The sequence below is a fragment of the Bidens hawaiensis genome, unplaced genomic scaffold (assembly GCF_021521415.1).
Source record: "Bidens hawaiensis isolate Kalapana, Puna unplaced genomic scaffold, B.hawaiensis_p1.1 tig00030599_1, whole genome shotgun sequence".
NCBI lineage: Eukaryota > Viridiplantae > Streptophyta > Magnoliopsida > Asterales > Asteraceae > Bidens > Bidens hawaiensis.
In genome coordinates, this window is record NW_027495116.1 from 44,363 (window position 1) to 105,310 (window position 60,948).

Genomic DNA, 60,948 nt, shown 5'->3' on the forward strand with positions numbered 1-60,948 from the left:
ACATACTTAGCACTTGCAGGGAATTGAAGCCAAGAAGGATCTTATGGACCATGCTTGCGGAAAGAGAAATAACACCTCCGCGTGACGGGAACGTTGAGAATTAGATTATTTGAAGCTTCAAGATGGAATTGGTAGTTTAACATAACTGATCAATATGTCCAAAACTACCAAAACCTCGTGAAGAATCTATGCAAGTGAAACTCAACGCTCCCTACGTGCGAAGGGATTAAACACCTACCCGCATCATAACCAATGATCAGGCAGAAAAGTCGGGAATTTCTGCAAGTGACATTAGGAAAACTGCGGGAAGAATCCCCACGGAAAACCTTAAAAAACAAAAACCCTCTTTAAAACCCCTTGCTTAAAGTCCAAAAGTTCACCTCACTTATTAACAACTCATGAGAAGAACAATGGACTGGGGGGACTTGAAGAGGTAGGTCCCAGCAAAGTCCAGTTGGACCCGCAAGACACACCTTGAAAAGGTACGTCTGCGCAAAGACCAACTGGTTCCGCAGGACCCACCATGCTCAGAGAGATGAAGACCTTACACGCAGTAAGCCAGCTGTTCCAGCAGGAAAGCCTCCCTTGGTACAGTACCCTACCTGTTCCCGCAGCTGTGGGTACATACCAAGAAGGAAGGCTACCCGCACTAACGGTAAGGCTACACGCATAAGGCACTAACTCTTACACTTCAGCAATGTCACCTGAGGAAGGAATGAGCAAGGCGGGAATACTCCCGCCCAAATGAGCCAGTCCGTACGCTTCTGGAAGATCTTTTGTACTATACCTGCCAAGGTATGGACAAAATAGACAAGATCTGACCAAAGCAGCCCATGAACCAATCACAGGGTGACAGCTCACCGACAATAGTACGAGGAGGAACATGCTCCAGTACAAAATGTCACTATCAGCCGCTGCCTACCCACCAACCACCAGCATGGCACGTACATAGCCCACAGTTGTTGGAAAAGGAATATTATACAGCTGGCTGTACCTGCTTGAAAACCTACCTTCGGCTATAAATACTCAAACACCTTGGAACGGTATCATCATCATATATCATCTGATATTATCTTATCGTCTCTAGTTATTTCTCTTAATATACACTTATATTCAGAGCAATCTAGTCTGATTCTCACGCCGGAGGGTGGTCACAAGGAGGAACCCCCCCCCCCCTTCTCAGTGACGAGCTCACGGTGTCTGTTTTGCAGGTTGAGAAGAATAACCATCTTTGCCGGACCTAACCCTCGCGGAGAACATCTACTTAACCCTGAGAATATCCTTAATCTGCCGGGGTCACTTAGTGTTTCTTCACATATCTAACCCCTAACTTTGTAAATTGAATTAATTCATTTTTAGTCATTTCTTGTGTAGTTATATACATTGTTGTAGAAATCGCGTGTCGCTAGTCAGGCGGTGTGGTGGGGACTAGCAAGCAATTAATCGGACCAGACTTTAATGTATAATTTTCAGTTTTATATATACACACACATTTTTATATGTAATTTTCATTTTTATATATACACATATACATTTTGGCCGAAATCTCATTGGAAACCGCTAAATTTGGCTGGAATCTTGTCGGAAACCACCGATACAGGTCGGAACCTTGCCAGAAAACGCCTACTAAGTCCGATTAATCGTGATTTTGGCCGGATTTGACCATTGGCCGACTAGCCTAAACTTAATCAGTGGGGTGGGGACTAGCGATTAATCGACGCCTAGTCAGGATTGTTGCAACACTGGTTACATAACATATGTTTATAATTAATATATTTCATTTTCTTAGAATAATGGAGCTAATTCACAATAGACACAAAACATTCAAGTTTGCACTGGAAGATTTTATCAGCAACATGCCGGATATTGTGCTAACTAATATTCTGGATCGGTTGCCTTTACAAGACGCAGTCAGGACTAGCGTCTTGTCAAGAGAATGGAGGTTTAAATGGACTATGCTTATTAGCCAACTCGTATTTGATGGCAACTTCTTTGACTATTTAAGAGAAACAAAAGGCAAAGGCAAAAATAATGATTTGAGAATTGTAAGTAGGATTCTTCTTCAGCTTACGGGTGCCGTTACAAAATTTGTCCTCACTATAAGTTGCTTAGAGGTTGTCGAAGATGAAGATATCAATCACTGGATTTTGTTCTTGTTGAGAAAAGGAATTAAGGACTTTACACTTCAGAATTTTCATGATGCACCGGTCGTGTTGTCTACCCATCTTTTTTCTTGTTTAGAGTTGAAACGTCTCGAACTTTATAATTGTTATTTCAATCCTCCGCCTAGTTTTCATGGTTTTCCAAATCTATCGAGCCTTGAGTTACGAGTGGAGTATGTGGAAACATTGAACTTGGGGTGTTTTTAGCTCAGTGTCCCTTACTTGAGGTTTTGGCTCTGGAGGATCTATTTGAAGTACGCACAACTAAAGCAGATGAGATTGCCAAACTTGAAAATCTCAAAACATTATCTTTAAACGTTTGTGATCTTGGCGATATGAACTACACAGGTTCCAGTACAATCTTTGAGCTTTTGGGCTATCTTCCAAAACTTGAAGAGCTTTATTTGGATTTTCAGAGCTGCGAGGTAATGCTAAGAGGAGTCTCATTTTTTCTTATTCTAATAACTAGTAAGTAATAGTATTTGGTAGGGGTGCAAACGTGCCGAGTTGCTCACGAGCTACTTGAGATTGGCTCGTTAAAAAGCTCGATCGAGCCGAGCTTAATCGAGCCCGAGCTTGAGCTTAAAAGTAAGCTCATTTAATAAACGAGCCCGAGCTTCACTTATCGAGCTCGAGCCGGCTCGTGAGCCTAAACGAACCTGTCATTTATATAATATTATTATATTTAATAATTATTAATTAATATGTATAATGTTATGAAAAAATAAATATAAACAACCAAATAGTATATATTATTTTATACATAAAATTATAATAGAAAAAAATATATATAAAAATAATTATAATTAAATAAAAAGTAATTGATAAATAATAAACAAGCCGAGCCCGAGCTTGAAAATCTTCTCACGAGCCGAGCTCGAGCCTAATCGAGCTCGGGCTCGGCTTGTTTGCACCCCTAGTATTTGGTATTATCTAAAATGGCTTTATGATTTCTCTAACCATTTTTCTTGTAGTCGATGGACGGTGTTGCTAACAAGAGGTTATCTGTCGCCTTTCCCTGCCTCAAGGCTCTTAAACTATCACAAATATGTTTAAACAATGGTATAAAGTTATCATGTGCTTTCGAATTGATTAGGAGTTGCCCATATTTGCAGACTCTTGAAATCACCGCATGTAATTGGGTACGTCTCATATTTCCTGTCTTGTAATCTCATATATAATTTTGCATTCTAATGCTAGGTAGCTATTCTTGCAGGACGCTGCCTCGCCTCCTCCGGTAGACTACAATACATCGGGGCTGTTGTAGCTTCGAAGTGTGACGTTTGAATATTTGAAAGGTTCAGAGAATGAAGTATGGTTGTTAAAGTATTTGTTTGCGTCTTCCCCTTTCCTTAAGAAGATTGTTATTTGTCCCAAATCGTTCAAGGGCATTACGCCGGATGAAAAGTTGGCTGAAGAAACACTAAATGACCCCGGCAGATAACGGATAATCTTAGGGTTAAGTAGATGTTTCCCACGAGGGTTAGGTCCGGCAAAGATGGTTATTCTTCTCGACCTGCAAAACAGACACCGTGAGCTCGTCACTGAGAATGGGGGGGGGGGGGTTCCTCCTTGTGACCACCCTCCGGTGTGAGAATCAGACTAGATTGCTCTGATTATAAGTGTATATAGAGAGAAATAGCTAGAGAAGAAAAGATGATGATACCGTTCCAAGGTGTTGGAGTATTTATAGCCGAATGTAGGTTTCCAAGCAGGTACGACTAACTGTATAATATTCCTTTTCCACCAACTACGGGCTATGTTCGTGCCACGATGGGAGTTGGTGGGTAGGCAACGGCTGATAGTGACCTTTTGTACTGGAGCGTGCTGCTCCTCGTACTATTGTCGGTGAGCTGTCACCCTGTGATTGGTTCATGGGTTGCTTTTACCAGATCTTGTCTATTTGTCCATACCTTGGTAGGTATAGTACAAAAGATCTTCTAGAAGCGTACGGACTGGCTCTTTTGGGCGGGAATATTCCCGCCCTGCTCGTTCCTTCTTCAGGTGACATTACTGAAGTATAAGAGTTAGTGCCTTATGCGTGTAGCCTTACTGTTAGTGCGGGTAGCCCTCCTTCTTGTCTTGTATCTGCAGCTGCGGGAACAGGCAGGGTACTTTACCAAGGGAGGCTTTCCTGCGGGAACAGCTGGCTTACTGCGTGTAAGGTCTTCATCTCTCTGAGCATGGTGGGTCCTGCGGATCCAGTTGGTCTTTGCGCAGACGTCCCTCTTCAAGGTGAGTCTTGCGGGTCCAACATGGCTTTGCTGGGACCTACCTCTTCAAGTCCCCCCAGTCCATTGTTCTCATGAATTGTTAAATGAGGGGAACTTTTGGACTTTAAGCAAGGGGTTTTGAAAAGGGTTTTTCGTTTTTTAAGGTTTTCCGTGGGGATTCTTCCCACAGTTTTCCTAATGTCACTTGCAGAAATTCCCGACTTTTCTGCCTGATCTTTGGGTATGATGCGGGTAGGTGTGTAACCTCCTCGCAAGTCGGGAGCGTTGAGTTTCACTTGTGTAGATTCTCCACGAGGTTTTGGTAGTTTGACATAGTGATTAGTTATGTTAAACAACCAATTCCACCTTGAAGCTTCAAACAATCTAGTTCTCAACGTTCCCGCCATGCGGGGGTGCTATCTCTTTCCGCAAGCATGGCCCATAAGATCCTTCTTGGTTTTAATTTCCTGCAGGTGCTAAGTATGTGAAGGGTTTCGCCTTGACACTGTACCGCACTTGTCTTACGGTTTCTTGTTTTCCAAGGTAAGGGGAGTATATTCCCTCTTATTTTTGAATCTTTTTGAATCTTTTTGGAATTCGGAGAGTTGGTGAAAGGATAAGGACAGTCCAAACGGTTGAAGGGACGTTGGCGTCTTCTGACGGTTTCAGGACGTGCAAGAAGTTATGACGACGTGACAGCATGTGGTCAATCAGGACGCTTTTTCAGGCGCGTGGGCGCGAGTTTCATGTCACGCGCCATTCCGACACCTGTTGCCAGCTTGCTTTATCCACACATGTCGCCGTTTCATTGCACCTGCGCTCTCTCTCTCCTCCGCATTAAATTCATCACATTCATTGCGATGAGTATATAAGGGGGGAGAGGGTGTATCTCATCCCATACCTTCACTTCACTCTTCTTTTCCTTTTAAGCGATTTCCGGCGAATACTCATCTTTTCCGGCGAGCATTCTCCTGAAACCGCTTTCTTTAACATTTTTAAAAAACGTCTTCTTCTACTCATGATCTTGAGGTTAACGTCGAGGAGTCTGACGTTTACCTCGAGAACCCGACGTCTACGTCCGATAAGGACGATAAGAGTACTGCTAGCGAGTGCCAGTGTACTCTTTCTGTCGATGTATACCATTACATCGTCAAGAAGTTCATGCTGGAGCCGTATGAGCCAGAGTTTCCGGAGCCCAACCAGACGGTGTACGATGCCCCTAAGGGCAAGATAGGGGTTTACGCCTCGTTCTTCATATATGGGAATCTAAGATTCCTATTAACGAAGTTCGTATACCGTGTTTTGGAGAAACACGGTGTGCATTTGACGGAGGTGCACCCAATGGCGATTTCTAAAGTTCGCCATTTCGAATGGGTGTGCCGTATTTTGGACATCGAGCCCCGCGTCGACCGTCTGATGACCTTCTACACCTGGAGGTGCATCCAGGGTTGGTATACCATTGTTACTCGGATCAAGGGGTTGAAGATCTGCGCTACTGAGCGTAGTCTTCGTTCTTGGAAGCGGGAGTTTTTCTACATCTCCGCTCGCGTCGTCCCCATCGCGATGACGTTCAAGAATGGGAGGGCACTCCCTAACCTTCACGCCTCCAATTACCAGGAGACGGAATGGTTCGCCAAGATCTCCCAGATCCAGACTCCGGTTTATCGCTTCGCGGAGTCTGGGATGGTGATGCTTGGGATGAGCCGCGTGTGGAAGGATGCTGGGTCTGGGACGCCGCAAATGCCCATCATCTATGAATACGGTTTGAGCTTTATTCCTTACGGTAAGCTCCGTCTTTTGTGTTGGTTTAGGGTTTTTCTTCTAACATTGTTATCTTTCTTATTTCAGAGGGGAACGACTTACAGTCGCTCTTGCATCCGCGGGAGACTGGTGGTCCCGCACGGTTGGGTACTCGTGATCTCGATGAGAACGAGTTGCCCATTTTGGAGCAAACGGCGGATAAATTCGTAGAGGTCTATCCGCCAGGCCACGAGATTTTGAGCGCCACCCGGCCAGGTAAGGAGTTCTTTAATCCTCGTCCTCTTCATGCTCAAACTTCTGCTGGAATTCCTCTGATTTTGTCATCTTCTGATGAGGGATCCGCAGATGGGCCTTTCTTTATGAGGAAGAAGAAGACTGCTGGCGTGAATGGCAAGGCGAAGGTTGCTTCCGTCGTCAACCTGGGGAATCAGTCTGATTCCGAGACTGAAAGTGAGGAGGCGGCGGGGAACCTTGGTGGTGGTGACGAGACCATTGTCTCAGAGGTTGAGACAACTGTCACTTCCGAGCCACCAAGCGTTGCGCAGGTGACTGGCGTGAAGAGGCCAGTCCCATCGGGTCTATCTCCGCCTGTCAGGTCTTTCAGGATCAAGAAAGCCAGTAAGTATATTTGCTGTTCACCTTTTCTGCATTTCCTTCCGCCTTTGTTTTTAATATCTTTTGTTTTTCATCATGTAGGAGTGGACTTATCCGCTTTCGAGAGCGGTGCGGGAGAGAGCGGTTCAGGACCCACGATGGTAGGTTTGGTCAAGCTATCTTAGGCGATGACCCAGGCGGCTGCGCCTGTTTCTGGTGCTGGTTCGGTTGCTCATACTGTTGAAGCAACTGTTCCAGTTATGACGTCATCTCCGCCGGCCGTCAGTGCCATCTTTACTACATCCTTCACCGGACCGGCGGTGACATTTTCCGCGAGCTCATCTGCGGCTGCTACCACAGTTATGAGTTCATCTCAAATGGTGTCTACCTCAATGGCTTCTGCATTTTCGCATTCAGCGTCAGCGACTACCTCTGTTGGGGCCAGTTCTCCAGGTATGTTTAGAGTTGGAACCTCTAGACTTACCTCTGTTGAGGGAGTCCAACCTTTGCCTCCTTCCCATCTCCTTGACCTCTTGGATGGATATCCTTTAGGTTCAGGTGATGGGTTTAGCGGCTATCGGCCTGTTATCGACCCTACAGGTGCGTGGGGTTACTTTGGCCTATTATCCATTCTTATAATTTTTTTCTAACTGCTTTTTGTTGCAGTTTCAGATTCCAATGAGGTCTATGCGCCAAGGTGGAATATCCGCCGAGGCACGACTCTCAGGACGGCTGCAAAATGCGTCGACTGGGCGCGCCATGCCGCTCCAAGCGGTGCATTGGGGGAGGCAATGGCTAGCTACCAGGAGGGTAGGTTGTCCAATGAGCTTCGAATCCTTCTCGCCCGGATGCAGCCGCATGTCGAGTTACTTTGTCGTGAAAACGACAAGTTAAAGACTGCGCGTAGCCTGGAGGTGGCTCAGGCGCGATCGCCGCGGGAGGAAAACAAGAGGCTTGCCGCCATCGCTGCCGAGAAAGAGAGGGCCTTCAAGGACCTTGAGGCCGAGATCCAAGCCAGGCATGAGGCCCGTTCCAAGGCTACCCAAGCTGTTAACGAACAACTTAGGTTGGCTAAGGAAACTGCGCGTAATGCCACCGAAAGGGCCACCAAAGCCGAAGCCGTTGCTGAGCCTCTGCGCGCTGAGAATGGAGAGCTTAAAGCCAAACTGGAGAAGCTTCAGCAGGCTCATGAGGCTTTGGCTTTAGAAGATGCCAAGAAGCTACAAGAGCTCTTGGATCAGAGGGGTATGCTTGATCGCACTGAGCGCAAGCTTAAAGGCGTTGAAGAGGCTGCTGCCAAGGACGTATTGCTTGCCAACCTCAACAAGAATGAAGCCGAACGCGCCCGCGATCAAGCTCAAGCTACCCTTCAAGAAGCTCTATCCAATGAGGATTGGCTTCTACGAGAAGCGCTGCCGCAGGTACATATAGCTCCATAATTTCTTTGCTTTGCGCTTTTCTTTATACTTAGAAAAGTTTTATATATATATTTTTATTGTAGATTATGCATCGGATATTCGCGAACACATCCTATGATGATGTCATGAGCGCAGCCCTCAACGCTTCTCATGAAGATGGGGAGAAGGCTGGTTTCTTGCTTGGTCTAGGATTTGTAGAGAAAGGCATCCCGCCTTCCAGTTTTCCTTTACACGATGTTGATACTGAAGCTGCTTATGACCAAGCTGTGAACCAGTATGCTGCCTTCCCGCATCCGGTTGTGGAGAAGGTGAATGAAGTTGCCGCTGCTGATGACGGGCTAGCTGTTCTCAAAGCTTTCCTCGAACCGCCGCAGCCGACTGATGGTGCGGGTTCAAGTGGGTTTGGAGGAAGTGGTCCCGAAGCTTGAATCTTGAGATTCCTTCCAACCGTTAGGATAGATTTGTATTTTTTGTAGGCGGGTAGATACCTGGCCATTTTGTAATGTTTGAACAGCTTTTAATGTGAATATAAATGTTTTGTTAACGCCTTGCCTTGTAAACATTATATGATTTGTTCATGCATATTTTAGTTTAGCTTAGCAATTTTCTAAGTGTTTTGAATAAGTTAACCTTTCGGCGCGTGTCAGATAATAGGTTAATGTTCTGTTTCCTCTATCATGATTGTGCGGGTAGGACCGTCACTTTCACTTAGTAGGATGACCAAACTTTATCTATATCTGACCCGCGTGAAGGTTTTCCTCATCTTCCCCTTAGAAATTTTTGCTGTTTTTGTGTTTATGCGGGTTGTGCCGCTTTCCACACGCAACTACTTACTTCCTCCCTCACTTATTTATGCGGTGAATACCGGCATATCAGTGTGGTCAGTTCATAAGTATAAAGGTAAGGCTATCAACACAATGTGATAAGGAGAATCATTTCCATTAGAAGTGGCTCTAGGCCTTTTCTTTACAAGTTTGAAATTGATCTACATGTAACATCTGCGTAATTGAGCTCCATTCCATGTTCTTGGGATGGGGGTGCCATCGAGCCTTTCGAGCCGGTATGCGCCCTTTCCCAGAACTTCTTTAATAATGTAAGGCCCTTCCCAGACCGGGGCCAACTTTCCTGGGCGCTCTTGGTTCGAAGCCTCGTTGTTACGCAGTATGTAGTCTCCGATATTGAAGTTGCAGAGTTTCACCCGCGTGTTGTAGTACTTTTGCATTTGTCGCTTGTAGTTCTCTTCACGCGCTGCGGCTAAGTCTCTGCGTTTTTCGGTTAGCATAAGGTCTAACCGTCTTTCCGCATCATTGTTTTCTGGTTGAGTTATGACTCTTGGTGAGGGTAGACCAATCTCGATTGGAACCATGGCTTCAGTGCCATAGGTGAGGCTGAACGGAGTTTCGCCCGTGCTTGCCTTTTTCAGCGTTCTGTTTGCCCAAAGGACATGTGGAACTTCGTCTACCCAGCCGGATCTATGCTTCAAGAGTCTTTTCTTTATGCCATCAACGATGCTCTTGTTCGCTCTTTCCACCTCACCATTACCCTGCGGGTGTGCCACTGAGGTAAAGGTGTGGGTGATTTGAAGCTCTTACAGCCACTTTTGTAGCTTCTAGTCAGCAAAGTTGGTGCCGTTATCGCTCACCAAATTCTGTGGAAGTCCAAAACGACAAATAATACCCCAAATAAATTTTTTGATATGTTTTGCGGTTGTTTGGGCTAGGGGTTTTGCTTCTATCCACTTGGTGAAGTAGTCAATGGCTACCACTAGGAACTGAACGTTTCCTGCTGCTATGGGAAATGGGCCTGTCACATCGATGGCCCACTTCTGAAATGGCCATGAAGAGGTGACTGGAACAAGTTCGTTCTTCGGGCGATGCGTGTTGGGTGCGTAAAGCTGGCAGGATCTACATTTTCTGATGTAGGCCAGCGCATCCGTGTGCATCCCCGGCCAAAGTATCCCGCGTTGTTTAGCTTAGCTACAACTGCGCGTGGACCTGCGTGTACTCCACAGATGCCTTCGTGTACTTCCCTTAAGAGGTAGTCGGCATCTTGGTCGTCCACGCATCTGAGGAGTGGGCCAAGAAAGTTACGCCTGTAAAGTATGTCATCAACAAGTTGATAGTTCAGTGAATTACAGCGTATGTTTCTTGCATGTGTCTTCGACTCTGGTAGTATACCCGCTGCAAGGTAATTTATGATTGGTGTCATCTATGTTTCTGTGCCGGTTTGGATGACACAAATTTCTTTGTGCGGGACTGATGGTGCTCCAAGAAGTTCAAAGCGGATGTCCTTTCCCAAGTGGGTGAAGGCTAACGATGCAAGCTTGCTTAACGCATCCGCATATTTGTTTTCGCTTCGCTTGATGTGCACAACTTTGCAATCGTTAAAATCACGCATAAGGATTTTAGCTTGTGCAAGGTATAGGGCCATTATGCCATTCACGGCTGTGTACGTCCCGTTTATCTGGTTGGCTACTAGCATGGAGTCCACGTGGGCTTCCAAGTTTTTCACCTCCATCTTACGCGCAATTCTTAATCCGGCCAAGAATGCTTCGTACTCCACTTCATTGTTCGTACTTGGGAAATCAAGCCGAATAACGTAAGTGTATTCTTGGCCTGCCGGGTTAGTTAATTTCAACCCTGCGCCTGAACCTTCGTTGTTGGCTGCTCCATCAGTATAGAGTCGCCAGACATCGTTAGTGTCTTGTGCTGGAGAGGGTTGAGCCTCTTCCTGGCACTCTTTTTCCCGCGATGCGGGGACTTCCGCAATAAAGTCGGCCAAGACCTGGCCTTTTATGGCTGGTCTTGGCTTGTACTTTATCGCGTATTCCCCCAACTCAATTGCCCATTTGGCTAGGCGTCCCGACAACTCGGGTTTGCCTAGAATGTTTGCAAGTTTGAAGTTGGTGAGAATGGTGATTGGGTGACCTTGGAAATATCGTCTTAGCCTGCGTGAAGCCTGTACAAGCGCTAAGACTAATTTTTCCAGGGTAGAGTACCGGGTTTCCACGTCCGTTAAGACGCGGCTTACATAGTAGATGGGCATCTGGATGCCTTTTCGTTCTACTAGTAAGACTGCCCCGGTTGCTCTGTCTGTGGCGGAGAGGTAAAGAATTAATTCCTCCCCCACTTCTGGTGCTGTGAGCGTTGGGAGTTCGATCAAGCGTGACCGAATCTCTTGAAAAGCTGCTTCCGCTTCTGGTGTCCAGCGGAAGTGCGTTTTCCTCAAGCAATTTCTCAATGTTGACACGAATGGGAACGACCTATCCGCATGGTTTGCTAAAAAGCGGTTAAGTGCGACTAGTCGTCCATTCAGTGTCTGAACCTGTTTGATGGTAGTAGGTGATTCCATTTTCATAATGGCTTCGACCTTTTCAGGGTTCGCTCTGAAGCCATCTTTGGTGACGATGACTCCTAAGAACTTCCCTTCTTCCATCCCAAAGGAACACTTGCTCGGGTTGAGCTTCATGTTTATTTTTCTGAGCGTGTTGAAAGTTTCTTCGATGTCTGTCAACATCGCCTATGGCTCAAGGCTTTTGATGACCAAGTCATCCATGTAAACTTTTAAGTTTCTCCCGATTTGGGCATGAAACTCTTTGTCCATCAGGCGTTGGTACGTGGACCCCGCATTCTTAAGTCCGAATGGCATCATTTGGTAACAAAATGTGCCATCGGGCATCCGAAATGCGGTTTTGTCCTGATCGTCAACGGCCATGTGGATTGATGGTATCCCTTATACGCATTAAGGAAGCATTTAAGGCGAAACGGTGCTAACGAATTTACCTTAAGGTCAATTTCGGGTAACGGGTAACAATCCTTGGGGCATGCTTTGTTTAGGTCTTTAAAATCTATGCACATGCGCCATTGTTTGTTGGATTTCGGTACCATGACGGGATTTGCAACCCATGTTTGATATTTACTAACGCGTACGATGCCTGCGTCAAGGAGTTCCTTGACTTGGGTTCTACACGCGTTAGCCTGTTCCGCACCCATTACGCGACGCTTTTGTATGACCGGCGTAAAAGCCGGTTCACACTTGAGCTTATGCTCCGCCTTACTTCGGGGTACACCAGTCATGTCAGCTGGTGTCCAAGCGAAGATGTCAGCATTTTTTTGCAATAAGCGTTTGAGTAAGGTGCGCGTGGGATTAGTGATCGTTGGGCCAATGGTAACGGCCTGGTCAGGGTATTTGCCATTGAAGGCCCATTCTTCCGGCTCGGTAATGGTTGGTTTAGCCATCTTTGGTTTGGGTTTAGATGAGACAGATGCGATGCATACCTGGGGAATACCTGTGATCATCACGACACCCTCAGCTGTTGGCCATCTCATCATGCCATGGACCGAAGACACCACGGCATTAAATCTTGCCATCCCATCTCTCCCGAAGAGAATGTCGTACGTGTGGTGTGGCTTCCTCATTACGACGAAGTCCACGTCTTCTGTGCGGGAGTACTTCCCATCCGTGAGAGTGACGGGGAAAGATAGGATACCCAAGGGGGTGTTTGTGCCGCCATCGAACCCTTCCATCGAGGCGTAAACCGTTTCTAGGCGTTCTTTGTCTTCGTCGTCTAGCTTGTCGAAGAACTGCCTGTACATGACCGTTGACGAAGCGCCGTTATCAGCAAGAGTGCGGGAGGTGATGTAGTGCCCCAGCTGGCTTTTGATGACTATGGGGCCTTCTTTGTTGGGCCTTCCTGGCACACGCGGGAAGTGCACTTCGGCTTCCTTCCACGCACTTGGCTCTGTTGTTCGTCGTTTTCTTCCTCTGACGTTGCCATGAACCATGTGAATGCTGATGTCGACGGGCTTTCGTCCATTGCCCTTGTACCGATTTTCATTCCTCCCTCCGTTCTTTATTGACGACACGAGGTGTGTGAGTTTCCCATCTTTGACGAATGTTTCGACGATATCCTTCAAAGATGTGCACTCCTCCGTGGTATGGCCTTTTGTCCCGTGGAAGTCACAGGATTTGCTCCGATCAGCGTTATGACGTTGTCGGATTATCGGAGCCTTTGGCCATGGGAGTTTCTCGGTGGCAAATATCTCGGTGACGCTTTTGGTGAGTGGCGTCCATCTGGGATTTCGGTTTGACGAGTGCGTGTTGTCCCTTCCGCCTAATAGAGGGCGAGAGCTGGATGAGGTGTCAAAGTTTATCCTTGACTGCCAAATACCAAGCTTCCTCTTTTTACTTTGTCGGGCGGTACGGACGTTATTTTCTCTTGTCCTCTGCGTGTAGAGGTTTGTGCTCTGGGGAAGATTTCTACCCAGTTGCTTCTCTTCTCCGTCTCGGCGAAGCGTTTAGCTGCTGTCATGATGGCATCCCACGTGGATGGCATGCCATCCTTACCCGTCAACGTGCGGATGAGCTCTGGGTACTCAGCGCCCTGGATAAAAGCGGCGCGAACAAGATCTTCGCTAATAATGCCCAGACTTAGCTTCTTTGAGTTGAAGCGAGTGATGAAGTCTAGCAAAGATTCGTCTTCCTCTCGGATGCAGTTGAGGATCGTCCATTGCTCTTCATTATATTTTCTTTGTTGACTGAAGTGCTGGCTGAACTTGTGCTGGAAGTCTGCCCAATCATAGATGTGGTGGACCGGTAGACGATCAAACCACGCTTTGGCTGCCCCCACGAGCGTCATCTGGAACATGTAACACCATGTGGGTTCCGTCCAATTACTGACGGTTGCCCCCACTATAAATCTGTTCAAGTGATCGTCCGGGTCAGATATGCCATCGTAAGTGCCTATGTTGGACATCTGTTTGGCACTCTTTGGAGCGATTGCTTCCGCAATGTCCCTTGCAAATTTGGACGTTCCCGCATTCGCAACAGTTGGTCTGAAGGTTTTGGAGAAGTCATGTGGGTTTCCCCCCGTGTTCTTTGGTTTGAAGGATCCCTCGAAATTTCTTCTCGAGTGGAAGTCTGCTTCTTTATGCTTCCCTTTCGCCTTATGACGAGGGTTTGCGTCACTGTCAGATTCTTCCCAATCTTCATCGTCCAAATACTCGCAATCATTGCTCATGTTGAGCTGTTGGCGAGTACTTCCGAATTCATCATTGGCCTGTTGGAGTGAAAATAAACGTTCGTCCAACTCGGCTTGGAATTCTTTCTGACGTGCTTCCGCCCAAACCTTAACTTGTTATAGTGTTTGGCGAGGAAGCCTCGTCTATTGTTTCTCCAACTGGGTATCAACGAATCCTAGGGGAGGATTGTTTACTGAACTTGCCCCGGCTTGGGTAACCAGGGTAGTGTTCGTAAAAATCGTGTATTCGCCGGTGTTCCCTCCAGTAGTTGGGGTTGTGGTTACCGGAGTTTCTTGGTCACTCGGTGGCCTTGGCATCGGAGTAACCTTAACCATCTTTCCAGATGTTTGAAAAAACTGAGAAAAAAGATGAATAAATTCTAGCTTAATGCACGGATGGTGTCAATGAAGAAACACTAAATGACCCCGGCAGATTACGGATAATCTTAGGGTTAAGTAGATGTTTCCCACGAGGGTTAGGTCCGGCAAAGATGGTTATTCTTCTCGACCTGCAAAACAGACACCGTGAGCTCGTCACTGAAAAGGGGGGGGGGTTCCTCCTTATGACCACCCTCCGGCGTGAGAATCAGACTAGATTGCTTTGAATATAAGTGTATATAGAGAGAAATAGCTAGAGAAGATAAGATGATGATACCGTTCCAAGGTGTTGGAGTATTTATAGCCGAAGGTAGGTTTCCAAGCAGGTACGGCCAGCTGTATAATATTCCTTTTCCACCAACTACGGGCTATGTTCGTGCCACGATGGGAGTTGGTGGGTAGGCAGCGGCTGATAGTGACCTTTTGTACTGGAGCGTGCTGCTCCTCGTACTATTGTCGGTGAGCTGTCACCCTGTGATTGGTTCATGGGTTGCTTTTACCAGATCTTGTCTATTTGTCCATACCTTGGTAGGTATAGTACAAAAGATCTTCTAGAAGCGTACGGACTGGCTCTTTTGGGCGGGAATATTCCCGCCCTGCTCGTTCCTTCTTCAGGTGACATTACTGAAGTATAAGAGTTAGTGCCTTATGCGTGTAGCCTTACTGTTAGTGCGGGTAGCCCTCCTTCTTGGCTTGTATCTGCAGCTGCGGGAACAGGCAGGGTACTTTACCAAGGGAGGCTTTCCTGCGGGAACAGCTGGCTTACTGCGTGTAAGGTCTTCATCTCTCTGAGCATGGTGGGTCCTGCGGATTCAGTTGGTCTTTGCGCAGACGTCCCTCTTCAAGGTGAGTCTTGCGGGTCCAACATGGCTTTGCTGGGACCTACCTCTTCATTGGCGTTTTCTATGAAGCTGTTGAAGCTCCATCGAGCGTCCAATGTAGTTGAAATCGATCTCATCTAATCGGATGAAAAAATGGTGTTTTTTTATTGCAAACAGTTATTGGGTTTGATCATCTGCTCTTGGAAAACTGATCAGTCTAGAATTAAGGTTACTTTGAAGTTTTATATGCTGTTGTGTTTTCCATAGGTTTTTTCATGATTTTGATTATTTGGCATCACTCTTTGTTTGCTTATGTAATCCAAGTGAGACCTATGAATTAGTTTCTTTCTGTTAATAATGTTTGTTTCTTGAGCCAACAATATCTCCCACAAACATGTATTGGTTAAATTGACCTGTTTCAAGAGTTTGGGTACTTTGGGTTTTAGGGGCTGTTTGTTTACATCCGAATGGAACCATTCAGATGGAAATGGACACATCTGATTCATTTAGACTTCACTGTTTGATTCTAGACAGAAAAAATTTGAATGGTTAAAATTTGGGTTTAAATAATTCAGACTCATGTTGTTGCTGAATGGGACAGAGGCTCTATTCAGATCTGAATGAACCAAACAGCCCCTTAGTCTTTTTGCCCAAATCAACAGGTGTCTTTTAACGGATGCATCAACAATTCCCGTGTTTAAACAGTCCAGGTTTGATAAAGACAACCGGAAGCTTTGTCTGGTTTGATAAAGACAACCGGAAGCTTTGTCTAGGTCGGGCCGGTTGACCAGTTTTAAAAGGTCGTTAGCCGGCCTGGTAACGTAGGAGGCAAACATGTCAAAACTCATCCAATGCTCCGGTTTTCTCAAAACCAGTCATGCTACATAAACTTTTCAACCCAATAAAATAACCCGTTTTGACATGTCCATCTTGCCGCATATACTTAACAGCTAACATGGTTAGTCTTTTTTTTCTCTTTTCAATAAGTGAAACCTTCTCTTGTGCAACCCCTCTATCTTATATTAAAAAGTGACCCAAATATGATAGTACATAGGAATTCACTATTGCCGCCCCCAAAAACATCTCCTTAATGAGTATGATAAAAAGAATTAGGGTGGTGGGGGTCGGAGCAGGTAGTCTAGGTAGTCTGGCAACACTGTTGCCGCCCCCAAAAACATCCGTCGGGTAGCTTCTACGGGTGTCACAACCCGTGGAAAGGAGATAAGTGAGAGAGATTAACAACGCCAAATTAATATTTGTGTTGTCAGAATGTGTGTTTATTTAAGTGTAAAAGTTATTAAAAAGATGGATTAACGGAGAATGATAGGGATAAGCTCGATATCAAACCGCACAAAACCCGAGAATTTCAATCCCTGTTTTTCAAAAAAATTTGGTATCGATATGGTACCGGTATTGACATGGAAAGAATAATTTACCAGCTAATAATTTCAATGAAAAAATTACTATAACAAACGAAACAAAGATTAATATATGCGGTTAAAAAAATAAAAATAAATAAATTTAGAACGACTACTTTCTTGTATTTAGGCCACCGCACTCTCTAAATTTGAAGAGCCCCAATGCCCTACTCTAGCCAGACTATATTGTCTTAGCTGATCCCACGATGACTTCAGAGTTTGGTTTGGGCGTTTCCCCGGAAACCATACCGCTGACTACCACTTAACAGCCGTTGTGCCACCATGGTTTGAATCGACAACATTTACACAAAGCGTAACTCAAATTCTTCATAACAAATATCCACACAAAAATGATACAAGTGAGATTTGAACTTAAGTTTCAACCGAAGAACCCAACTCCTGTCACTAAACCAGGAGTGGGGGATAAAAAAAATTAAATAAATGGTGGTTCAAAAGAAATAAATAAATAAATATAAAGAATAATATATAAAGAGAAAATGAAGGCAGGTGTTTGATTAAGTTTTCAAACTTCAAATTCATCCAGCCGGAGACGGCTTCTACTTCCTTTGAAGGTCAGAATGCGTTTCATATTAATGTATGCTTTTAATTGACAAATTATTTAATTAATTAATTGTTAGGTCTGTGAATCTAGCTAGGGTTTATACAAAGTTTAATCATTTACTGGTTGGTTCTAATGTGCTGTGACGGTGCATTCATAACCTATTATATGTAAATTGATTTTTTAACTAACTCTGTTTTTAATCCTTGTTATTATTTCCTCCATCGATGCCGATACCGAATCATCCTTAGCTTTCTAGGGCTTTGGATTAAATTAATTAATTAAGACTTACTTCTTGGGTTTGTTATATTTTTACTAGAGTTTTTCACTTACCATGTTTTTATAAGTATTTGAATTCTAACTTTCTTGTATAGTAATTATTATGTAACATATCCTTTTGCTTTTGATACATTTGAGTCCCTTGCCCCCGAAGCTATTACGTTTCTTAAAAGAGTTCAACGGGTCGTGCACGACGCCAAAGAATTATAACTTTGTTTTCAGTAGGATCGGGTTTGCCATTCAAAAGGGGGTGGCGGCTCACCTTGTTGCCCGCTTACCCACCTCTTTATTGTAATTGAATCCTTTTATTTAATATATGAAGAGTTTTTGATGTAAAAATAGAAATCCATTTATGTTTATGATTAATTAATGTATTTCATTTCATTAGAGTAATGGAACCGATTCACGGGAGACACAAGACATCTATGTTTGCACATGAAGATGTTATTGGCAACATGCCGGATAATGTGATAACTAATATTCTTGATCGATTGCCAATACATGATGCAGTCAGGACGGGTATCTTGGCTAGAAACTGGAGATTTAAGTGGACTATGCTTAGCCAACTCGTATTCGATGACTACTTCTTTAAATATTTAAGAAGAGCAAATGATGAAAATGATCACGTGAGAGTTATAAGTAGGATTCTTTTTCAGCTTAGAGGAGCCGTTACAAAGTTTGCCCTCTATGTAGATGGCGAATTGGATGTTGAAGATGAAGATATCATTCATTGGATTTCATTCTTGTCCACAAAAGGAATTAAGGACGTTACACTTGTGTATGCTGGTGAAGAACCGTTTAAGCTGCCTACCCATTTTTTCTCTTGTTTAGAGTTGAAACATTTGACACTCATTAATTGTTATTTCAATCCTCTACCGACTTTTCATGGGTTTCCAAACCTATTGAGCTTAGTGGTGCGTCTGGATTTACGAGAAAACACTCGAGTTGGGGAGGTTATTACTCGGTGTCCCTTACTTGAGATTTTGAAACTGGATTCTTTAGGAAAAGTAAAACTAGCTGAGATTGCAAAACTTGAAAATCTCAAAATATTATCTTTATCATTGTCTGATCTTGACATTCATAGTTCCCGTCCAATCATTGAGCTTCTAGGTTCTCTTCCAAAACTTCAACAGCTTGAGTTGGATTTTGAAAACTGCAAGGTAATTAATGCTAAATTGTGTCTTTAAAGTTGAATTTTACAAAAACATAGTCTTTATTTATTTATTTTTATAATGTGGTAACATTTTTTCATGTAGTTGATAGAAGGTGTTGCTAACAAGAGGTTCTCTCTCGCCTTTCCCTGCCTCACGACTCTTAGATTATCAAGAACATGTTTAGACGATGGTATTCATTTATCATGTGCTTTGAATTTGATTAGGAGCAGCCCGAATCTGCAGACTCTTCAAATCTCAGCAAGTAACTGTGTATGTATCATATTGCCTGTCTTATAATCTCATATATAGTTTTACATTTTAATGTTAGTTAGGTATTCTTGCAGGATACTGCCTCGTGTCCTCGGGTAGACGAAAATACAATGGGGCTGCTAGACGACAATACAACGGGGCTGCTGCATCTTCAAAGCGTGTTGTTTGAATATTTGGATGGTTCAGAGAATGAATTATGTTTGATAAAGTATTTACTTGATTCTTCCCTTGTCTTAAAAAGGTTTGTTATGTATTGCAACATGTTCCATTTTATTACACCGGATCAAATGTTGAAGTTTGCTAGTAAGTTGTTGAAGCTGCGTCCGGCTTCCCCGGTAGTTGATATCGATCTGTCCTAATTTTATTTGTTTTAAACTTCTCTTTTATTTCCTGGATATTTGTATGGCCTTGTTGTGTAATATTCTCTAAATAGTGTGAACGAGCTATGAAAGACGTTTTTGTTAGTTTGTTATGACGCTTAGTTTCTTACTTTGGAATGAATGACAATGAATATAAGTTTCAGGCAGTAAGTAGTATAAGTCTTTTGCTTTGAGGTTTTGACCAGCCGTTGACCAAACTGGTTCGGTTTATAAACCGGTTCGGTTTGGGTTTAAAACCGGTTTTGTACACCTCTAGCTTATTATACCATACAAAGGCCCAAATTGACCAGATGGGTACCTTTGGTTTTGTTTGCTCAACCGAAATCAACTGGTTCATGTAATCAAACTATACCGGCCGCATCAACCATTCTTGGTTTAGACAGTTTGGGTTTGAAATAGACAACCGGAAGCTTTGTCCAGGTCGGGCCAGTTGACCAAATTTTCAAAAGTCAATTTAGACCGGTACTAGGGAGGAGGCAAACATGTCAAAAGTAATCCAGTTTGCTTCGGTATTCTCAAGACCAGACAATTAGGGGGTGTTTGGGATTCCTTATTTTACCTCTTTATAACTTTTCATTAAGTTAATAAGTTACAACATTGTAACTTATGAAGTTTTCCTTCTCACAATATAAGCAATCCCAAACACCTTATTACTTTTCAAAAAGTTTATAAGTTGTAAGTTGGTGAAAATAAGCAATCTCAAACAACCCCTTAGTATGACTGGTCAATTTGTTCATAGTCGAACTACCAGCACCAGCAAACGTGGCGGTGCGGTTGTGGGAACAGTTGAACTAAGCGTTTGGAATATGGTAGTATGGCATTGGTGATGTGGCGTCGAACTTATAAATTCAAATGATGAAAGGGTTCTTCACCATGACTGATTGTGGAGTAAAGTTATTGACATCAATATTGTCTTTGGCATCACTCTTATGTTATCCAAGTGAAACCTATGTTTTATTTTCTTTATTCATCCTCTTAGCATTTAAGGAATGCATCATTCTTTAAGAATGTGAATTTTCGTTTCTATTTTTTTCATTATTTGTGAGGTGGTGGTTTTTTCTTTCTTTCAAGAATGGGGAAAAAGTCGTCAATAATAATAATAATAATTATTATAACTATTATTAATTTATTATCTTTGTCTATATGAAGCTTGGTGCCCAACCTTCTATCGGGCCAAGTGGTGGCCCTAAATTGTTGTTCTTTTTTTACTTATGTTATCGTAACAAATGTATCGAAAACCGTTTGTAGTGTGTAGACTCACTGTCTCAACGTTCGTTATCGACAACATTTGGGTTTTACCAACACTCGATTTTTACTGACCGAGACCAAGACTCGCCGACTCAGCGCACGGGACCGATCACACTCGGGTTTACCAGCACCTCAGTTACACCAACAAAGGCATTAGCCCACCTCAATTTATATATACTTTGTTTTAGTCCCGGAATTGTAACGAACACGATCGAAACCGACCGAATTCATGTTGACTCACCATCTCAACATCTAGGAACGACAAGTCTTGGGTTTTACCAACACCCGAGTTTTAGCAATTGAATAAATGTCGTTTTTATTTTTTTTATTTTTTATAAGTTAATTTGACAAATTTGTGTTTTGAGTTTTAACGCTTGGGCTTAACCAACATTGTTTATAACATGACGAACATAACCAATCCCAAGGGATTTCACGTTTACTCACCGTCGTAACGCTCGGTTACCAATACCCAGGTTTCAACGCTCGGGTTTTACCGATTGCAACTCCCATGTTTTACCAATCGATTTTGTCCCACGACATAGTTATATATATATATATATAGTTATTATTATTGTTATTATTATTATTATTATTTCGAAGAGCTGGTTCCTAAGGTTTAACTAAAAATGACAACCGTATTTTCATAAGATTTCCATATTTTATCCACCTGCGTCCTTTTAGCTGAATTTGTTAGTTTTTCAAATGAGTTGAAACTTGAAACCTTTGGCCTTTACCCAAGTGGCGGAGCCAAGAATTTTTTCCTATGGGTTCGGGATTTTTCGGTGCTCGAATTTTTGGCATCAAAGTTTTTGTGTTAGATAATAACATGTCATGTCAGTAACATAGCAAAAATTCATCGTCAATATTCAAAAATATAAAAAGTCAGTATAAATAAAAATATATTATATAATAATTCAAAATTTTTTATTAAGTGTTAATTGAGTTAGTTATAAAGTTATAAGCCCATTAACATTTTTGATCTTTTATATTAATCTATATGCATGTATTTTTTATTGGCCCATTTGTACTTTTTATTAAGTAGTTTTTATAGTTCTCTTAAAATTTAAAATCATTTTATATTTTATAAAAAAAAGTTATTTACTAAAATATTTTATAACTACGTTTTTCATAATCAATGAATAGAAGGAACTTAAACATTTTAGATTAAGAGGAGACCTGACCACATAGAACTAATAGTATACAAACATAATGAGCTAATACTTAGTGACGACTTGCGGATAATGAGTTTATTGATATAGGGTGATTGTTTTTAGATGTTTTATTTTATACAAAAGTACATAAAAAATTATGTGTTGCTTCAACTCAAGTAAGAAAATACTCTGATTTTAACCCTAATACTTGAGATAATATGAAGACTAAATTGCTTGAAAAAGCTATCTCTGATTATCGTTCTAACTCCCATAAATAATATAATTACAAGTAGCTTAAAACAACCTCCGCATTTGATGCTACAATCAAGTAATGGGCAGAAAATACATAAAAAACAGAATACATAAAATATTAAAATAAATTTTATTATTACATGGAAGTGTGAATGAAGAGAAATACTAGGCCATGGTGTGACTGGTGTCTCATAAGTAAATGTGTCAGCGATCTAAAATAATTAAATAAATATAAAATACTTATCTTCTTCTCTACCAATCAATCACCATAGTTTTAAACTTTCTGTTGCAGAAGGATTCAATATGCTCCTTCATTTTTCTTTTTTTCACTATAGTGAGTTAATACTTACACTTCTAAGCAATAGAAAGGTTCGCCCTTGAATCAATGAGTTCGAATAGTTTTTTTTAGTTATAACGGGTTCGCTCATCGCAAAAGAATGGGTTCGCTCGTTAATACGACGCTATAGGCTATATATAAAACCGAAAAAAAAGTGGGTTCGGCCGAACCCGGTGGGTTGTGTGTACCTCCGCCACTGCTTTACCCTTAATTGTTATTGTTAAATAAAAAAGATTTAAATAAAATTAAAGATACAAAAAGAGAAAATAAATAGGGAGTGAGCGATATCAAATGAGTTTTTTTTCACTCAAATTCAAAGGTTAATTTCTTTCATAATTTGTTTGTTTCAAAGGTTATAATATTAATGTGTTTTCATTATATGTATAACAAATTTGTTGTTTTGGTTCATTTCTGAAAATCAGTCACTAACGAATCGTTTTGTTGGCTCAATTGTTGTTTGACCCAAGTGTAATTAAGGCCCAACCCAAGAATTAGGTTTTATTATATTTGGTAATGTCTTGTCTAACAAGTTAGGTTAGTCTATATAAACAGAGTTATAGTTAGACATTAGAGAGTGTGAAGAGTCAAACTGAGTTAGGGTTTGAGACATTGTAATCAGTTTTTAGAGTTATATTTTCTGATTAATATAAACGAGAGTTATCGTTAGTTCATGTGTTTGATTATCGATACGGGACTTGACGTTTGATATTGTTTTTCTTAATGGTTATCATCATGACAATATCTTTACTTGATAGTTGCTGCTGAATCGTTAGGTTTCTGAATCTAGGATTGATAAAATTAAGGAAATCAAGCCAAGGTTTTTTAGGGTTTGTAATACTTAATGTTACTGTATAGGTTTTATATTTCAGTCGATTTAATTGTGTTTATTATTAATATATGTCTTCTTGATACTTGTTAGAGTAATGAAAGTGATTCAGGGGACACATGAAGCACCAGAAGAAGATTTCATTAGTACCATGCCTGATGATGCGATAACTAATATTCTCGATCGCTTGCCACTACAAGATGCAGTCAGGAGCGCTATGTTGGCAAGAAACTGGAGGTTTAAATGGACTATGCTTAGCCAACTCGTATTCGATGAAAACTTCTTCAAGTATTTATCAAAAAAAGAAGTAGAGAAAAAAGATTATGGGAGAATTATTAGTAGGATTCTTCTTCATATTAAAGGTGGCATCACAAAGTTTGTGCTCTACATAGACGAGAGGTGTTTGGATGATGTTGATGTTAACCATTGGTTTTTGTTCTTGTCAAACAAAGGAGTTAAGGACATCACTCTTTGGAAGAGAGTTCTATATATGCCACCACATAAGCTGCATACCCATCTCTTCTCTTGTTTGGAATTAAAGCATTTGAAGCTTGTTCAGTGTTGTTTCGATCCTCCCGCTAGTTTTCATGGTTTTCCAAATCTATTGAGCTTAGAGTTGCCTCATGTAGCACCTTTAATCAAGAAACTTGGTAAGTTTTTCACTCAGTCTCCCAAACTTGAGATTTTGAAGTTGGGTATTACCCTTCCCCGACACAATGTGACACTAGCTGAAATTGCAAAACTTTCAAATCTCAAAAAATTATCCATGATCTTGTTCGATCCTTTGTTTACGATTACAAGTTCCAGCGACATTATTGAGCTTATGGGTTCTCTTCCAAAACTTCAAAAGCTTCATTTGGATTTTGCAAGCTTCGAAATGATTGTCTTTGAAGGTAATTAATGCTAAATTGTGTCTTTGAAGTTAAATTTACAAAAAACAGTCTCCTTTTTTCTTTTAAAAATAATCTGATAACATTGTTTACTTGTAGTTGATAGAAGGTGTTGCTAACAAGAGGTTCTCTATCGCCTTTCCCTGCCTCAAGACTCTTAAATTATCAAGAACATGCTTAGACGATGGAATGAAATTATCATGTGCTTTTGAATTGATTAGGAGCTGCTCGAATCTTCAGACTCTTGAAATCACAACAACTCACTGGGTATGCATCATATTGCATGTCTTATAATCTCATATCTAGTTTTGCATTTTAATGCTAGTTAGCTATTCTTCCAGGATATTGGTCCGCCTCCACTGGAGGACTACAATACAACGGGGCTGTTGCAACTTCAAAGTGTGATGTTTCAATATTTGAAAGGTTCAGAGAACGAATTGTGTTTGTTAAAGTATTTACTTGCGTCTTCCCCTTTCTTAAAACAGGTTGTTATTCATTCCCATTCGTGTAGTAAGATTACGTCGGTTGGAAAGTTGGAAGTTTGCTAGTAAGTTGTTGAAGCTGCATCGTGCTTCCCCGGTAGTTGATATCGATCTATCCTAGTTTTATTTGTATTAATTTTCTCTATTATTTCCTGGATATTTGTAATGCGCCCTGCTGTGTAATATGCTCTAAATAGTGTCAAGGAGCAATGAAAGACGTTTTTGTTAGTTTATTGTGACGTTTGGTTTCTTAGTTTGGAATGAATTACAATGAATATAAGATTCAGGCAGCTAATTAAACCTTATAAAGGCCCAAGTTGACCAGATGGATACCTTGGATTTTGTTTGGTCTACCGAAAGTCAACAGGTTCATCTGATTATAAACAAAGTAAACCTGTTTAAACAGCGCGGGTTTGAAATGGACAACCGAAGCTTTGTCCAGGTCAGCCAGTTGACCCGTTTTCAGAAGTTCATTCAGCCCAGTGCAAGGGAGGAGGCAAACATGTCAAAACTAGACAGTTTAGTTTGACCGGTCAATTTGCTCATAGACTAACCACCAGCGGACCCGGCGCGGTAGGGGGGGGGGTTACGGTTTTAGAAACAGTTGAACTAAACTATTAGAGTATGGTGGTATGCCATTGGCATCGAACTTGTAAAACAAATGTTGAAAAGGTTGTTCACCATGACATGATCATAGTTGATTAATAAAAAAATTGAATGATAAATGATAAAAAAAAAATTTTAAAAAGGGTTGATTTAAGGTAGCCATTGAATACTTTGTTACCAGATTTGACATTTAAGAAATCCATATATTAGGTTGGGAAAAAACATTTTCGGTAAAGAATGTTACCAGTATAAAAAGATGGTTAAGAGTAAGGAATACTACTATAATACTACTTGATCAATGAAAGGTTGTTGATTTATTGAAATAACCAGACTTGAATCAAGTGAAACTTGATTTATATCACTTGATACCCTTATCTACGAGTTGTCATATATGATCTCTTGGAAAGGGGTTGACATATTAATTGGACTTGAAGAACAATTTTAATAAAGGGAGTTGATTTTGGCTTGACCAAAATTACTACTTGAGTGTCAAACCCGTATTTTTATCAAGTTGAAGGGACGCTTGATCATTGAGTTAAAACTAATAGAAAAATCTAACAAAGTTAGCTTAGATGATGCAAATAGATAAAATATAACAACAAAACTCGGTTTGATACTTAAATTGTCTTTTTGTCTTGGACTAAAATCCAAACTAATTCTTAATAATTAAAGTATTAAAATAATAAAATATAAAGATACAAAAAGAGAAAATAAACAGGGGAGTGGGGAGTGAGTGGGTGAATCAAATCAAATCAAATCAAATGTGAGAGTTGAATTGAGAGTAATCGGACACTAACTGTACGTTTCCTTCTGCTAATTAAGGTTAGAAAGAATCATATTATTATTGTTACTGTAATAATTATTTTTCATTTACTCATTTTAATGTTATGTATCCGAGCTTAAAATGTCACTCAATTTCTCTCTATTTATGGTAGCTCACTCTGTATGTATAATATGTATTGTGTAGCACTGTATCTGCAACCTATGGTCTCAAATTAAGTATTTATTTTGTTTTAAATTGAATTTAAATTATCTTTTATAACCTATCAACCCTTCTAATCTAAGGTTTGTTATATGATTTTTCATTCTTATTATATGCTCAACTTATTATATGCTCATTATATATACAACTACCTTCAAGTATTAATAATTTCCTTGGGAAATTAATGAAGTATTTTGTAACATCATCTGTTTTGCTTTGTTTTATTGTGTTTATGATCAATATCTTTCTCTTGTTAAGAGTTATAATGGAAGTGACTTATAAAGCACCCAAGCTAATTGCACCTGAAGAAGAAGATTTCATTACCACCATGCCGGATGATGTGGTAACAAATATCCTGGATCGATTGCCAATACAAGATGCGGTGGGGACGAGCATCTTGGCGAGAAACTGGAGGTTTAAGTGGAATATGCTTAGCCAACTCGTATTTGATGACGACTTCTTTCATTACTTATCATATAAAGCAGGCGATACAAATAATTATGGGTGCATTATAAGTAGGCTTCTTTTTCATCTTAATGGTGCCATTACAAGGTTTGTCCTCCGCAGAAAATTGGATGATGAAAACGTTAGTCACTGGATTTTGTTCTTGTCAAGAAAAGGAATTAAGGACCTCACTCTTGCGCATGATGGTATAACACCATTTAAGTTACCTACCCGTTTTTTCTCTTGTTTAGAGTTCAAACATTTAAAACTTTATAATTGTTGTCTCAGTCCTCCACCTACTTTTCTTGGTTTTCCAAACCTATTGAGCTTACAGTTGTTTAGAGAAAACAGTGAACTTGGGGAGTTTATTATTCGGTGTCCCTTACTTGAGATTTTGATACTCTATGATTCGGACAAAGTAGGCAAAGTAAAACTAGATGAGATCGCACAACTTAAAAATCTCAAAATATTATCATTCTCGTTGTCTCATCTTAACACTACGATGACCGTAAGTTCCTACAATATCTTTGAGCTTCTGGATTCTCTTCCAAAACTTCAAGTGCTTCATTTGAATTTTAAAGACTACAAGGTAATTAATGCTAACTTGTGTCTTTAAAGTTTCCCATATTGAAACATAGTCTCATTTTTTTTTTCATTCTACATTTGTATAGTTGACCAAAGGTGGTGCTAAAAAGAGGTTTCCCGCCGCCTTTCCTTCCCTCAAGGCTCTTAAATTATATAGAATAGATTTATGCAATGGTGAGAATTTATCATGTGCTTTTGAATTGATTAAGAGCTGCCCGAATCTACAAACCCTTGAAATCTTAGCAATTCAACAGGTATGTATCAATCATGCTGTTTGTCGGATAATCTCTTACTTATATAGTTTTGCATTTGAACACTAGTTAGATATTTTCTTCCAGGAGGCTGACCCGATTCCAATACCAGAGGTGGAATACAACATAACGGGGCTCAAGAGTGTGGAACTTATAAATTTAAAAGGTTCAGAGAATGAAGTGCACTTGATAAAGTACTTATTTGCGTGTTCTCCTTTGTTAAAAATGATTGTTATTCGTCCCCGCTATTCTCTTGCACCCGGTGAGCAGTTGATGTTTGCTAGGAAGTTGTTGATGCTCCGTCGAGCCTCCGCTTAAGCTGAAATTGATTTTTCCTAATTTTAGGAAGTTGTTTTTAACTTTTCTTTTGTTTCTGTTGAATATATTATGGTAAAGCTTGGTTTGTTACTTTGAAACTTCAAAACTGTGTTTGTTATGTCTAGTATACTATGAATTAAGGTGATGTTTGGCGTCTTATTTTGGAATGGGTCACAATGCATATGAGTTAAATTGTTATGTCTAGTATAAATTCAGGTGATATTTGGCTTCTTACCTTGGAATGAGTCACACTGGATATGCTTTAGATTGTTAGTATATATGGGAGAAACCGAGATTGGTTGGGCTATATGGGATCAAGTTTCGGGAAGTTGAGTTCCGGGGATTTGAAAACGGTTTACTGTTAATGGAGGTCCATAGGAGCAAGGGATTCCAGTTGCAATAAGAATATTGCTTATGATTTAAGTCTCTGATGTATATAGCAGGAATGATGAAACCACAATACAAGGAGAAAATTTGTTTTTTTTAAAGCAGGTCAAAAAGTCAACGTTGACTTTTTGGTGAAGATATATTACTACTAGTCTACTACTCTACTAGTCTTGTTATATAGATGCTTATAAAGATTTGGGCCTGTAAAACGTGATACACCTTTTATTTAGGGCTAGTTATAAGCCTAGAAGTTGTTACTCCATTTACTTACTTTTACACTAAAATTCAATTCAATAACAAGATTATTGTATATAACAAAATAAAGATAACGGTCTACGCCACCATTGGGTGAATGGGCGTCTCCATCAACTGGTCCCATGACCACTTTTAGCGAGTTAAATATACTTGTCCTATATTAAATGGGTGATGCTTCGGTTTGTCCCAAGATGGTGTCTCAATGGTAACGGATCGGGAAATATGTTGTGGAGGTCCAATGATCAATCCCAAGATGGTTTTGGGTAGAGAATACCCAGGTGTAAAAAAAAAACAGTTTTAAGTTGTTTCATCGAGTCCAGCTCGTATGGTTTCTTTGTGCACCTTTACCGGCTTACCACCTTATGCAATACACTTTTTAATATTTTGCAAAACACAATTCGAAGGTTTCCTCTCAATTTATTTATTTATTTGTTTATATACAATAACGGTTTTAAGCCCAACACGTTAGCTTAATGAGATAAGGCCATCAACATTACAACCGCACGTTGTTTAACAACTAATTGAAACTCACTCGACACTCTTTACTTTGATTTTGCATTTATTTGTGTGCTAGATTGTTAAAACTTAAGTAAAATAGTGATTTTTTTTGTAATTGTATTTTTTTTGTATATTATTTTCTTTATTCAAATAAACTCAAATTCGAATAGGCGTATTCAAAACTTATTTTTAATTCGAATACAACTCTCAAATCTTAAAATTGAAATAACCCAACTCGAATAAAGTGAAACTTGATTTATACAATTTAATTTAACGAAATTAGTTTAAAGGATGCAAATAAATAAAATATATATACCATATATCATACACTGATAAAATAGACGAGTTCGATAGTCAAATAGTTATTTTGGTCAAACTTCATTGACTAAAATAAATCCAAACTGATTCTTAATAATAAAAGTATTAAAATAATAATAAAAAAATAAAGATACAAAAGAGGAGAACACATATAAACAGGGGAGTGAGTGGAATCAAATCAATTCAAATGTGAGTGGGTTGAATTGAGTGTCATCGGTACGTTTCTTTCTGCTAATTAATTTCTTCATCATTTCGTTTAAAGGTTAGAAAGAATCATAATATTATTATTATTATTATTATTATTATCGTCATAGTGTCTTTACTCGTTAGGTTTGTGAATCTAGGGTTTATAAAAATTTGGGAAATGTATTAATCTTTCCTTTTCCTTTTTAGTGGTTGTTTCTAATAATAATAATAATAATATTGTTTCTGTAATTTCATCACTTGCTTTCTTATTATCTGTAGAAATAAAGAAAGAAATTTACTATTAATAATAATAATAAACATGGAAAAGACAATTGAGTCGTCTTGTAGTGACAATCATCGGACACTGTTAATATCTTTAAAGGTTAGAAAGAATCATATAATAATATATCATGTGTTTTCATCACTTGCTTGTTTATCTGTAGAAATGTATTATTCTGTTTAGGTTCGGCTCATTTATTTGCTGAAACAAATGAACCACTCATTAACCAACAACGATGAATAGTATGTTATTACTATTACTATTATTATTATTATTATTATTATTATTATTATTATTATTATTATGCCGAGCTAATTTACTCGGTATCTGAATCTAGGGTTAATAATAAAAATTGGGGAAATTAACCGGTTGGTTAAATTGGGGAAGTTAAGCCTTAATTCTAGGGTTAATAATATATTTCATTTCCTATCTTAGAGTAATGGAACCACCGATTCACACGAGACATAAAACATCCGAGTTTGCACCAGAAGAAGATTTCATTACCACCATGCCTGATAATGTGCTAACTAATATTCTCGATCGGTTACCGTTACAAGATGCTGCGAGGACCGCTATCTTGTCGAGCAACTGGAGGTTTAAGTGGACTCTGCTTATTAGCCAACTCGTATTCAATGACGACTTCTTTGATTATATAAGAAAACCAAGTGCTGGATATTATCGAAAGAGAGAGAGAGTTATTGGCATGATTCTTCTTCAACTTAGAGGAGCCATTACAAAGTTTGTCCTCTCAGTAGACGACGTATGGGGTGTTGACGATGAAGATGTCATTCAATGGATTTCATTCTTGTCCGGAAAAGGAATTAAGGACCTCACTCTTGAGGATTATAATGATTCACCATTTGAGCTGCCTATCCATCTTTTCTCTTGTTTAGAGTTGAAACATTTGAAACTTCATAATTGTTGTTTCACTCCTCCTCCACCTACTTTTTATGGTTTTCCGAATCTACTGAGCTTAGAGTTGGGTGCAGAGAGCAGTGGACTTGGGGAGGTTATTACTCGGTGTCCCTTACTTGAGATTTTGAAACTAGATGGTGTTTCTTACCTAACATGAAAGTAAAACTAGTTGAGATTGCAAAACTTGAAAATCTCAAAGTATTGTATTTATCATTGTGTAATCTTCCCGATAGTGATAGGGAAATTACAAGTTTGAGTACAATCCTTGAGCTTCTAGGTTCTCTTCCGAAACTTCAACAGCTTGAGTTGGATTTTGAATACGGCAAGGTAATCAAAGCTAAATTTTGTCTTTGAAGTTTTATTTACAAAAACTAAACACTCTTTTTTTCATAATCTAATAACATTCTTTTCTTGAAGTTGTTAGAAGGTGTTGCTGACAAGAGGGTCTCTACCGCCTTTCCCTGCCTCAAGGCTCTTAAGTTATCAAATATATGTTTAGACAATGGTATGAAGTTATCATGTGCTTTTGAATTGATTATGAGCTGCCCGAATATGCAGACTCTTGAAATCACAGCAAGTGTCTGGGTAAGTGTCATGCGGTGTTTCTTATAATCTCATATATAGTTTTGCATTTTAATGTTAGTTAGGTATTTTTGCAGGATGATGCCTTGCCACCTCAAGTAGACTACAATACAACAGGGATGTTGCAGCTTCGAAGCGTGGTGTTTGAATATTTGAAAGGATCTGAGAATGAATTATCTTTGATAAAGTATTTACTTGCGTCTTCCCCTTTCTTTAAGAGGATTGTTTTTCGTTCCAAATACCTCAATGGCATTACGTCGGATGAAAAGTTGGGGTTTTCTATGAAGTTGTTGAAGCTCCATCGAGCCTCCACTGTAGTTGAAATCGATCTCTTCTAATTTCATCAAGCCTCCCCCTTCATTCCAAACAGTTGCTGGGTTTGATCATCTGCTCTTGGAAAACTGATCAGTTTAGAATTAAGGTTACTTTGAAGCTTTATATCTTGTAGTATTATCTTTTCCATTATTTTTTGTATGAATTTGGTTGTTATGCTTTAGTTTCTTTATCGTTTCCGTTATTATTAATGTGTGTTTCCTTAGCCAAGAGTCTTCCCGACAAACATATCGCAAGAGAGTAGATCAAAAGTGTTGCCTTTGGCTGATAAAAACCATTCAACCATCGATAAAGGCCCCATTTGACCTGTTTCAAGAATCTGCTATACTCGACGTCAACAGGCTCATTTGATCATGATAGAACCAAACAGGCTGCATCGGCCATTCTCGGTTAAAACAGTCTCGGTTTGAAAAAGCCAACCAAATAGCTTTGTCCAGGTCGGGCCGGTTAATCCTTTTCAAAAGTTGGTTAGCTCAATGTAAGTGAGAATGCAAATATGTCAAAACTCATCTGATTTTCTCTGTTATTCATAAAACCAAACAGTTTAGTTTGACCGGTCAATTTTCTCATAACCAAACTACCAGCATCATCGGACCAGGCGGTGCGATTTTAGAAACAATTGAACTAAACTGTTAAAGTGTGGGGATTGGCATAGAATGATAGAATCTTATCAACTGAACCATTGTTTCCAACTTGTGACCCAATCCAAGAAAGTGAGAAAGGGAACCACTATGTAACAATGAACAGGCAAACACAACTGGTATCGTTATCTGTTTTATGGTTTTCGATTGATGTAAAACACGATTCTATTATTTGGTTACATGAGACAACTTTTGTAACGAGTCAAACCGATACCGACCAACAGCGTCAATACCGGTATTGGTATCTTTTTCATCGATGTAAAACACTTGTCGATATCCTTTTGGGCATGTCACGATTTTATTTTTTGGGCTCAAAATATCGGTATTCTTACTGTTTCCTAGCTCTTCATTTTTATGGTTTTGGTTTCCTTACGATTTATTTCATCTTTTACGATATTTTTACTACTCGTACCGAAGCGTAACCGTAAGGCAACGTAACTATGTAACTCACAACCTTTTATTTGTTACTTTTATTTGATTGAGTAGATACTTCTAAGAAAATATTGTCTTTTTTTTTTGGATAAATGGAATTCCCTTCGCATCATGCGAAGGAACGCCACTACTTATACTATAATTTACATCAAACACGGTCAATGTTAAAAATGTCAATTAATTTGACCAATTGAAAGATGTTAAAAGTAACCACAAGAGTAATATTATTATTTATGAAAATAGAAAAAATGATTAAAAAGGTGAAAAACACTGTGAAATAATAGTTTTAGAGAGTAACCATGCAAGGGGTGTGTGTGACTGTGTGTGGCACTTTCGTGTGGTTTTGAGTTAAAATCCGAATTAAAAAATCAGATTTACGGATTTTTATTTTTTCCAAATCGTTCGGTTTATTTGATTTTTGTTTTTTTTTCAGTATTTTCGAGTTTGCTTATCGACATAAAAAAAGTTTGACCTAAGATATTCATAATTGGCCTAATATTTTTTTTTTCAAAAGAAAAGGTTAATGGCCAATACGATAATTTAGAGCTCAGCTAATAAAGGATACCTACAATTAAAATTAAAGATCATGGTCATAAATTCATCAACATTTAGAGGATGTTTGGTAACTTTTTAATGAGTCTATTAAGAGGCTATTTTTTAATTGGTTCTGGTTTAGAATGTTTGGGTTAATAAAAAATAAACATATGGATGACTAAACGTGTCTCTTAACCATTAAGTTCTAAAAGCACGCTAAATAAAAATAAGACTTGGTATACAATACATTCGGTTTAAATGGTTAAGGTTCGGTTTTCTTAGTTTTATGATTATTTCGGTTCTTCACAAAAAACAAAACCAAACCAAAACCAATATTTTTTCGGTCTTTACTAAAGTTACAATCAAATCTTAGGTACAAAGATAACACTTTACTCCAAATAAATATTTAGAAAGATATAATTGAAAGATTAGACTATGTGTTGTGGGGCTTTAGCCACATCACTCGCAAACATCATAACACCTTCTAGCGATCAAGGGCTTCATCCCACTCGTGGGCGTTAATAGTGATTGGAGGGGAAGGTTTGGTTATTTATGGCTCGAGACCAGAGTTTAATCCTAAGTAGGGATGACAAAAGCCCGAGCCCGACGGGTATACCCAAAACCCGAAACAAATGGGACGGGTTGTAGCACCCTATTTCGAAACGTCTTTTTAAATTACTATTTTAATAATATATTTTAAACCGGTCCCAGATTGTTCAAACAACGGAAGCATTATAATGGAAAATTTGACAAAACAACTATATTCAAAATTCACATTATATATAAAGCCGATACGTTGAGTAAGTTACACCATCAAACTTATTTAACTAACCATAATTTATACAAGCAAACATGGGCTATAAACATAGTGTTCGATCTTTCAACATATCGAGGCTCGGCCAAACTTTTCTATTTGTGCACCGGTGGTTTACCTGAAAAACATTATTTATGATAACATTAGCAAAGCTAAGTGAGTTCATTTATCGAAATATAATAATGTTTTTCACATCACAATTTTAACCAACAATCCACCTCCATATTCTTTTCATGGCAATTTATTATTTAAGATGTGATTTTTACTCTTATGATCACATAATGGTGATTTATTTCCCCCACCACATTACACCTGTGGCAATAATTATCACACTATGGTGATTTAACTCTTACCACATTTCACCAGTGGCAATACTTATCACACAATCGTGATTTAACCCCCACCACGTTACACCCATGGCAATAATTATACTCTCCAATATATTATCATAAGATCACTTATCATTACTCATGCAAATAAAATCATGTTTACACAAGTTCTATCATCCAAATAAACTTATGACCAAATTATATAAAAGATACGGAGAGTCGTATGAACTCATCTGGACGTCTAGAGAATATTTCAAGTGGATCTTTTTTCAATTGCCCTTTATCTCCTATAATTAGCAATATATATAAAATTTAATATAGGGTTTAATAAATAACATAAGTGGTTAAACTTAACATTATCTTAACCCAATAATTCCAGGCCATCATATCAACAAGCTAATAATAGTTAATATTGATAGTTATATATATTAATGCAGTTCCTAATATATATATGGATTGAGTGTTTTACCTTCAAACGTTGATCTAGATTATACGAGACCGAAAGTACCACCAATTAATCTTCTATTACTAAACTAACATGAATCCCACTGGTTGCTATGTTTTACCATTGTAAACAAGCAACAGTCTTCATTCCTTATATTAATAACTAGCACCATTAGTTTTGCCATCGACTATTATTGCATACTCTCTTTTTAATTTTGTTGTTAACGAACCATCGTCCCCTTCATAATTCACAGCCATATATATTTGTTTCTCTCTCATAAACATAAAACTTCCTGATTCTTATCTTATAGATGAAGGAAGGCTAATTGTATTTTAGAAAATTGCTACGAACTTGACATATGTGAATAGGTGGTAAGCATGCTTTTGTGGTGATGTCTCATCCACGTGCACTCCTTATTCTAAACCAAGAGAATTCTATGCATCATATATATTAGTAATTATATAATTATATTGTTGGCTAACATATTCGAACATGCATATACATAATTTTGTAGAAACATATATATATATATATAATCGATTTCTTATTTCAATATTTTTAACCATGTTTAATAATTTAAAACGTGAACTAACATGCTCGTTTAACATATATGAAATGTAAAATTCGAAATATTTTATTTATATCTACAAAAACGGGATGTTACACGGGTATACCCGAAACCCGATGGGTATGGCCGGGTATGAGATTAAGATTTAAAATTTTTCATGGGTACGGGCCGGGTATGGAATTAGATGATACCCGACTCGATTACCCAAAAACACCAACCCGTTTACCCGAAGCACAGTGGCGGACCCAGGATATTTTGTCAATGGGGTCCAATTTTTTCGGTTTACAAAATTTTTCGGGTCGGTCGTTATTCGGGTCGGGTCGAGGCGAGGAACATAATAAAATACGGAACTATGGTGTCATTGGAAACGAGTAAGTAGAAAGAATCTAAATTAGAAACTAAATGAAACATACACTTTTAATTCATACCCGAAAAACATGAACGTAATCTATATATATGGTCTTACATAATTGACCAAAACATGAAAAAATAACTCTAACACATATAAATGATTAATTATAATATACATACACAAGGTAAATGATAAAAGAATATGCAAAATCCATGTTAACATTATATATGTTGCATGGTGATAATGACTATATGAGAGAAACTAACAAAAAGCACAAATACCCTAACTGAATAACTAAGACTAGGATATTAAAAAAACAACAAAAAAGGAGTACGGTGGGGCTTGAACCTACAACCTCTCACAAGTAAAACAAGGGACTTTCCACTGTACCAGTTCAATCATAATAGTATGGGTTACAAGTATTAATTTTTATGGGGTCCTTACAAAATTTAATATACCGTCTCTAAGTAATTTTTAAAAAACATCGGTGTCCCGGGACCCGGATCGGACCTATGTGGGTCCGCCCCTGCCGAAGCATATACCCGAAAATTCTTTGTATTTCGTAGCTTGTGCAACATATATAAAATATTATATAAAAATTATAATAATGATATTATTATTTATTGTCACGCTCATATATATGAAGTGCATTATATTTAAATTTATAATAATTGTTGTATGGATATAATGTATAAATAATTATAGTGATAAAAAGTGTACTTGAAAGTCCTAACGGGTATACTCGATATTCGTGAGTATGCCCGATCCCGACGGGTAATTACCAGACAATTACCTGACGGGTAATGGGCCGGATATGAGACACGATTTTACAATCGAGCATGGATATGAGATTACTAATACCCGACCTCTTGTCATCCATGTTCCGAAGCATAGTCAGCATTCAGTTAACACTACATATATATCATAATAATATTCGAGAATGAATAAATAAACCACAAAACATACATGAAAAGTAATGAAAATGAACAGTGAGTGAGGGGAGTAAATGAATTAAGGTCCGTCCGTATTGTCCGCCGGAGGGGACTTCAAACTCATATTTCTGCAGCCGGACGACTCTGTTTCTTTCGGAGAAAGGTTAGTCTTCGTTTCACTTTTAGGGTTTTGTTTTTACTGCAATTTTTAATAAAAAACACTGACTCAATTCTAATGTGTGCAATCAAACTTGGAGCTGAATGTCAATGTCTGTATTAAACTTATGGTCTGATATCAAGTTTATTCTTTTTTAAATTCAATTTTAAATCTCTTGTTTAGCTAGGTAACATTGGTTTTGGTTAGGGCTAAGGCTGTAAGTGGACCGAACCGAACCGGACGAGGCCTTGTCCGTGTTCGTCCGTTAAGCTTTTGTCAGACAAACGGACTGTTCACGACCACCCTACTGAACGAAAATTCGTGTCCGTGTCCGTTCATTAAGAAATTGAGTTTGTCCGTGTCCATTTGTGTCTGTTTGTTAGTATTGTATACAGACACTAATGGACAAACAAACACCACTGGACACCAATGAAAGTTAATGGACAAACAAACATAAACATATTAAAATACCTAACATAAACACTAATGAACATTACACCACATGACATCCAAAAATACTTAACACTTAACATAGTAACCAAACACATAATCGTATCAAAATAATGTTTTGGTTTTCAAAATCCACAAACTTCTAGTGTTTCATGAGAAACCAGCTTCAAATTCTTCACGGAATTTCAACAGACACAACACTATTAAACGGATGTTCACAAACACTATTGAACGAACACGGCCTTTGTCCGTGTTTATCCGTTAAGCTTACCAAACAAATTTTGTTGTCCGTGTCCGGTTCATTTATTAAACGGACGAACATAAACAAACTTCCCACCGAACGGACAACCGGACGTTCGGTTCGCTTACAACCCTAGTTTTGGTCATTATAAAATTCATATTACACTTGAAGTAAACAAATTATTGTAATTAATTTAGTTATTCTCAAATGCCATTTTCTGTCATTAAAGTCCAACACTCATCTCAACTTATTATAGAACCTTCAAGTATTTGCTAATTTATAAATTGAATAAGTTTAAATCTCTTTTAACATCATCTGTTTTGTCTCCTGTTAGAGTAATGGAAGTGATTCATAAATCACCCAAGCTAATTGCACCACAAGAAGATTTCATTAGCACCATGCCTGATAATGTGCTAACTAATATTCTCGATCGCTTGCCATTACAAGATGCAGTCAGGACCGGTGTCTTGGCGAGAAGCTGGAGGTATAACTGGACTACGCTTAGCCAACTAGTATTCGATGAGGACTTTTTCAAGTATTTATTAGAAAAAGAAGACGAGAAAAAAGACTATGGAACAATTATTAGTGGGCTTCTTCTTCATATTAAAGGTGGCATAACAAAGTTTGTGCTCTACATATTAGAGAGGTGTAAATTGGATGAAGAAAATATTAACCATTGGCTTTTGTTCTTGTCTACCAAAGGAGTTAAGGATATCACTCTTTGGAAGTGTAGGGAGATTGGGGGGGCTGCACTACCGCCTAATTTGCCTACCCATCTTTTTTCTTGTTTGGAGTTGAAACATTTGAAGCTTTTTTGGTGTCGTTTCGATCCTCCCACTACTTTTCATGGTTTCCCAAATCTGTTGAGCTTAGAGTTGACTCGCGCGATATTCATTACCAAGGAATTTGGGAAGTTTTTTACTCGGTCTCCCATACTTGAGAATTTGAACTTGGGTATTACCTTTCCTTGGGATATTGTGAAACTAAATGAGATTGCGAAACTTGCAAATCTCAAAGCATTATCCATGAACTTGGTTAGTTTTCTGGAAACGATCACGTGCTCTGATAGTATCTTTGAGCTTGTGGGTTCTCTTCCAAAACTTCAAGAGCTTCATTTGGAAATTTCAGTTTGTGACGTAAGGCTAACTTTGGTCTCCTTGTTTTAAGGGTGTGCGTGGTGTGGTTCGGTGCGGTTTTTGGTTAAAACCGAATCGATAACCAAAACTTCGGTTTTTGTAGTATTTGAAACCGCTCGGTTTCGGTTTTTTCGGTTTTCATTTTGGTTTCGGTTCGGTTTCGGTTTTTTCGGTTTTTGCCATTTAATCTTGAAAATTTTAGGTCAAAAGAAAGTTTTCAAAAAATAATTAATTTAGGTATAAATAATTTTGGTAATTGTAAAACAATAGACTATTAAACATTTAACCAAAAATATTTGAGTTACATGTTTATTAATTTTTTATAAATTACTTAATATAAAATATAAAAAAACAAAAATTTAGGAATTCGGTTCGGTTTTTTCGGTTTTTATTAGATGCAAAACCAAAACCAAACCGTTAGTTCGGTTTTTACAAAAACATAAAACCAAACCGTCGGTTTTTGTTTCGGTTCGGTTTTTTCGTTTGGATTTTTCGGTCCCGGATTGGTTTCTTCGGTTTCTTGCACACTCCTACCTTGTTTTATAATATAATAACTCATAATGCATTAAGACTCAATATAATATAAATTGACTACTAAAACTTTATGGCTTTCGTACAGTCTTTCACAAAAGTTGATGATGGAAAGAGGTCATCTAACGCCTTTCCCTGCATCAAGGTTCTTAAATTAACAAGAATACATTTACACAACATTATTATGCTATCGTGTGCTTTAGAACTGATTAGAGGCTTCCCGAATCTGCAGACCCTAGAAATCACAGCATCTGAATGTGTATGTATCATACTGCTCATCTTATGATTTCATATACATGTAATTTTGCGCTTGAATACTAGCTATCTTCTTGCAGGATGATGACCTGACACCTGAAATTCGTTCTCCAGAGGTGTACAGCAGCAACACACTCGCCACGTTGCAGCTTCGAAGTGTGGTGTTGAAAGACTTGAAAGGTTCAGAGAATGAAGTAGTTCTGATTAAGTATATACTCGCTTCTTCCCCTTTTTTGAAAAAGATTGTTATTCGCACCCTGTTGTCGGAAGCGTATGAAGAAAAGTTTCTGTTTGCTGGAAGGTTTTTGAAGCTCCAACGAGTCTACCCCAATGTTGATATCGATCTATATTAGTTTTTAGTTTTTTGAACTCACTTTTATTTCCCGTATGAATTTAAGGTCACGTTGTGTAATGAGAACTGGACGTGTTTGTTAGCCTAGTATGAATGAAGTTGATGCTCGGTTTCTTACTTTGGAATGAATCCACATGTATATAAGTTAGATTTTTAGTCTAGTTTATTATGATGTATATATAGCAGGAAAGATGAAACTTCAGATTACAAGGAGAAAAGGTGTTTTAGATACAGGTCAACAAAGTCAACGTTGAGGACCAAAAGTTTTTTTTTTAAGTAAAGGTCAAAGGTTGACGTGAAGGTTAATATTCAACCTAAAGTCTGGAGATATATTACTAAATTCTTTTTATCTAGATGTTTATAAAGACTTGGGTCTATTAAATTTGGTACTTATTTCACTTTTCATTATTATTATTTAGATTTAGAACAACAACAAACACTCCTAATCCTATAAAAAGTACCGGAAAAATTTTCTATTTCAAGACTCGTATCACTAACCTTCTTATGAAAGAAATGCTTAGGAAAAACCTCGATGACCACCCTACCAAAGTGGAAGTGACACTTATTTCACTTTCTATTTTGGTTTAGTTGCAATACTACATATCTAAGTCCAAGAATCCTCATGCGTCAATTTGAAGTGGTTCAATATTCCCTTTTATGGGCACACATTAACTGGTTTAAAACTCAAAACCCTTTTGAGTTGAAACCAGTTTGGTTTGGTCAAAAAAATTTAAAACCGGTTTATGATCAGTTTTGGTTCGATTAACTGATTTGGAACCGGTTTTGGTTGTGAAAATTACAAACTGATACCAAATCTGCGTTTCAATCGATTCCAGACCAGTATCTACACAATCAGTTTCAAACCTGTTAAGTTAACCAGTTTATTTGCCAGCCCACCCGTTCACCTCTTGCTACATATACTTTTAACATGATAAAATTAGTATTTTTCTCATATTAGTGAACCTTCTATTATAAAAGATGGCACCCTCCGGGTCTATCCGAAACCACGTGATACAGAGTTAACCGTTTTTCCCCGCGGGAATTCAAATTCATTCCGCCGGAGACGATACCTCAACTGGTATGTTTTGTTCTTCTGTTTATGAATGGTTATCTATCCATTTTTCTTCAATTATACGTTATAATCCAATAGGTGTCTGTTTTATTTGTGCCCACCAAGTGTTCGATCAAACTCCCAAATGACATTGTGTAGTTTCTTGACTTATCCACGAATAATCTTTTATGCCCACCAAGTGTTCGATGAAACTCCCAAACACCATTGTGTATATTTACTTGTTTGCTAGAATGAATGCGGGTTCTAAAGTTATAATTTCATTACTTTAGATTGATTTATGTAATTGATATCCATTTATAAGTATTATTATATCTTTAAGACATCCTAAAATGTGGCTTATGTGGACGTGTAATCGGAACTGTTGGTTTGCTGAATTGGTACTCTGCCGTTTTGATTCGTTCTGCTTAGTTGATGGTACACGTGTTATAACTGTTTCTTTCAATTTCAAAATGCATAACCAACACGAATTGTTTGCCTTCAGTTGTCTGTTTGGACATAAGCGTGTATGCGTTTCCAATTACTATAGTGTACAGTTTTGTCACAATGTCCATCTGGCTTTATAAACACGCGTAACATACAAATTAAACACACAAACATGCTCGCACGCAGCAATGCGCTGGTACAAAACCTTGTTGAATTTTAAATCTCACATATGTTTTCGTTCATTATAATAGGCTTTATTCAATCGGTTTGTGTTTATCATTAATATATGTATGTCTTCTTGGTAGAATAATGGAATTGGTTCACCGGAAACATAAAGAATCCAAGTTTGCACCACAAGATTTTATTAGCAACATGCCAGATATTGTGATAACTAATATCCTAGATCGATTGCCAATACAAGATGCGGTGAGGACTACTATCTTGGCGAGAAACTGGAGGTTTAAGTGGACTATGCTTAGCCAACTCGTATCTGATGACAACTTTTTATCAATAACTAAAAGTAATCAAAGGGGAGTTATAATTAGCAGGCTTCTTCTTAATGTTAGAGGAGCCATTACAAAGTTTTCCCTCTCATTACACGACGATTTGGATGAAGGTATCAATCACTGGATTTTGTTCTTGTCAAGTAAAGGAATTAAGGACCTCACTATTAGGCGCTTGGATGGAAGACTGTTGAAGTTGCCTACTCATCTTTTCTCTTGTTTAGAGTTGAAACATTTGGAACTTGACGATTGTTGTTTCAGTCCTCCACCTACTTTTCATGGTTTTCCGAACCTATTAAGCTTAGAGTTATCTTTGGGTGGAGAAAACACTGAACTTGGGAAGTTTATTACTCAATGTCCCTTACTTGAGATTTTGAAACTGTCAGGCAATGTAAAACTAGTTGAGATTGCAAAACTTAAAAATCTCAAACTATTATATTTGCAATTGTGTGATCTTAACGATACGACGATCATAAGTTCTTACAATATCTTTGAGCTTTTGGGTTCTCTTCCAAAACTTCAAGAGCTTCATTTGAATTTTACAAACTACAAGGTAATTAATGCTAACTTGTGTCTTTGTAGTTTACTTTATAGTCTCATTTTTATAATTCCATTTTTGTATAGTTGACACAAGGCGGTGCTAAAAAGAAGTTCCCAAGCGCCTTTCCCTCCCTCAAGGTTATTAATCTATACAGAATAGATTTAGGCAATAGTATGAATTTATTATGCGTTTTTGAATTGATTAAGAGCTGCCCGAATCTGCAGGCCCTCCGAATTTCAGCTATTCAATGTGTAAGTAACGATGATACTATAATCTCATACTTATATATTTTTGCATTTGAACACTAGTTGGTTATTCTTGCAGGATGCTGACCCGATTCCAATACCAAAGGTGGAATACAACACAACAGGGCTTCAGCGTGTGATTTTTGGATATTTTGCAGGTTCAGAAAATGAAATGTGTTTGATAAAGTACTTACTTGCGTGCTCTCCTTTCTTAAAATTATTATATATTTGTCCCCGCTGTCGTTTAGCACCCATGTTTACCACGAAGTTATTGAAGCTCCCTCGAGCCTCCACTGTTGCTGAAATTGATTTTGACTATTTATTGGTCTAGAATGAATTAAGGTGGCATCGGTTTTTAGACTTGAAACTTAACTGTTGTTTTCATGTGGCATCTAGATTAATTTCAGTACATTTGACTGTTGCATGTTTGTTTTGCACCGACTATAAGTTTTACTTATCTTGAACTTGTCTTTTGTTTCCCATATGGGTTTATGGCCTTGTCGTGTAAGGAGAAATGAACATGTGTTTGTTAGTGGTATGATTTATGGTGATGTTTAGTTTCTTGCTTTGGAAAGAATCACAATGGCTATGAGCTAGATTGATAATCTAGTATGAACCATGAAGTTATGTTGGTCTCGTTCGGTGGCAAACAAGACCGAAACTGAGGACCAACAAAAAATGCGAACCATGAACCGCACCGGTAATATGAACCAGTATTCAGTAATCTACATTTTCTAGTTCATATCAGTGGCATGAAATCATACTTATTTTTCGGGAAGTTGAGTTCAGTGGAATACGAGTCTGCTGTTAATGGAGGTCAAAAGGAGTATATGGATAGCTACATGAATGGTGAGGCGTGGGAAGATGAAACAGAGATGACTAGGTTGTCTTTGACCGCGGGCGTGAATGGCCTTTTGCCAATGGATGTACGAGGCATATAGTTCATCCTCTAATAATGTATGTAGTGTACGTGGGATATAGGGCCACAAAGAACTATATGAGACATCAAATCATATACGACTCGTATAGACCTATACGAGTATTGTAAACTGCAAAAAATTTTCTCCTTGTTCCCTCCGCTTGCAAGTCACTCATGGTCTATACGACTCATATAGCCCTATATAGATACCATGGGGGGGGGGGGGGTTTTGTTTACCAAATTTGTTATTAACAACTACACCCAATAAATTTCATGAACATTGGTAGGGTATAAGATATTATCAAATCAATATAAATATTTAAGTTTCTAAAATCTTGTTAAATAAAAGCTACTGATTAATAGAAAAAGATGGGGCGAGGCACCGAATGTGTTCAATTTAGTAAGGGGAGGTCTTGGTAGAGATGCACAAATCCGGTTTTTTTAATATGCGGTTCCGATTATTGAATGGGGTTCGGGTATGACTAGGTATTGGAATATCACATATTCGTCATACCTGGGTCGGGTTCAGTCTGGGTATTGTCTCTAAAATGCATACCTTACACACCAGGTCCGGGTCGTGTATAGTTTTGAGTATTCTAAAACCGGGTATTTGAATACCCTATTTCATGTATTAAAAAAACCTTTATTTTTGGGTATAGATAGGGTTTTTTAAGGGGCTATACTTTTTGGGTAATTTCAAGTATATATCAAGTTCCGATTTTTAGATATTACCAGATACAAATCAGATCTGGTTCCAGGTACGTTTTAGTACTGAAATGCGTACTCTATCTATACCTTACGGTTAGGGTGTGGTACTATCGATCTATAAAACATAGTTCTGGGTGGGCCAATGGCCCGTCCGTTGTCCAAATTGATTATTCTAATAATAATAATATTACTAAAATGGATTAAAAAAGGACACGGAGTTGATAAAGTTAACTTTTAACTTTTTTTTAGTGTTTCATTCCGCCGGAGCAACTTGCAGTCACTCATCGGAGCTTGCTATCTTTCTTTATTTCATTTTCATTTCAAGGTTACAACATTATTTACTTATCTGTAGAAATTAATTAATTGTATTGTATTGTATTGTTTTGTTTAGGTTTGGTTTATCATTTCTGAAACAAACTAACCACTCATTAACGCCCATGAATAATATGTTATTATGCGTAGCTACTTTCATTTTGTTTTCTAGTGAGATGTGAACAGTATCTAATTTACTCTGAATCTGAATCTAGGGTTAATAATAAAAATTGGGGAAATTAAGCCTTAGTTCTAGGGTTAATTTGTATCTATTTGTGTTAATAATTAATAATGTGTTTCATTTTCTTAATTAGAAGAATAATGGAACCGATTCACACGAGACATAAGTTTGAACCAGAAGATTTCATTAGCAGCATGCCTGATAATGTGCTAACTAATATTCTCGATCGGTTACCGTTACAAGATGCTGTGAGGACTGGTATCTTAGCGAGAAAATGGAGGTTTAAGTGGACGATGCTTATTAGCCAACTCGTATTGGATTATGACTTCTTTAAATATATAAGAAAAACAAATGATTGAAATTATCAAGTAAGAGTTATTGGCAGGATTCTTCATCAGCTTAGAGGAGCCATTACAAAGTGTGTCCTCTCACTAGTAGACGACGAATTCGGTGTTGAAGAAGAAGATGTCATTCACTGGATTTCATTCTTGTCCGGAAAAGGAATTAACGACTTTACACTTGAGTATGTTTGTGAACCGCCATTTAAGCTGCCTACTCATCTTTTCTCTTGTTTAGAGTTGAAACATTTGAAACTTTATGATTGTTGTCTCAATCCTCCACCTACTTTTCACGGTTTCCCAAACCTATTGAGCTTAGAGTTGGATGAAGCAAACGGTGAACTTGGGGGGGTTATTACTCGGTGTCCCTTACTTGAGATTTTGAAACTAGGTAGTATTTATAACTCATGCAAATTAAAGCTAGATGAGATTGCAAGGCTTGAAAATTTGAAAATATTATCTTTATCATTGCGTACTCTTGACACCACGATGAATTTTTCTAGTTCCAGTACAATCGTTGAACTTCTAGGTTCTCTTCCAGAACTTCAAGAGCTACCGGTATATCCTGAGTTTTGCCTTCAATACATGTATTTTCGATACCGGTACCCACTCATCCCTCCATAATGCATTCCCATGTCATTTTTGTTATTCAAAAAGTTTTGACCACCCTTGATTAGCAAGTTATTTTTGACCATTCAAAAGTCAACTTTTACTAACAAAAAGTCAACTATCTCTAAAGGTCCGCTGTACCAAAAGAGGCAAACTTGTCAGAAAAGTCAACAGTGGCTACTACATTGTATCTTTACTTCTTTAGTCCCGACTTTAACCTCCTTAGCCAATCTTTTTGTTTTAGATGTTGATTTTGACCTTTACTTTAGAAGCATTGACCAAAACGAAACCAATGTAGAATGGCTCAAAGACTATTATTAGGCTATGTGTAGTGGAGAGGCTATAAAATGGGACGTTTTGCGTTATGTTACGCCCACTCAGCAAATGATGGGTTTTTGTTTTTGGAGTGTAATGGTGTTGTGGCCCAATATATATATACATATATAACACAAATATATATATATAATAATAAAAAGAAAAGGGAAGCCGGCGACAAATAGTTTGCGCCCCCCCCTATCACTCCACATTTCGGCGGGGGGGGGGGGGTGCTCGCTTACATTCGCCCAATATCGCTACAAATTGTAGCCCACTACCGGTTGCCTTAGTGGGTTGACACGAATGACTCCTTTAATCCAGGGTTTTAAAAAAAAATCTTTTTAGCATGTTAATTATAAATTTATAATACTACAAAATTACTATTTACAACAAAAATAAAAAAAATGCAAATGTATATAGCATTTCATTTAAATTAAGAAAACCCAAAGATACCGCGTTAGGTTTGTGCCGTGTCCATAATTCACACACCCTATCTAACACTCTTTGCAACCTAGTCTCATTTTGGTGTGAACTCTAACTTTGACTCGAATCAAATTGATAGTATTCCTGAACCTATTTTTCTCCAAATCCATTTCCATAACCTGACACGACCCAACCCGGCCTTCCTAAAAATAATTTAGCAGGACCCTAAAAAACAATTTTATAAGATTAATACAAATAAAAAGAGAAAAATAATAACCAAAAAGATCATGCTCATCGTATGATCTATCTCCCCTTCTCCCTTTTTAGTTTCTCTGTACAATTTTTTATTCCAGATTCTTGAATGTCAGTGAATCATGCCAGAATCAGTGGCATGAACTGTCTCTGTTCGGTTTATCCCTGATCTCTTGACTGTCTTTTGTTGCTTCTTCTGCCAGTTCAAACCGTATCTAACCACCATAACCGGCCGACTATTTAGTAAACTGTTCTAAGGTGATTAAAATTTTGTTACATATCTAAATCTTAATTTAGTTCAGTATGATATTTAATATTAAATTCATTTGTAAATTGAATTATATTTCTCTTGCATAAAATATGTTTTGACTTTTGACCCCTTTTCTTAAGGCAGATAGATGTTTGTGAATGTCATGGCTATTTTTTTCCCATATATATATGTTTATGATTAATGTATGTTATTTTCTTAGAATAATGGAACTGGCAGAGGAGAGACATAAAGTATTGAAGTCTGCACCTGAAGATGTTATTAGCAGCATGCCAGATATTGTGATAACTAATATTCTGGATCGATTGTCATTACAAGATGCAGTGAGGACCGGCATCTTGTCGAAGAACTGGAGGTTTAAGTGAGCTATGCTTAGCCAACTCTTATTTTGATGACAACTTTTTCGAGTATTTATCAAAAACACAAGGCAAAAATAATCAAGCTAAAATTATAAGTAGAATTCTTCATCATCTTAGAGGTTCCATCACGAAATTTGTCCTCTTTGTAGAGGACGAGGACGTATTGGATGCTAAAGATGTTAAGTACTGGATTAAGCTCTTGTCGCGAAAAGGAATTAAGGACCTTACTCTTAAGAATAATGATGAAACACCACTGAACTTGCCTACCCATTTCTATTGTTTCGAGTTGAAACATTTGAAACTTAATAACTGTTATTTCAATCCTCCACCTAGTTTTCAAGGTTTTCCAAAACTGTTAAGCTTAGAGTTATCTGTGGAATTTAAAGAGAACATTGAACTTGGGGACTTTTTTACTCGGTGTCCCTTACTTGAGAGTTTGACCATTGATGATCTCTTTGAAGTAGGCAAAATAAAAGTAGTTGAGATTGCAAAATGTGTAAATCTCAAAGTTTTATCTTTGAAATTTTGTGATGCCGACAATATGAGCATTGCAAGTTCCAAGACTATCTTTAAGCTCATGGGTGCTCTTCCAAAACTACAAGAGCTTGATTTGGATTTTCAAGACTACCATGTAAGGCTAATTAAGTTGTGTCTTTGAACTTTAATATACAGTAACATAGTCTCATTTTTTCATAATTTATTAACCAGATAATAGTATTTAATATAATCTAAAATATGTTTATAGTACAAGCTTATGACTATTTTACAGCATATTCACTATATTGCAACAAGGCTTTAGAATTATCCGACAACTATTTTATTGTAGTTGAGAGAAGGTGGTGCTAGAAAGAGGTTCAATACTATCTTTCCCTGCCTCAAGGTTCTTAAATTATCTGGAATATATTTAGAAAATGGTGTGAATTTATCATGTGCTTATGAAGTGATTAGGAACTTCCCGAATCTGCAAACCCTTGAAATCACAACAAGTGATATGGTATGTGTCATATATTGCTCGTCTTATAAGCTTGTTTATAGTTTTGTCTTTGAATACTAGTTATTCTTGCAGCATGATGTGCAACACCATGGAGTTGTTTCAGAGGTAGAATGCAACACCATGGATTTTTTGCAGCTACAAAGTGTTGTCTTTACATATTTTACATGTTCAGATAATGAAGTGTGTTTGATAAAGTATTTACTTGGGTGTTCTCCTTTCCTAAAAAGGATTGTTATTTGTCCCCACTCATACCTTGCCTCTGGTAAAAAGTTCATGTTCGCTACGAAGTTGTTGAAGCTCTATCGAGCCTCTCCCGCAGTTGAAATCAACCTCTCCTAATTTCACTTGTTTTGTACCAATGAACCTCTTTATATATTTGAAGCATACAGGTGGTTATTCTTGTAGCATGCTTTCCCGCTGTGATGTTGATATCGATTTTATTAGTTTTCGATCTCTTGAACTTGTCCTTTTTTATGGCCTTGTTGTGTAAGGAGAAATGAACTCGTGTCTCATAGTATAGTATGAATTTATGATGATATTTGGTTTCTTACTTTGGAATGAATCACAATGGATTTGAGTTAGATTCTTAGTCTAGTATGAATTTATGGCCTCATTGGGCGAAACCGAGGACCAATAAAAGTATGAATCATGAATGCACTGGGGTGCTGCAAAATGTGAACCGTACTGAAGTAGTGTTGCAAATATGAACCATGAACCTATAACCTTTTTTTTTCTTTTACGTTTTACGTCTAGCTTCTATCATTTTTAAAGTAGTTTGGTTTAATCCGTGTTCTTTAGATAATTGTGAGTAACGTACATTTAACCGCAATGATCAATAAGGCATGGGATCACAGGAATGAGTATAAAAATTGCTTATGATTAAAGCCCAAATGTTGACTTTTTGGTGGAGTATATTCAAATCTGGAGACATATTACTACCAATCTTGTTAATTGTTATGCAGACGAGTTTAAAGATTGGGCGTGTAAAACGTGGTACTTATTCCAGTTTTATATTTGAGCTAGTTACAAGCCCAAAAATTGGTTATGTAAGAGAACTTTTTGTTGGAACAAGGGTTTTGCAAAAGTAAAGGTGGTTTTAGGTACTGACTTTAGTTCAAGTGATTTTAGGTAATTAAGTTGCTATCTCAGATAGTGGATTAGAGTGACACCTTAAGGACCTTTCCACTTATTACGTGGCAGTCCATGTCATCAAAGTTGTGAGTTGGCAGGACATGTGGAACTTGCTATCTTGACGTCAGGTCCATTTACTTTTGCATGTTGACCCGTTTACTATTTCTTAAGCAAATCACTGCACTAGTTCTTTAATTGAAAGACACATCAATTTTATGCAAAAAAAACATCACCATTTATATTACTCTAAATGTCGGATTATGTGTAGGGTTTAACTAGAATTAAAAAAACGTCTCGTCACGTAAGGCATAAAGTTCTCCCTAATTTTTTCATAAAAATCGCGAATGGTAAATCTAACAACATGATTTTTATTTAACTTTTTATTATAAAAACATGAGTGGATTAAATTTGATTGGTTGAATTAATTAATTTTGGACCCACACCCTTGACCCCTCACCCTTTTAACACACGCTAGCGCCCAAAGGGGCTCTTAACGCTTTATACGAGCGGTTGTAATGGTTTGGCTGGGAAAATGTTGGTGAGGTGGAGGTGGTATGTATGGATACTATCCTACTACGGTTATCCTAATAAATAAACCGGTTGTGTACTCGTCTATTTGATTCTCTTTCTCTTTCCGCTAAGTGAACTAAACAATAAGTATGTATATATTAAATGGTTCTTAAGATTGATTAGGAGGTTGGGCAACTAGCTAGCCTTAGTAGTGGAAGTCATTCAACCTAGCTCCGAAGTTCATACATTTTGAAGAGACTATATACTAAAAATTAGTATGGATTGAACACACTTGTATCTATATTTTATATCATATCTCGTGATAAAATTAATTATGAGTCTCGAAAAGCATTTCCGATTGTGCTTTTGAATTCCTGAAATTATTTTTTTTAACGTAACATACGTATTAATTATGTACAGATCTTGTTGTAAATATGTTAAAGAGTTTTGATGTAAAAATATCTTTTCAAATCCGATAGTAAATATGTTGAGTTTTTATTAGGAGTTGCCCGAATCTGCAGACTCTTTACATCACTTCATACTGCTCGTTTTATAATCTAATATATAGAGCTTTGCATTTGAATATGTAGTGATTCTTGCAGCTTGTTAACCAGGCTCCACAAATAGACTACAATGCAACAGGGCCGCTGCAGCTAAGAAGTGTGATGCTTGAAAGGTTCAGATAGTGAAGTATGTTCGTTAAAGTATTTACTGGCGTGTTCCCCTTTCCTTAAAAATATTGTTATTTATCTCTACGATCCGATTACGCCAGATGAATAGTTGAAGTTTGCTATGAAGTTGCTGAAGCTCCGTCGAGCCTTTGATGTTGATGTCGATCTATATTAGTTTTAGAGCTTTTGAACTTGTCTTTTTTATTTCCCGTATGAATTTATCGCCTTGTGTAAGGAGAAATGACCATGTGCTTGTTAGTCTAGTAAAAATTAAGGTGATGTTTGGTATCTTATTTTGGATTGAATCACAATGGATATGAGATTGATTTGAAAGGTTTCAGTCGGGCGAACGAGTGGGCTGCAATCTGGGCTATTTCTTCTTTTATTTTCCTTTCTATAACAACGGAAAATAATACACATTTTGTTTTGTTTTTCATTTTGTAAATTCCCGACTAACTTATGGCGCCCCGTATGTAACAAACCAGAAGCGTTTTTGACACGCTGATAGAACGTATGTTCCTAGAAATGCAAAACTTATAAAACCCTGACCCGTTAACCCTTCTGGTCTTTTTGTTTGCTCAATTTCAAGATTATTGGCCAACAAGAAGAATTAACCTGTAACAGCCGTATATACAAGTCAAGTTGTTACTTTTTAGTTAACAAAATAAAGAGCGGTATTCAATATTTTTTGAAAGATCTAATTTGATTATTATTGGCAAGGCTTAAAAATAAACTAAAATTATAATAGTAATTGTTAAGACTGGGTGCAATCAACGGGTCAGCAGTGCCAGCGGGTCGCAGGTCTGTGATTTATTGTTGTTTTGGCGCTGTATCGTTAATCAACAGTTTCGAGTTGAACAGCAACACCGTGCTTTCGGTTTCATGACTAAATCGTGACCATGGGGCAGCAGCGATTCGAGGTGCTTAGTATCAGCATCAACGATTTAATTGAGGTAATTTGGGGCTGAAATCGGTGGCCAAAGGTTTGGGCTGTCAAAGCACCCCGAAGACGGGCCAGCAGGTTCAAGTGTTTTGGACCTTGATATGTTGTATGACATTGCTTGCTTAGTATGTGTATGTTATGAATTGAACATTTCAACCCACCATTTCAACATGTGCTATCTATACTTTGTTGGGGTATATTTGCCCATGTGAAAGTCCAACAAATTTAATCCTTCATCAGTTTTTTAATTATGACTATTATTGTTTAGTAATAAAGAAAAAGAAGTATGATTTTCTTATTTCAACCCTTTGAAGTGTTTTGGTTTAGCGTTAAAGAGATCTATCGGCTGCTGAACTGGAGGTTCGAGCAGAGTGTAGGGTCTTTGTAAAGGAGTTCGAAAAATTTAAATTCAATGATCACGAGCAAAAAATCAAGAGTTCGTTGGGCTGTGGATGGTGATGAAAATTTGAGGTATTTTCACGGGGTTCTTAATACAAATCTAAGTAGTAACCGTTTACATGGTCTATTGAAATATGGTGAGTGGGTGTCAAATCCGAACCTGTTGATTGTTGAAGGAGGGTGCTTTCAATTTTTTTGAAAAAGATTCCAGGAGCCGATTTCAAACCATCCCGGGATGATTGTCGGGTGTTAAAAGACTGAACTCGATGGAGGCAGAATTGCTAGTGGCTCCGTTTACTTTAATGAAAATAAAAGAGGCGGTGTGGGATTGTGATGGAGTCCGGTCACGGGCCGTATGGAATGCTTGGAGAGTGATTTCGTTAAGAATTTTTTTCTGAATTTTAGGAGGCTGAATCGATTAGCTCCGGGTGTATGGCTTCGTTTACTGTCTTAATTCTGAAGATAAAAGACCCCGCAAGTCTCAATGAGTTTTGTCCAATCAGTCTTATTGGAAGCTTAAATAAGGTAATCTCTAAGGCGTTGGTTCAAAGGCTAAAAATGGTGATAGGGGGTTTAGTCTAGGAGGAGCAGTCGGCTTTTATTGCTACCCGAAGTATCCTTGACGGGCCATTGATCCTTAACGAGGTTCTTGCGTGGTTGAAAAGAATCAAAGAAATGCGGGGTGTTTTCTAAAGTGGATATTGAAAAGGCATATGACTCACTTAATTGGGCCCTTTTAGATTCGGTGTTAGAACAAATGTGCTTTCCGGAATATGGCATTCTCTCGGCGAGTCGGGCTTTGGTATTGATAAATGGGTCGCCCACTGGGATTTCGAGTGCTACCGAGGCTTGAGGAAAGGGATCCGTTTGTCTCCGTGATTTCTGTTTGTTAGTGCGATGAAAGCACTTGCTTTATAAACAGGGCAATTGACACAAGTATTCTCAAGGGGTTGAAACGTGGGTTAAAGGGTCCTGTGCGCGCTTTCTCATTTGTTATATGCAGATGATGCGATATTTATTGGCGAGTGGATTTGAGAAATGCCTTGATGCTGAACAGAATTTTAAGGGTTTCCTTTTTGATTTCAAGGTTGGGAATAAATCTCGCCAAGTGTCGGTTTTTTGGCTCAGAGATTAGACCCTTAGTGATTCAGTCGATAATAGGTACGCTTGAAGTGGGGTGGGGTGGGGGGGGGGGGTTGCTGTCCCTTTTGGGTTGGGCCCTTCCTCAATAGGCCCCACCATTGGGGCATAAGCACCCTCTTGCTACCCATATGCGAGGCGCCGTCTTAGCGTTGTCGATAATATTGAGAAAGCCTAGATCATGGGGTTACTGAAATGTAGAGTGGGCGAATTACCTTTTATACATCTGGGTCTCCAAGTGGGGAAGAATATGAACGACATTAACACATATATGGGTTCCGGTGGATGAAGTATTTCGGAAGCGATTGTCACTATAGAAGGCAAAAAATCTCTCGTTTGGTGGCCGTATTACGGTAATCAAGCTGGTTCTTAACGCCCTCCCTACTTATTACTTTTCTCCATATTCATGTGTTGTATTTTGGGTAGCGCACAATAATCCGGTATATTTGGCTCTTGAAGTATATGACATAAAAACATGGTAAAGTGAATACTGAGAAATTTGAGGAACACAAGTTTAGATTATGAAATGTATTTATAGATTGAATATTACTTATACATAAGAAAAACAAGGTTATTCCAATATTACTTAGGGGTTGTTTGTATTAAATGGGCCACTTTCAACCCATTACACACATTATTTCCCTTTTTTTCACTTTTATTTGTCCCATTGCACTAGCATATATGTTTATTATTCTTCATTTAATAATAAACGTATAAACAGTATGTGGAGTGAAGTTAACCTTGTTCTTCGCCTGAGATAAAGATGTGTGTTCAAATTAATTCCACCTGAGTAATAATTGGAGATATCTTCTGCGTTTGTTTCTTTCAAGTTTAGAACAAAAGTTGCTTCTTGTGAAATTTCTTTCAAGGTAAATCAAGCTTTCTAGGGCTTGTAATAATATTGTTACTGCAAATTTTCATTTACCGATTTAAATAAGTTGTTTGCTTAGTTATCTGTTGATTCACAGTAGCAATCTAAACAAATCAAGACATGTTTGTTAACTTTTCACGATCAACATTTTTTACATACCTAAACCCTAATTTTGTGCAAATATGGAATTTAATTATTTTTATTTCTGAATTGAGCTTTAAGTTTAGTTTTGTGACATATCCTTTAATAAAAGCGAATCTGGCTAATTGTTCGTTCTATTTGTGATTATGATGATTAATATGTATCGTTTTCTTAGAATAATGGAGCCGATTCACCCAAGACATGATATGTTCAAGTTTGCACCAGGAGATTTTATTAGCCGCATGCCAGATAACGTGATAACAAGTATTCTTGATCGATTGCCATTACAAGAAGCAGTGAGGACTGATGTGTTATCAAAAACATGGAGGTTTAAGTGGAATACGCTTACGCAACTCGTATTCGATGAGGACTTCTTTGAATATTTAACACAAACAGAAGATCAAAATAATCAAGTGAGGGTTATAGTTAGTAGGCTTCTTCATCTTACAGGGCCTATTACAAAGTGTGTCATCGAAGTATATGCCGAATTGGATGTTGGTGATGAAGATATCAGTCATTGGATATTATTGTTGTCAAGAAAAGGAATTAAGGAACTCGCTCTTAAGAGTAGAGATTATTGTTTCAAACTTCCACCTAATTATATAATATATTGTTCCCCCTATTTAAAACTAACTTTTAGCTTCATCTTGACCATTCAAAGTTCACAAGATTAAATCTCAGCCATTCAAACCCCTTAAAAAGCTTCTAAAAGTGACGGTTTAGGGAAGTTTTATTGTCTCTCTCTTCAGCTCCACAAATTCAGCAAAAAAAACTTCCATCTCCACAAATTCAGCAACCTATTCCTATTCAGTTTAAGCCACAATCAAACAACATATTTATCAACTTTTGTATCATACCAATTATCTTACAAAAACATTAATAAATAATATTACACCTTGTAACAAAAAGAAAAGTTTACCTGTAACTATTGAACTGTGAAGTTAATTATCATATCAGCAAAAGACTACTTCACCTACAATGAAGGCCACCATACAAATAACAATATGATCAACATCTATAATGTATCATTTAAAGAATTAATTTAAAGACACTAAAAATTTAAAGCAATGTAGGCCATGTTTTTTATATTTCCAGAAAATCAATTGCCAAAAATTAAAGAATTATTTATAAAACCAATTATTTAAAGAGTTATTTTTATTTAAAAACTTTAAAAATTTTCATTTGCCTCCATACAAAAATGGCGCAAATAAACTGTTACCACTCCTAAATATGATTCAAATTTAAATATAGATGTGGTTAGTGGGTTGACATGCGTCAATACTTTATTTGTTATACATCACTATTTAAGAACAATATCATCCGTCATAAACAAATACATGATGTCTGAATCTACAACAATGAAGAGTATCCTAAAAAAACACACAAACAGATCCTACAGTAATACTCTATCCAACTTAAGTTTTGCTTACTTAATTTTACATATTGCACATGTAGTTAACTAATGTTTTTTTGTTTATGTTGGATATTAGGGGAAGCCAATTAACACTGCTACAAAGTATGAAGAACAATACACAAAGCAAATTACAGAAGGAAATCAAAACAGGCTCGTTTCACCTGCTGTAAGCATAAAACTTTTAGCGTTGAAATCATTTCTTTTAAACTTAATTTCAGTCCCTACAAATCTCATTTGCAACGAGAATTTAGCCTTGAGGTATCTATATATGTTATATTATTTCAGTCTCCATTTGCTAATTACAAAAGTTGATGAAATTGCAGGATCGAGAGTTTTAGAAAAAAGTCAAAAGAAAGAAAAACCTCTTACAAATGGTGTTGGAGTGACATTATTGATGTCGATGGCAATGATGATGAGGTGGCAGATACAGCTGACTCGGGTTCTAACCTCAATATATCGCGTGCCTCTGTCCAAAAACGCAACCGAGTTACTCGTGTTACCTCTTAGATTTTCTAAGTTCTGTTTTTTTTTTCTTTTGTTTAGCCTTAAGTATGTTTGTCATGTTAGACTTTATTACTTTGTTAGTTTGTTTATGTTAACTTAAAAACCAAGGTAATGTTGCCTTTATCTAATGAAGTTTCAGTTTGTTACTTTACGGTATTTGTTACTCTACAACTATAAGGTTGAGGTTATTTGTGTTACCTAAGTTATATATATAAATTACATGGGGATGAACATTTCTTATATTCGATATTCAAAGTTTAGAACTCATATAAAGTTTGAAACATTTTTTTGGTATTAAAACTAAACTAAAAAAAATAAGAACACTAACAATGACATTGAAACAATCATAATGTTAAAATTTCCACATATGTGGCATTTTACTTCAGAATGCAATTCACTTTAGTAAACTTTCATACTGTAAATATAAAAAGGAATGAATAATCTTACATTTGAGCGTTGTGTGTAAAGGTATTCCGAAAAATATTGTGAACATCCCAAATATACATCCAGCATCATCCGGATCCCTAAATAGAAAAAAACACTAATAAAAAAATATGTGGCACAAAATAAACAAGAACATAAAAAAAGGCATTGTTCATGATGTTAGAAAAAAAACTCTAACAGGTATGCCCATTATTTGTTTTTATGGGTTTAATTTTAAAAAAGTGATTAGCAAACCCTTTAAGCGTTGTTTCGAGTTAAGTTTTACATCAATCGATTCGTATAGTCATTCCGATCAAAAGCCCTAAAATATTAGTTTGAAATTTGAAAAAAACTTAACGTCGTTAAATTTTTTTAACGGAGGTCCAATGAAAACAAATAGTATTCAAAGTTAGGATTATTATCGGTCAACTGCGTAAAGTTGGGATTATTAAAATCCAATTTTCCTTAAAGTTAATAAATCCTAAATCCCAGCAAAAAACTTAACTAATAACCCTTTAAAACATATATTAGCATAAATTTACCTTTATTAACTGTTAGAGCGTCTTCAACCTCCGTCAATCAACTCACCACCGCATGTATGAATAAAACCCATAGACACAATTTAGAGATTTGTGTTGAATAAACCCTAACAAAACGTTGATAGAACATACCAACAAATATACATCTAGGGGTTGAGAAGGGAACCCCTAAGCGACTAACAAAATCGGCTTACAAAGACACCCGATTGTTTATCGATATTTCACTGATTGTTTATCGATATATCAAACACCATGGATTGGATAATTGAGTGGGGCGTGTAGAAAGGGAGAAAGCCAGTGTTGTTTAATGACTAAATCTTTACTTTCTTTAAGATTTGGTCAAAGTTACCAGAGTAACTTATATTGGGCTGTTGGGTCTTTCTGCTAAAAAAATTAATTAATCCAATTTTACAAAGCCTAAATTAATCAGTATTGGACCATTGGTCCACACAAAAATATATAATTATATTATATAATACAAGGATCCACCTATATTTTAAAAGATATTCTTCAAATAAATAGCCTTGTGTAGTTGTTGTTTATAACAAACACTGTTGCTATTGATTGCAGTTTTAATCTTTTTGTAATCCATTAAAGTAACATTTTATATTAACACGTATCCTGTCCACCGGACGGGTATAAAACTAGTTTTCATGGTTTCCCAAATTTGTTGAGCTTAGAGTTGTACGTGAGTGGAAAAAACAATGAACTTGGGGAGTTTATCACTCGGTGTCCCTTGAGAATTTGAAGTTATCTTCTTCTTCAAACAAAGTAAAAGTAGTTGAGATTGCAAAACTTGAAAATCTCAAAAGACTATCTTTATATTTGTGTAATGTTGACACTATGAAGGATTTTCATAGTTCCAGTACAATCTTTGAGCTTCTTGGTTCTCTTCCGAAACTTGAAGAGTTTGAGTTGAATTTTATAAATTCCATGGTAATTAATATTGCTAACTTGTTTGTGTCTTTGAAGTTTACTTTTCGTACAGAAACATAAGACTCGTATATTTCTAAGTATGTGTAATGGCTTTTCTTGTAGTTGGAGAATGATGATGCTCAACAGAGGTTCTCTGCCTCTTTTCCCAGCCTCAAGGTTCTTAAATTATCAGATATACTTTTAAACTATGATGTGCAGTTATCATGTGCTGTTGCCTTTTATTAGGAGCTGCCCGAATCTGCGGACTCTACAAATCAAAGCAAGAAACGGGGTATGTGGACACCATATTGCTTGTTTTATAATATAAAATATATGTGTATATAGCTTTAGATTGAATATATACTAGTGTTTCTTGCAGCCTTTTCTCCCGTCCCCACCGGTAGATTACAGCACGACAGAGCAGCTGCAGCTTCGAAGTGTGATGTATAAATATGTGGGATATTTACAGAATGATGTGTGTTTGTTAAAGTATTTACTTGCTGATAAAAATTACAACATCAAAGGGCGGTTTGGTTTATCTCGAAGGGGTGGCTTGGAGGAGATCTAATACTCTAGGGTTAAGTTTGTTTAATTAGTTTTATTTTATTGTTTAAAATAAAGATAATGTTTAATTTGAAATTTGAGTCGGTAGATGTGTTTGAAAAGGATTAGAACTTGGGGTATTATATAAACCCATTTAGTTGTTTCTTTGTTTTATGTATGTAATGTAACACCCCAACCCGGAGCAGGCTGACGTGTTACTATTACAGATATCATAGACCAAACAAAAACCATTTAAAAGAAATGAAAAGAATCCCACAGCAACCAAAAGTGTTAAAAACACTGAAAGAAATTCTAAGTCCAGTTTATTAAATGCTTAAAGAAAATTAAATCAAGTCCTTATTCTTGACCTTCATTTTACTCTCATCACTGATCTCCCCGATTTCCCGAATTACCTGTTAGCAAATAAGACAGACACAAACAAGAAAATACGGCTGAGCCAAAAATTGCCCAGTAACGAAAAGAACAATAGTATAGGTAAAGGCACACATAAGACAAAACACATACTGAAGTAAAACTGAAACTATTGCGGATATAAAACCACGTTTTAGACCGAACTATAATTAGATGCGAAACATAATCCGATACACTATCGGAACGTAATCTGAATATACTCAAATTTAACCAAATGCATATACACATATCGAAACGGACCAGAAATATAGCGAAACAAAATATAATTACTAAAATACACGACGATGATGTTAAAATAAATAGGTCGTGAAATACGGAAGCACCCAGAGCCTAAACAGAGGGGTACACAGCTAGCTAGTCCATGCACCAAAGAGACGGTGTGGGTGGCGTGCACACATTGTTCCATCTCAAACAGGAGTCAGGAGTCAGGAGTCGGAGCTAAGATCGATCTATACGCCTCTAAGTGGCCAAGGTACTACATGAGTACTTCCAGAGACGCCGTGAACTTTGATTACGCACTGTCACGATAAGTGCCATGTCAGGAGTCAGGAGTCAGGAGTTGGAGCTAAGATCGATCTATACGCCTCTAGGGGCCAGAGTGCTTATACAAGCACAAGCTAGAGACGCCGTGAACTTTGATTACGCACTGTCACGATAAGTGCCATGTCGTTGACGCCCCAACGACAAGTCAGAAATGCTCGGGTAACAGAGTACTGAAGCTAAATTCATATAACTAAATTCGAACAGGAACATGCAACAATGAATACAAAATATATATAACCTATTGCATGTTAAAAACTTAATATTAAACATATCATACGGATAAACTGAACTCAATCTGAAACTGAAAAATAACAAAAATCCGCACTACGAAGTGACGGACATAGAATATAATATAGAACCAGTACTATGAGTGAAGAAAACTAAAATCCGTACTACAAAGTAACGGAATATAAATAATACTAAGAGGAAACAAAGACGGAAACCGTACTACCAAGTAACAGAATATAATTGATACTAAGAGTAACAAAAACAGAAACCGTACTACGAAGTAACAAGAAACAGAATCCGTAATGAAGTAACGGAATATAATTTATACTATGAGTGACAGAAACCAGAAACCGTACTACGAAGTAACAAGAAACAGAATCCGTAATGAAGTAACGGAATATAATTTATACTATGAGTGACAGAAACCAGAAACCGTACCTTAATAGTCGATGAGTAAGCAAATAAAGCCGAGCCGCGTTACGTTGTACTAATACCTACATTTTATTTATTTCAAAAGATTTGCTTAGATGTGTTAACTTGTTTAGTTCACTAGTTGACCTGTGTTCTGGCGACAGAGACTTTTATATTTTTACATCTCTCTTTTCGTTCAGTTAGAATTCTCAAAATACCATTTATTTTGTTTACATGAAATTATTTGTGGTTTAACATATGTTCCTTCAACAAAACAGATTTCCCGGTTTTTAATTAGTTTGAAAGCTACTCATAACTTTATTATTATTATTATTATTATTATTATTATTATTATTATTATAAACACATGCATATCACTTACGTATACAAGAAACATGACTATCTTTTGATTCTTTAATTACACATTCTAAATCATGTAAATACAGTAAACGAACCAGATTATCGATGTTATTAGTTTGTGTATTTTCTTTATAACAAAGTTTTGAAATTCGCTTTAGTCGCCGGAACAAACAAACGGTTATAGACACTATAACCGTACAAGTATTCGTAATCAGATTGTTAACAGTTACCTCAAAAGCCAGACCAAAACGAACGTATCAGAAAGCGAGGGCGGAGGAAGTAATCGGACGCGTGACGGTGGTAAATTGGGGAGATCGATGGCAGCGGCGGTGTATTCCCGGAAGTTTGCAGAACGGTGGTGGTGCACGGTACTTGACGGTGGTGACGAAGTGAACTTGTCTCGCGACACGGAAGCAATGAAATTTGCAAGGATAGCAGCGATGAACTACTACAGGTCCGTGACGGTCCGTCGGCAGTGGAGTCACCGGCGACCGCTTGAATCAGAAACAAGGTAGGGTCACGTAGAGAGAGAGAGGCCAGTGGTGGTGGTTTAAAACAGTTGCGGCGGCGGTGGTTTTCAAGTAACGGCAGAACCGAATATGATGGCGGTAGGGTTTTGTGAGATTTATGTTGGAGTCTTATCGCGT

The 60,948-nt window shown here is 37.7% G+C and overlaps 7 protein-coding genes and 2 pseudogenes across 11 annotated transcripts; all 9 read left to right on the forward strand.

Moving 5' to 3' along the window:
- The first annotated feature begins 1,673 nt into the window (after positions 1-1,673).
- Positions 1,674-3,569, forward strand: LOC143580801 (F-box/FBD/LRR-repeat protein At1g13570-like; annotated as a pseudogene). Its single transcript, XR_013143723.1, has 3 exons — positions 1,674-2,587; positions 3,137-3,304; positions 3,379-3,569. The product of XR_013143723.1 is annotated as an F-box/FBD/LRR-repeat protein At1g13570-like (transcript).
- Positions 3,570-18,007: 14,438 nt separating this feature from the next.
- LOC143580770 (F-box/FBD/LRR-repeat protein At1g13570-like) lies at positions 18,008-19,575 on the forward strand. Its single transcript, XM_077063713.1, has 3 exons — positions 18,008-18,782; positions 18,879-19,046; positions 19,121-19,575. Exons 1-3 carry the CDS (start codon positions 18,015-18,017, stop codon positions 19,403-19,405), a joined length of 1,221 nt encoding a protein of 406 aa, XP_076919828.1. The 5' UTR covers positions 18,008-18,014; the 3' UTR covers positions 19,406-19,575.
- A 3,762-nt stretch (positions 19,576-23,337) lies between these two features.
- LOC143580774 (F-box/FBD/LRR-repeat protein At1g13570-like) lies at positions 23,338-24,976 on the forward strand. The gene is made up of 3 exons (XM_077063715.1): positions 23,338-24,123; positions 24,230-24,397; positions 24,472-24,976. The coding sequence occupies exons 1-3, from the start codon at positions 23,338-23,340 to the stop codon at positions 24,676-24,678; spliced, it is 1,161 nt and encodes a 386-aa protein (XP_076919830.1). The 3' UTR covers positions 24,679-24,976.
- A 1,454-nt stretch (positions 24,977-26,430) lies between these two features.
- LOC143580772 (F-box/FBD/LRR-repeat protein At1g13570-like) lies at positions 26,431-28,392 on the forward strand. The gene is made up of 3 exons (XM_077063714.1): positions 26,431-27,233; positions 27,316-27,483; positions 27,568-28,392. The coding sequence occupies exons 1-3, from the start codon at positions 26,433-26,435 to the stop codon at positions 27,796-27,798; spliced, it is 1,200 nt and encodes a 399-aa protein (XP_076919829.1). The 5' UTR covers positions 26,431-26,432; the 3' UTR covers positions 27,799-28,392.
- Positions 28,393-29,763: 1,371 nt separating this feature from the next.
- On the forward strand, positions 29,764-31,843 carry LOC143580769 (F-box/FBD/LRR-repeat protein At1g13570-like; annotated as a pseudogene). Its single transcript, XR_013143719.1, has 4 exons — positions 29,764-29,824; positions 30,158-30,964; positions 31,055-31,222; positions 31,297-31,843. The product of XR_013143719.1 is annotated as an F-box/FBD/LRR-repeat protein At1g13570-like (transcript).
- Positions 31,844-36,623: 4,780 nt separating this feature from the next.
- LOC143580768 (F-box/FBD/LRR-repeat protein At1g13570-like) lies at positions 36,624-50,704 on the forward strand. 3 transcript variants are annotated; one of them, XM_077063711.1, is made up of 4 exons: positions 36,624-36,762; positions 37,782-38,583; positions 39,203-39,373; positions 39,450-39,889. In XM_077063711.1, exons 2-4 carry the CDS (start codon positions 37,786-37,788, stop codon positions 39,720-39,722), a joined length of 1,242 nt encoding a protein of 413 aa, XP_076919826.1. In that variant the 5' UTR covers positions 36,624-36,762; positions 37,782-37,785; the 3' UTR covers positions 39,723-39,889. The 3 variants fall into 3 exon arrangements, with proteins under 3 accessions (XP_076919826.1, XP_076919827.1, XP_076919825.1); XM_077063712.1 differs by lacking the exon at positions 36,624-36,762 and adding an exon at positions 50,677-50,704 and having other exon boundaries at positions 37,642-38,583; positions 39,450-39,728; XM_077063710.1 differs by lacking the exon at positions 36,624-36,762 and having other exon boundaries at positions 37,642-38,583.
- LOC143580777 (F-box/FBD/LRR-repeat protein At1g13570-like) lies at positions 40,875-43,224 on the forward strand. The gene is made up of 3 exons (XM_077063718.1): positions 40,875-42,272; positions 42,344-42,511; positions 42,585-43,224. Exons 1-3 carry the CDS (start codon positions 41,526-41,528, stop codon positions 42,834-42,836), a joined length of 1,167 nt encoding a protein of 388 aa, XP_076919833.1. The 5' UTR covers positions 40,875-41,525; the 3' UTR covers positions 42,837-43,224.
- LOC143580778 (F-box/FBD/LRR-repeat protein At1g13570-like) lies at positions 44,766-45,587 on the forward strand. Its single transcript, XM_077063719.1, has 2 exons — positions 44,766-44,905; positions 45,011-45,587. Exons 1-2 carry the CDS (start codon positions 44,766-44,768, stop codon positions 45,585-45,587), a joined length of 717 nt encoding a protein of 238 aa, XP_076919834.1.
- LOC143580775 (F-box/FBD/LRR-repeat protein At1g13570-like) lies at positions 46,989-48,711 on the forward strand. Its single transcript, XM_077063717.1, is given in 4 exon segments — positions 46,989-47,216; positions 47,218-47,820; positions 48,016-48,183; positions 48,256-48,711. Coding segments are annotated over 4 exon segments (1,254 nt in total). The 5' UTR covers positions 46,989-47,000; the 3' UTR covers positions 48,523-48,711.
- Positions 50,705-60,948: the final 10,244 nt, after the last annotated feature.

What these genes read in the sequence shown, in the direction of transcription:
- LOC143580770 (XM_077063713.1), top strand. Translation starts at nt 18,015, where the DNA reads ATGGAACCGATTCACGGGAGACACAAGACATCTATGTTTGCACATGAA. An exon ending in TGGATTTTGAAAACTGCAAG is followed by an intron (nt 18,783 to 18,878) that starts GTAATTAATGCT and finishes TTTTTCATGTAG; the next exon opens with TTGATAGAAGGTGTTGCTAA. An exon ending in AAATCTCAGCAAGTAACTGT is followed by an intron (nt 19,047 to 19,120) that starts GTATGTATCATA and finishes GTATTCTTGCAG; the next exon opens with GATACTGCCTCGTGTCCTCG.
- LOC143580774 (XM_077063715.1), top strand. Translation starts at nt 23,338, where the DNA reads ATGAAAGTGATTCAGGGGACACATGAAGCACCAGAAGAAGATTTCATT. An exon ending in TTGCAAGCTTCGAAATGATT is followed by an intron (nt 24,124 to 24,229) that starts GTCTTTGAAGGT and finishes GTTTACTTGTAG; the next exon opens with TTGATAGAAGGTGTTGCTAA. An exon ending in AAATCACAACAACTCACTGG is followed by an intron (nt 24,398 to 24,471) that starts GTATGCATCATA and finishes CTATTCTTCCAG; the next exon opens with GATATTGGTCCGCCTCCACT.
- LOC143580772 (XM_077063714.1), top strand. Translation starts at nt 26,433, where the DNA reads ATGATCAATATCTTTCTCTTGTTAAGAGTTATAATGGAAGTGACTTAT. An exon ending in TGAATTTTAAAGACTACAAG is followed by an intron (nt 27,234 to 27,315) that starts GTAATTAATGCT and finishes ACATTTGTATAG; the next exon opens with TTGACCAAAGGTGGTGCTAA. An exon ending in AAATCTTAGCAATTCAACAG is followed by an intron (nt 27,484 to 27,567) that starts GTATGTATCAAT and finishes ATTTTCTTCCAG; the next exon opens with GAGGCTGACCCGATTCCAAT.
- LOC143580768 (XM_077063711.1), top strand. Translation starts at nt 37,786, where the DNA reads ATGGAAGTGATTCATAAATCACCCAAGCTAATTGCACCACAAGAAGAT. An exon ending in TGGAAATTTCAGTTTGTGAC is followed by an intron (nt 38,584 to 39,202) that starts GTAAGGCTAACT and finishes GCTTTCGTACAG; the next exon opens with TCTTTCACAAAAGTTGATGA. An exon ending in AAATCACAGCATCTGAATGT is followed by an intron (nt 39,374 to 39,449) that starts GTATGTATCATA and finishes ATCTTCTTGCAG; the next exon opens with GATGATGACCTGACACCTGA.
- LOC143580777 (XM_077063718.1), top strand. Translation starts at nt 41,526, where the DNA reads ATGGAATTGGTTCACCGGAAACATAAAGAATCCAAGTTTGCACCACAA. An exon ending in TGAATTTTACAAACTACAAG is followed by an intron (nt 42,273 to 42,343) that starts GTAATTAATGCT and finishes ATTTTTGTATAG; the next exon opens with TTGACACAAGGCGGTGCTAA. An exon ending in GAATTTCAGCTATTCAATGT is followed by an intron (nt 42,512 to 42,584) that starts GTAAGTAACGAT and finishes TTATTCTTGCAG; the next exon opens with GATGCTGACCCGATTCCAAT.
- LOC143580778 (XM_077063719.1), top strand. Translation starts at nt 44,766, where the DNA reads ATGGAACCGATTCACACGAGACATAAGTTTGAACCAGAAGATTTCATT. An exon ending in ATCTTAGCGAGAAAATGGAG is followed by an intron (nt 44,906 to 45,010) that starts GTTTAAGTGGAC and finishes AGTTATTGGCAG; the next exon opens with GATTCTTCATCAGCTTAGAG.